The sequence below is a fragment of the Corvus cornix genome, chromosome 12 (assembly GCF_000738735.6).
Source record: "Corvus cornix cornix isolate S_Up_H32 chromosome 12, ASM73873v5, whole genome shotgun sequence".
NCBI lineage: Eukaryota > Metazoa > Chordata > Aves > Passeriformes > Corvidae > Corvus > Corvus cornix.
Genome location: NC_046342.1, coordinates 9,003,034 through 9,072,987, shown reverse-complemented (window position 1 = coordinate 9,072,987; position 69,954 = coordinate 9,003,034). Strand labels below are relative to the sequence as shown.

The window sequence follows — 69,954 nt, the reverse complement described above, 5'->3', positions numbered from 1 at the left end:
GGCCCCCATGAACCTCTGTCCAGCCCGTTATCTCCAGAAATAGTTAGTGGGAGGCAATGCCATTGCCGTGCTGGGTCAGACCACCCAGCCAGGACAGGCAGCTGTGGGGGCTGCTCAGAAATCAACTCGCAGCTTCACAGCTGCACCCCGTTTCCCATATGGGCTGAGCCCCAAACCTTAGTATTGAGTACCCACTGAACTTGGCTGAAAACATCACTTCTGAAAGCAAAAGCAATGCAGCAACAAGGCCTGCAGTTCCCCCTCTGCTTCTGCCTTCACTGACCATGAAACTTCAGCCCCTGCTCTTTTAATGTATTGTGGCTGAACTTGCTGCCAGCAGGTCAAAGGGAACATAATTTACTCAGGCTTTGATTCATTTGATACAGTTTGGGGTGAAAAGGGGGAGGGGGAGGATAGGAGACGAAGGGAATAAGTGGTGGCAGGGAAGGAAAGAGGTTGCCTGTTTGTGTGGGAACTGGATTAGTAAGAAAATGACAGAACCATTTTCTAGCCAAGAGGGATTTAGCAATATCAAGAGCGTTTTGACCAGAGCAGGGGCTCCCTGTGCTCAGATCGGCTATGGTGGGCAGGAGGCAGCCTGAGCATTTGTCTGCAGGGTCCTTTTTATCTCTTTCCCTGATTGGGAGATTGGCAAGGGGAGAGGGGTGTTTGTATTCTGTATTTCCTGGAGACTCCTTCTACTGCTCAGGCAGGACCGTGGGATGGTCAGAGTTCCCTTCCTGGCAGCTAGCTCTCATCATGTTTGCATGTCCTTAACACCCTCCTCATCTTAGACCCTTTACCAGCTCCATCATGAATTTCCCTGCCCATTTTCCTGCTGGAAGGAAGCTGCAAGGCTTGGAAGAGACAAATGAACCCACGTGGTGCCACAAGTGGCTTTTTTCTAGACACACATTAGAGGCAGTGATTGTCCTACCAATACTTGGAGCATGGGGAGTTTACAGGCACCGAGGATGGACTGAAATCAGGGGAGCACAGCCCTTCCCTCACATTGCTTCTGGCTGTACTTTTTCATGGCAGTCTGGTCCAGCTCAACTCACTAGCCTTGTCCCCACTGGTGCTGTGCAACCCCCAAAATATTGTAAAAACCCCCACTCTCTGCCCTGCTCACTCCTCTAGTCATCACCATCAGCCTTGCAGAAGTCAGGGGCTATCCTGTGCCTCTCGATGTAGGTTTTCCTTCAGGTGCTTAAGCTTTTTTTTTTATCTTGGCTATGGGCTTCAGGACAGGACTGAACTAAAAGCAGGAGCCAGCAGCTTTTGCAGAGAGTCTCTCCTGATGGCAATGCCTTTGGGTCACCTCACTGGGCTGTGTGCACTTGGACCACTCTGATGCTTTCAAACACAGATTGCTTCCCCTTTTTTTGTGGGGGAAAACAGAGGGAAAGGGCACCATTCCTTGTAAGAACCTAAATATTTTACTCTCCTGCTTTGTCCTGACTGACTGGTGTTTACACAGGGGTGAAGAGGCCAGGAGGAAGCAAAGCAATGTGGCTGCTGTGGTTTCAGTTCTCACTCCACCTTGCTACTGAGAAACTGGACCCGTGGTTTGGTTGGTGGCTGGGGGGGAAGAGGAATGGTCCTTGGATCTGATCCCTGTTGGGAAGGCTCTTTCAGTCCCACAGAGGCACCAGCAACACGGAGGGGGCGGGAGGAAGAGGAGAGAAAACCAGCCCCCCAACAAGCCCCAGTCCAGCAGCTCACAGTGCATTAATATTCACCGCAGAGCCAGGGGTGTAAATTCACCGCTATCTCCTCGGAGTTTGCCGTTTATGCCGTTCATTTCACATAGATGTCACTACTGCCTTATGAGCACTCCTCCGAGCCAGCCGCTTAAATGGATCCAGTGCATTATAGTAATGGAGTAACTGTATAAAAACAATGAAATCCAATCTCTTTAAACTGATTTGATGTCTGCCTGAACCACAACATTTCCTGCTAATGGCTTCCTTCATTTTGTAACCGTGATCTCCACCTGATCAGATTACAGCTGTTTTTAATTACAAAGCTAATAGAGTTTGTAGGCAGTGTCAGGCAGACAGCGCATGCCTGTGTTGGGCACAGGGTGGAGTGGAGCCGGCGGGGGCTCTGGGTGACTGTTAACACACTCAGCTCATCAAGATGACTGTCAAAACACTGGGAGCAGGGGGCAAGTAGGAGGGACAGTGGTATTTTTCAGCATGGAGCCAATATGCTGCTCTTCAGGTCAGTCTCTGTGACAGCAGACAGCCTTGGGTTGTGCTCCTGCTCCACGTTTTTGCCACCAGGCCGGGCAGCTGGTGATGCCCAGAAGATTCGTGACATATGTTGGTGCTCCTGCAAGGCAGGTGGCAGGGTCACAGGGAGGCATGAGAAGGGCAGAAAGAGCTTTTCTTGATGATGGAGAAAGAAAAGAGAAAAAAGAGAAAAGAAAAGGAAAAGGAAAGGAAAGAAAAGAGAAGAGAAGAAAAAGAAGAAAAAGAAGAAAAAGAAGAAAAAGAAAAGGAATACATGGTGCCATTTGACTTCTGCAACTGATGGGGCAGGAAAGAGCATCACAGATAACTGACAGTGGAAAAAGCCATCGAGATTGATGTCTTTCTTATGGGACAGTGCAGTCAGCTGCTGGGTCTGCATCCTTCTCCTCAGCCCAGGCAGAGGAACCCCAGGGATTGTGTCCACAGCACGGCCCTGTCCCCACTGGCCTTGTTTAGTCCAGCAGTTCATTTGTGTATTGATTACTCCATCTCTCTGGATTAGGGATGTGGATCAGCACAGCTGCAGGGAGAGGAGCAGTTTGAAAGAGCTGTTCCCAAGCAGTGCTGGGCAGGGATGTTTGTATCCAGCAGACCATGTGCACACACTGCAGGCAAGCTCCAGTTTGTCTCTCTAGTGGTGGGAAAAACCTCTGTGTGTGTTACAGTGGTGCTGGGTAGCTTGTGTTGATGTTCAAGATTCAGCTGAGGTTGTGCTCAGTTGAAGCTGGGTGAAAAGTCTTGGCAGAGAAACAGCAGCATCTTCCTCTCATACCTCCCTGTCCTGCCACATGAACCTCTTTCCCAGCGTGGGGGAGCTACTCCTGTCTACCAGAGCATAACGCCAGGCAAGTGGGACAGCTAGATGGTGAGGTACCTGCTCACAGAGCTGGAGAAGGGAGGAGCAGGCAGGTGCAGCACCCTGAGGCAGCCCAATCCCTGGGAGGGTGTTCCTGGGCAGTGTGACCCACACCAGAGTTGCCCTGCTCTGTTCACTCTGCTGCGGGAGCTGCTCATCCCTCGCTCTTGCCATACCAGAGCTGCACATGTCTGGTGATGCACCAGCCTTGTAAATGATTTAGGGTCCACATCAAGAGCCCATCAATTATGTACCCTGGGGCTTAATTATTTAGCTTGACAGGAGTCTCTCCCCTTAATTTCATTGTCTTCTCAGTCTCCTGTTTCACAACAGAGCTGTGGATGCTCTGCTGGGAAGGGTGCATTGTCACATGTTTCTGCTTCTCCTCTGTATTGCCCAAACTCATCTGTTTCCCCCTTCCCTCAGCAGATGAGGAAAACGAGACCCAGACATGATTCCAGGGCCAGGTGAGGGTCTGGGCCCTTTCACCATCACTGCTGTGCTCTGCCCTTGACTTGTGTCAGGGACTGGACTCTGACACTGGTCTAAATGAGCAAATTTAGGAGTTTTTGGGGATGCTATGGGTGAGATGGATGCTGGGATGAATTTTTGTGGTTTCTAAAGTCTTTTCTGCCAGCTGGTCACACACCAGCAGACAATGAAGAGAGTTCCAGCAGCCATTCCAGCAGCCCTTCCAGGTGCTCCCTGGCAGCACTGGGAATCCTGCCTGGGGTGGTGCCTGCCCATTACACCGAGAGCCACCAGCACATGCCATAATTCACTCCTCTCTTCCTCCTTGCTCTTTTCTTCCCTTCTATCTCTTTCTTTATCTGAACTTTTAAACTCCACGTCTGGTGCAGGTTTTTACAGTAACTCAAGCCTTTGAGAATTGTTAGTGCTGGGCTGTTTTCACAGTGACATTAATATGCACTGCAAAAATGCCGGGTATCAGAAGTCGGTCACTGCTGCTGGGTCGTGACAGCCACAGGAGAGCAGAGGTGAGGACATGACCATGCTGGAGGGGTGCAGCTCAGGCAGGCAAGGCCCTGGATTTGACAGGATTTTCTCTCCACGCCATCTCTTTACCACATCTTGGCATGTTTTTAAGTGTGTTTATTTTTCAACCCTCAAAAACTACCTTTTCCTAAAATAAATAAAACTAAGACCGGGAGTCTAGGATTTTAAAGCAACCCTACAATAACAAAGCAGTGTGTGCAGATCAGTTGTCACCAGCAACCCTACAAAAACAAAATAATACACGCAACCCTATACAGCACTGAAACAACTGCTGCGGGCATGTGAGGAAGGAAATATATTTTCCAGTATCAAGCTTAACAAGACTTTGTTCTGCAGTAAACTCAGGGGTCAGAAGGGGGATGTAAGGACCAAAACACCTTGAGTGGAGTAACTTTAATGTCACGCAGCAGGCAGGGTCGTGGGACACGCGGCAAACACCACTCTGTTAGCACGGGGTTTAATAGTCTGGAAAAGGAAAAGAAAGCGAGGGTTTGTGATGAAACAGGAAGTTCCCTTGAATCCTGGAGCCTTTGAAGAATTGTCAAAGGAATGAGAAGTCTGAATGTTTGAAAAGGCTCTGGACTGTGGAGCCAGAGGGGGCAGGGGGACACGGAGAGGGAGGCATCGAGCACAGACCTTCTCCAGACCCACACTCCGCTCTTTGTTCCTCTTTTCTTTTTTTCTTAAATTATTAGATTTTTCTTTTCATTGCTTTTTTTTCTCTCTCTCACACACACGCAGTTTCTGAGGCCAGCAAGAATTTTCTTACAGTTTGAGCCAAGCCCCAATCCTGCACCATGGCGTGGCATTGCCCACACCTTGCTGCGGAGCAGCACATGGAAGTAGCTCTGTGATCCAGGCTCTGCTCATGCATGACGCACAAACCATTTTTTTGAGGAAGTATTTAGGGAGTTTGAAAAGTTCTGGTTAGCTGCCTTTTTTATATTTTTTAATTAATTTTTTTCTGCCTTGTCTATTTTTTGGGTATGGCATTTCTGTGTGGCTGCAGGAGTACACAGGCAATGCCTCCACTTCTCCTAGTGCCTGGTCAGCCAAGAGTCACCAAAGAAAATTCCTGATTTCCAAGACATTTGCTCAGCATTTGAAATGCAAATATGCTGAAAAAGAGTAGTTCAGTGGCTTAGCTATTACTAGAGGGAATCTGGTTGCGCAAAACTGGTGATGATGGTGATAATAATGGTGATGATGAAAGACTGGTTCAGGGTTGAATTTAATGACCTGTGGTGTGCTAGTAAAGGGGACTAGACACCAGACCTGAGAGAGATTTTCAGCCAGTTGAAGGCATCAGGAAGATGCCCAGTGCTGGAGGGATGCCTGCAGGCACATCTCCACAGGGAATGGGTTTCACTTCCTTTCAAGCCCAAGGTGAGGAAGACCAGCGCTTTCTTCATATGTACTGAGGGAAACAGGATCTGCCCTCCCCAGGCAAAAACTGCTGGTGATGAGTTGCCTTTTCACCTTGCAGGGTGCCCTCCCCAGTGCCCAGAAATGCCAAGACACAAGCAGTGAGGTGGCCGAGAGGGAGCACCCAGCTGCTCTGAGGAGAGGGTGAGCCTGGTGAGGGGAGGCTGGAGGGAAAGCCAAGACACTGCCATGACACTGTGCTTTCCTCTGTGCTAATTGTACGCTTGGGACCAAATTTAGACTGGTGTAACTCTGCTGAAGTCACCAGGGATTAATTTGGCCTCTGGTGGCTCCATTGTTTCAGCTAAATGAGTCAGAAGAAGCAGCCTATTCTTATCTGCGCACAGTGGGGCAGTGGCAGTAATGGCTCAGCCAGGCAGACCCCAAAAGCAGCGTGACTGGGACCTGGGATCAGGGCTTCCATGAGACGAATGGGGCTGCAAGAGGAAATGTTTTGACATTTGGGTTATAGATGGAGGCAGGCTCAGCGTGGGTGCGAGTGGCGCTCACCGCTGCTGCAGGCGGAGGGGAAGGGGGCTGGCAGGTTCCCTGAATATTCGGCAGCGCCGTTTGGAGTTCCTCAATTCTTCGGCCACCGGAGAGGGAAGCTGTGGCTCTGGAAGGGGCACGTGGTGTCAGAGGGGACTTCACACCACTTCCCGGCCCGGTGAGAAAGGGAGCCCAGGCTGGAAACGTTCAGAAAGCACCGGCTGCATCCCTGACTGTTCATGGCTGGGTGTGGGGAAGGAGTGATGGGACTGAGCATGGGCTTGCACAGGGCTGGAGTAGATGTTTTGGGCAAAAGTTTTGACTGCTAGCCCAAGGCAGTGTGCTGGTTTAGCATGTTATGAATTCCCTCAAACTTCTGGGAAATTGAGGATGATTTGGAAAACCACAATTTTTCTAGCCCAGGTTCAGTACGAGCTGTTTCCAAGCAGAGAGATGTTGGCTGGATGGCCTGAGGGAACTGTGTCAGCCAGCATCCAGCCTTGTGGTGGGCAGTTTTGGAGGGGAAATGGAGCAGGCAATGGAGAGGAAAATGTTGTTCCCCTTCCCATGCCTGTTGCTGCCCCATCTCCCCTTTTCCTGCTGTACCCACTGGGCAGAGAAGCACAAGACTTCCGTCTCCAAGGCTGTCAACCTGGCACATTTCGCCATGGCCAAACACTCTTCAAAGCGAGTACAAAGGCACATCTTCTTCTGAGGATGGAGATAACAATAGGTAGGAAGGGCGGGGGAGAGCAGACCTGGAGCCTCGCTGCTCCCAGCGCTCCTGCACCTCCACAGCTTGAACGGGCGCATTCCCAGCGTCCGGGGCCGGATAATAAGCAGAGCCACAGCAGCTATTCAGGAGGCTCTGACCCTGGCTAGGTAACTACATAATGAGCCTGTTTGAATTGCTCCCGTCCCTGCCAAAGGGGTGGGATCGGGGGATGCTTTTGTTTGCAATAATGAACCTGTAATTATGCTACATTTCTTGGTTTTAGCCACATTTTTTGTGTGTGTGTTGTTCTCTTTGTATTGACAGATTTATGGCCAGGATACTCCACTGCACCAGCAGCCGTACGGCACCGTGTGGAGACTGTCTGACTGTCGGCTCGGAAAGGTGTGGGGAGAGGAGGAGGAGGAGGGGGGTCTTTGCACTACCTCAGTCCCCGAAGGGTTAAATAAATGTATTTAAATTAATACAGATGGCGCAGGTGCAGCCTTTCCAAAAGTCACAGGTTTCAGCAGGGCAGGAAAAAATAAAATCTTTTGGGCTCCAGGTGAATTAAAATTTGGAAAAAAAAAAAAGTAGGTAATGAAATAAATAAATAGCACATACCAGATTTCAGCTCCAAGGCGCTCAATAAAATTACACTTTGAAATGCAAGGATTAAGCAGAGTAGGTGACAAGGTAACTTTGTTAACAGGCTAATCTCTTGCCTTAACAGAGACAGGGGATTTACATGTGACTGCACAAAACTGCTTTATGGTCTTTTTTCCAGCTGGAGATGGTAGGAAGGGGGAAGGAGGAGATGGGACAGGGTTGGATGTTTTCGAGCCATTTGTAAAATGGGTTTAAACTATGTTTTTCTTATTGAGTTAGGTTTCTTTTGTGGGTTTTTAAAGTAAGTCTGCATGGAAATGTGTCACCAATAATCAGCTGTTTCCGAAAGGTCCAGGTAGGGGATGATGAAGATGTCACAGAATAATGAATAATTGGGTAAAACCATTTGTGGCACCATTTCTTCCTGAATGGTTCTATTTTCTTTCTTATAAAAAGCCAACAAGTATCATGGGCTATTCAAAATGACATATCAGGACATTTTGCCCTGAGTCTTTATCCAGATTTGAGCACTTCTTTACCAAGGAATGTGTGAATTCTAAATTCAGAGGACTTTTTTCAAACAGCTCCTCTGTTCTTGGGCAGGGAAGGGACAAGGGGATAAAGAAAATTAAAAATAATTAAAAAATTAGAAATTTAGGTCTTTACATTTCTGTCCATTACTAAGATGAGACACTGATGAGCAAATGAACATGAAATGAGATCTGGATCCCCTGGTGAGGGTTTGTACCCACTTCTCTGTGCCCAGGGTCCAGCCACCCCAGCCATCCCTCCCCCTGCAGCAGGCAGAGTGCCTCTGGCTTTTCCATTTACCTGCTTTGAGTGTCAGTGGGGACACTGGGGTGAACCAGGGGAAATGTGGGGAAGCAATCCATTCAAACCTTACCCAGGCTTCTTTGTTTCTGGATAAAAACGATAATGAGAAAAGCAACTCCTCCATAGGGTTCATCTGAAATTCAACAGAAAACAGGCTGAGCATGTTCTCTGGTTTTAAATAGATCTGGGGAAAGTATTTATCATGTTGTATTTGTTGCAGCATATCTGGGGTGTTTGTGGTGACTGCAGGCAGAGGGACAGATTCTGTATGGAAACTTGGTGTCAGATCCCCAGCCCATTTACAGATTCATGTGCTGGACCATTTCTGGATGAGATTTCAGCTTTTTCAAGTGGGTGAAGATGATCTCATCTATGAGGGCATGGAAACAGACATTCTAGTGAGGGAGGGGAAAGTTGCTTTTCCCTTTGCTTTGATGCCTGGGTAGCAGGAGGGAAGACAGTTTCATTCAGAAGGGTTGTGCACCTCAGCTGAGTATGACTGTTTAAACATTTCCAAGCAATCATCCCAAAGAGTCTTGTCTACTGATGCTGAAAAAAATTTTTTAAGTATGTAGTTGAGCATTACCCCTCAGGGTTACATCCAGTCCTGCATTTCAATCTACCTTTGCAGGAAGGCAAGTGTAAAGGCTCAGCAGTCCATCTGCCCCAATCAGCCATGGCCAGCTTGTCCATGGACATGCCAGGAGGTCATGGAGCCGACAGGAGTACAGGCAGAGGTCAGAACTGCACTGGTGTGGTGGGGCAGGAAGTGGAAGGATGGGACAGGGCTGTCACCCAGCATGGCGGTCACCATTTCCCTTGGGGAGCCATCCAACTCCCCCAAGAAAATATTCAGCTTTGTGTTGAATTCAACAAACTTGATGAAAGAGCTGGTCCAAGCCCCAGCAGTAACTTGGCCAGTGAGGACCTGCAGTATTGCACTGAGTCCCCTCTGCCCCTCTGGATATCGGGGATAGCCAGAGCACATCCTCCACACAGTTTTCAGGTGACAGTGGAACTCATCTGCTCACCGCTGCCCAAGGGTTTGGGATTGCACAGGGGCCATGCAGGCAGCCGTGTGCCAGGTCCTAGCAGGGCTCATCAGAGGTGGACTGCTGACTGTGACCACACCAAGCACTTTCTCGAGCACAGACAGAAGAGAAAGTAAAAATTACTCACTTTAAAAATCAGGCACAACCTCAACTCTGAAGTTTATCCACTGTTTGGGTGCTAAAACATATTCAAACCTAGCAGCAGACACTTACTCTGTGCAGGAATCTGACCAATTGTTTCCCTTCTCTCTCTTGTCCTTATACCTTAAATCATTTTGACCTTTAATTGGCCCTAATTTGCCCACAGACGGCCCTGGGACCCTTCAACACATTTGCTTGTAATTGGGTCTCTTTGTTATTTTTCCAGAGAGCCACTGCTAGTTGTTTCTTTTTGAAAACACTGTGCCGTATCATTGAGAGCAGAGCCGCTTTTAAATGAGCCCTGCTGGAGGCCAGGAGAGCCCTGTGAAAGCCCAGCAGAGAGAGACAGGGCTATCTAAACGCAATTATCATATCACTGTGAAAACGTGAAACCAGCCTGAGCTTAAGCAAACATCACCCGCCCCTGGCTGAGGGTGGTAAAAGCTTTGCTGGGAGGTGCGGGGTTGAACCCATGGGAGAGGTTATCCTGCCATCACACCTTTCGCCCGGCAAAGCAGGGAATGTCTCTCTGCCTGTTGCTTGCTGCGGCTGGGCGTGTAACTGGGCCATGTGTTTTCCTTGGTGGTTTTATTTAAATTCACCTTATTTCAGTGTGATGGTTTGCGAGGGATTGCTCTGGTACAGCCACGGGCCACTGCTCTGCAGAGCAGGAACGGGACAGCCCAGGAAAGGAGCAGCAACAGCAGCAGGCGACTGCGCCAGCAAGGCAGCACTGCCCCAGCCAGGCCCTGTGTGTGCCACTAATCTGGCTGTGGCCACAGTTTGCCCCTAGCCCTGCTCATAATGTCATCAAGATCTTAACTGTCCACAGCGAAGTTAGGACAGCGAGGGATAATACTGCAGCCAGATAACATCTGCGCTGCCTCCTGCACTAATGGACACTTGTTCTGTAACCAAGTCTCCGCTCAGTCAGCCCTGCAGCAGGAGACCTCTCGTTAATATTCGCTCCATGCAGACCTTACAATCAAGTTAAGCTACAGGGCTGTCGAGCCTCTGACCACAGGTTGTCGTGCCCATGGTCCTCTTGGAACTTGAAGCTGGTGCTCAAGAACATGGGAACTGCGGTGTGTCCCATAAAGCCATTTTAGTGCCAGATCCCAAACAAATTTACCTTCCATGGCTTACAGCATTCATGCAGGCAGCACCCACAGGCTCCACCGCCTGGGAATAGGTCAGCAAACTACATCTCACTTTGTACAGAAAGTCAGGTGAGCCAAGGCTGGAGCTAAGGCTGGATTTCTGCCCTGCAGAGGGGAGTTTTTTATCGAGTTGTCTGTTCATGTGTGGCTCCAGCAAGGAAAAGACACTGCTGTTTTCACCTGGCTGACACTTGTGAGGGTCAAATGCAACTGAGGAGGACGTGCTGCTCTGCAAAGGTAGCAGGTATGATGATGCCTCCTATCCCTCGAGGTCATGCACTGAGACAGGCATGGCAAGACGGTGTAAAATGTAAGAGGCACATGTTTGGAAGGAAAAGAGTGCTGCCCTACCAGCACAGCTGTTAAATGCAGCTGAAACCAGCAGAGATGGATCTTTAGAAGCAGGCAAACCTCCAAAGTCCTCCGTTGCCCCTGGATAATTCTTGATCTGTGGGGCTGGAAGCTGTAGTTTCTAATGATCAAGGCATCTAATTAGAGTTAGACATCTTATTACAGGGATGGAGTTATCTCAGTAAAGTGAGTCTTAACAGTTGGCAGCAAGACTCCTAGTTATTTAAAGTTCCTACCATAATTTGCCAACACATAACTGGCTTTCAGGTGCTGGGGGAAGAAGCCCATCAAATTGTCCCCTGTCCCTCCCAGGTCAGATCATGCTCAGCCAGAACCGCGTGAAAGGGACAGGACTCCTTTGCCCAAATCTCCACCAGCTGGGGCAGCTCACCCAAAATACCAGGCTCTGAATGCAGCTGGCACAGAGAGACTCCAGGTGTGACTGGAGTGCTGGTTTCAGCCCAGGGATCAACTGCAATCCTGCAGCTGCTGTCAATGAAGGCTCTTTAGACCTTTTCTAAAGGTAACATGGAGCCAGCAGGCCTCGGGGGGAGGTTTGGGATCCACACAATGCACCCAGGCATGGCTGGGTCCTTCCTTGGAGGACAGACTGGGCACAGAGAGCACAGCCTTGCCAAAGGGCTGGACACTCTTGAGTCTGCAACACTGAAGCTGGGAAGCATTTTGTAGTTGTCTTCAAAACCTGCATCTCTCCCTTGACTTTACTGTTATTTTTTTTCCTCTGTTCTGATGTTTCTGTCCAGGTTGCTTAAGATCCAAGACATTTTATTTCTGCTGATGAGGTTCTGGTCAGATGTTGGCTCTTGCTGGGGTTCAGCAGTGGATCCCTGTTGTAGCACCCCAAAGCCTTTACAGTGTCATGTTAGATGCCAGTCCTCACAAGTATATTTAGGTGTGGGATCCTTGCCCTTGACCTCCAAGTGCCCAGGGTTTTTGCATATGCAAGTATTTGCAAAGTCAGGGCTCTGTTTGTATTGCTTGTTTAATAATTTAAGTTTATATTTAAATTTCTGATGCTCTATTCATTTTTTTTAATCCAGCCATAATTTTAAGGAGAGGTTTCTTGCTTTGCTTTTTAAGCAGATGTCTGATGTGTCACTCATGAGTTCAGTGTGTTGCTGCAGTAGATACAGAGTCTGGGCCCAGTGGCTTGAGCTGGGGTGATGAAGTGATGCAGGAACAGGAGAACTGTACTGTACAAATTGTCCCATCACCATTCCTGATGCTCCTTTGTCCCAGTGGCTGCTAGGACATGCTTTCTGCTGTCAGACCACTATACAGGTCTGTGATTGGTGCTGAGTCAGAAACCTGGTCAGCTGTCCTGCCTCTGAGCAAGACAAACACACCAGGACATGCCTGCACATGCCAGCTCCTCTGACAAGCCAACATTTCTCAGGGGGCTTGGATGCAATCCCTGGCATAGGAAGGAGATGTCCATGTCACTGACACCCTTTGCAACGCCTTGGTCAGATCTGGAGGAAAAAAACACAGAAGGGACAGTGGCATGGGAGTTTGTTCCTGCTGTTCTCCGACAGCAGTGCATGGAGCAGCAGAGGGTACTGGTTTCAGGGCTGCAGTTCAGCACTAGAAAATTCCCCTATCAACAATTCTCTGTTTTATTAAAACAAAAAAGCTTGAATGCTCAGGCAGGAACAAGTCATTTTTCCAAAATAGACAGTGATGAATTTGGGAAAACTGGAGGGAGGCCAAGGAGTTACAGCAGACTGAAAGCTGGGTGACTTTCCTGGGAGTGACCAGGGAAGCTTTCAAAGCCACCAACCCCCCCTTCCCCACCACCACCACAGGAGAGCTGAAACCTTGGCGGGCAGAGGAGCCACTGCCACCACTGCTGCCTCCTTTTCTTGCTGCCAGATAAAGAGGACAGACTCTCCTTTTTCACCCTATTCTGCTCACACAATGGGAGAAAGGGATCAGCGCCAAAATTACAAGTGTGAGCCCTTAATGCATCAGGTTGAACAATGGGCTTTGGAGGCTCTGCCTTGTCACAAGAAGCAGTACAGCTAGTTCTGACTACCCAGTGCCATGGAAAAAAACTTCATTGTCCTGGCAAAATGTTCCCCAGAATGAAAACACCCTCCTCCTTCTTTCTTCAGCTTCCTAATGGGAAGCAAAATAACAAACCAGGCCCACAATTAAACAAACATGCCACTAACCGAGCCGAGCTCAAGTGTGACAGATGTTGTTGCAGTTGGACCAGGCTGGAGGCCGGGAGCAAGCCATGCTGGCTGGCTCCTGCTCCCAGGATGCTGTTGCTGAAAGGGTTTCTTTGCCACACCACAGTCTCCTTCCACCAATCTTTCTTCCTGTTTCTCTGGTATGCTTTTTTCCTTGCTCTCCTCCTTGTCCTGATGCATCCCCATCTGCTCTACTTCATCACGTCTCACTCATCACTTCATCAATTTCACTTTTTAGCACTCAAAACCACAGGTTTTATTTCAGAAAAGCTCAAGAGATGGGGAAAAGCCACATCAATTAACTTTTTAGGTCATGTTAGTATAGGAGAATAAAACAATTCTTTTTCTCCATTTCTTTTCTCTTGATCTGTCTCCTCACTGGCACCTGGGTTCTGCAAGGATGCTCAATGCCACCTCCCAGGTCCTGCAGTCCCCCCCAAGTTTGATGTCTGTGGTGCAGGTGACTGTGAGGCTCAGCACACCTGTAATTCCCACCCCAAAAGTGCTTCTCCTGCAAATACTACAGGCATCTCTGCAACACAAGAAATTTGGTGTTTGAGAGGTGACAGAGACGGCTAAAGAAGGGCAAACAAAAGGGAAATTGTGTCCTTTTCATATCTGGCTGAATCCATCTTCTCTGCGGCTTCACAACTCTGGTGCAGTCCATGATGGGACTGTCATCACCTCCAAGGCTTGAAGTCCTTGAATCCCCACCTGGCACCAGCTGACTGATGCCTCTGATGGCCCACGCACCCCCTCACTCACTTGGCTCCGTTCCTTCTGACTCTGCATCAAAGGGATCAAAATAATTTGGCACATGGCAGGGTCAGAGGCTGCTTGGCCTTGCTTGTTCCCCAGCAAAGCTGTGCCAGGGTTGTGTCACTGCTGGAGGAATGAGAGGGACTTGGGGCTGGGTGACAGCCCAGTGGCACTCCAGGGCTGGGGACAGGCTTCACAGGCCTTTGGGTCACTCCCTAGAGCAAAGCCTCCTCTCGTCGGGGAGCCATGGTCACCAACACCTTGCTGAGGTGTTTTGAAGAGGAATACAGGGCTGTACATTGGAGCATCTGTGCCCACACACATCTTTGGCTTGTCTTTTGTTCTACTTGCTCTTGCAATTACAAGGCCCTGTGCAGTGGGGTTTTGTTTTGCCCCAGGTTGCTGTAGCACTGCGACTTCTGTGACTATTAATAGGAGTATAAGGAAGTAAGAAAAGTTAACTTCTCTTTCTCCTTCAAGCAGGGAAGCTGGAAGATCCCTGAAATCTTTCCTGAGGTGTCTCAGAACAGGGACTGTGCCAGTACAGAGGCCCTCAGAGCCACATGTCACCAGCCCTGTTTGGAACTGGAGCATCCTCCACCTGCCACGCTCAGAAATTCTATACAGTGGAGCAGGTAAGGAACTCAGAGTGAAACCTTGCTTGTACCCTGTTTGTTAGGCAGGACAGGCTGCATACCCTGGGCACTGGCAATATTAAGCCACCACATCGCAATGCTCTGCTGTGGAACCAGCCAAATACACAACAGTTATGGACCAGGTCTGCCAGTTCAGCACTCTGATGGTCAGAGTGAGAGCAGCACAGACACGGAGAGCTCCAGCCAGAACAGGCTTTCACTGCTCCCAGTGCAGTGATGAGTGGTATTTCCACTCATATGATAAATTTATGAACAAGCAACAAGGAGCCTTTGGCAGAAACTATCCCTGTTGTCAAAACCCCCTTCCAGGTGAAAATGAAAAACAGTTCCAGGTGAACATCCAGGTTTTCCAGACCAGGGAGGTACTGGAAGTAAATCACAGCAAGCCAACCAACCACCTATCTGTTTACCTAAGATTTGGGACTTTACACTTTTCAGCCACTTACACTGAGATAAAGCACCTCAGATGGAAAATTTGATGGAGTTATTGGGTTTTACTTCCTTTTTCACAGTTGATAGACATGCATGCACATAATGTGACTGCACGTTTGATAAAAACAGCAGCAATTTGACAAGGTTGGCTTTTTAAAACAGTTAGATGACATGAGCTAAAATGACTAGGAATTACCATCCAGAAGTGGATGCAAAATTATCAGACTTCAAGTAACTCAGGAGTTATCCTTACAAAACAGTGGTGCTTTGTTCAAAAAATGCATCTTTCTTCTCACTGCCCTTTATTCTTCACCCCACCCCCTTTCTCTCATTTAAAACACAAATTTACCTCTGTTCAGTTCCTGCTCTGTTGCCCACAGCATCTTCTATTTCCACAGCAGCTTGGAAATGCAGATTTTGTGACTAAAACTTAGAGAGACACATCTTGTTACAGCAATGTATGGGCTGTGGCTGCACAGCAGCCTCCTTCCTCTCACTGGCTCTGGGACTCACTGGATACTGCTCTGAGCCTGTTCAGGATGCTGAGCAGCAGAATGAAAGCAATTCTTGGTTTTGTTAGGTTTTATGCCAGCTCAGTGTATTGAGGCAGTTTTTTACAGGGTCAAGTGAGAAGGAGGGGAAAAGAGGGAGACCAAGTAGGAGAGTGCGCTCAGCAGAGAGGTTGGCTGGGGATGCTGCAGAGCTGCTGCCTCCAGCCCTGTTTCTTTAATGCTGGTACCTTATATGTCTTGTATGGATGCTTGTTCTGGTTCTTGCTCAATGCATTGACCTGAACATGCTGTTTAACAGCAGTTCTTCCCTTAGTCCCATGCCAGTGAAGACCTCTGTGGTATCTGTATTTTAAAGCTGATTTAATTTCAGTCTGCTGTAAGCAGGACTATTTTGATAGAGCCGGGGAAGTGATGACACAAATAGTTGATAGCACAAATAGTTGTGCTGGCAGATCAGAAGAGGTGGCAGCCTGTGGATGAGAGCCATGAAAAGCAGCTGTGGACAGGCACCTCTGCATGGAGTTTGGCTGCAGCTGGAACAGGATGCACAGCCTAGAGCTCCAGTCACCATTCTATCAGGTCAAAGGAAGGGGAAGGGTGAATCAGTCCAGAACAAATGAAAACTATTCTGGATGCTGCCTCATAAAATGAAAGGGAACTTTTAAAAGCTCAGCAAAAAAAGATGTGGCTAATCTTCCACTATTCTGTTATTTTTGTTGTCAATCTAGCACCTGGTTTAATTCCCATCCCAGACAAAAGTAGAAATACCAGGATACCACCAAGTAGTTGTTGGTTCTGTAGCTCTTCAAGTCAGGAAGAAGCAGAAGTAGTGGGCATTTCTCATGAATTATTCTCCCAGTTTCTAAAAGTGCATCTGTGCAGTCTTGAGTGTGTCAGCCACTTCTAGAGCAGACACTGTAAGGCACCAGCAATAGCACCATTTCTGATTGTGACTCAGTCCAGTTTGGCTGCAACATCTCAGATGCCTCATCCCATGAGCTCTGGAGCTTTCTATGCATTGCTTCATTTCCAAATGAACATTTACTGGAAAGAGAAAGTAAACTGAAGGGGAAGCACCCCCTGTGACACAGAGAAAGAGATTAAGGCAGGACTGAATGAGATTAAAAATGCTGTGTGGTGGCAATTCTCAACCATCCTAACAGCCCTCAGGAGAGCTGCTACAAACCAGAATTGCTTGTAACAGCCCTGTGGGACCAGGGCCAGAGCAAGGAAGGTATCAGCCAGCTTTGTCCCCCTCACAGAAGTGAAGTTTAGCATGACCTGGAAAGCAAAAGATCTGTTTTCTCTCCTTGGAAATGGGGGTCTAAGGATGCCAGATGATTAGGGCTCTTTTAACAGGAAATGCAAAATAGGAGTATCTCCGAACCCTGCAACCTGCTCACCTTTCATCCAGTGATTACTTTCTCTTTTAGATCCTTCTTCTGTCCCTCCTGGATGGAGCCCTCACTTTTGCAGAGCACTGGCAATGTGATGCCATGCTCATGCGGGCCTGGAGGAGCCTTGCTTTTTCCAGTACCACCATCAGGATGAAAATGTGACCTTTTGCTGCAACCAGACCTGCCCTTAATCCTCAGGTCACTGGTGACAGCATGCCTGACATCCACGTATGCCTACAAACATTCCGGGAGATCTCTCTGATGCAAAGCCCCTTTGGCCATGTGCTGCTATGTGAGGCAGCCTCCGTCTCTTTGCATTTCAATCGAATCCATCTACAGCCAATCATCCGGGAATCTTGTCACTTGCATGAAGTCCCCTCTGCTCCATAATTACAAGGGCCACACTAAGGTCTTTAAATGGCTTGTGAGGTGATCCAGGTGATGAGGATGTGACCTAAGGTATCAAGACTTCCAGCAATAAAGGGGCATCATCGTTAGCTAACCCCCTTCAGGGGCTGGTATGTGGCAAGCACTGGAATGCACCACTTTTCTTCCTCCGGCTTGATATAATTACTTTCAGTGTTATTTAAAGCTCTGACTAATCACAGGCAATGGCCAGGTTTATAATGCAACAGTGTGTAGCCTGGAGCAAATTCTGACATAATTACACTGTATAAATTCCCCCATTAGAAATGACACTGCATTGGCATTGTGTACAAAGCAGCCATGGTCCAGTCAACTGGCTCTGTGAAAATCTGTCTGACAATTGTTTACCCTGTTGGTATCTTATTGACACTTCTTACAATGATGAGACTGTTACATGACAGCAAATGGAAGCCAAAGGCTGAAGAGTCTCTCCTTTCCTCTTGATGGCTTCAACTGTGGTCGTTTTCTTGCTTGGTTTTCTCTGGGTGAGGCCTTGCTCAGCTCTGATCGCTCTGAAGTAGAAAAAGAAGCATGTGGTTACAGTACAAATCACAAAAGCCCATAGAAATCCTGACTGGGGTTGCATCATCTCCTCCAAGGAGCAATTACTCCCCTAGGTCCTATCCCTTCACTGCAGTGGGATTATGGGCCATATTAGGATTTGTTCCGACCTGGCATTGCCTTGCTCCATGGCAGGGTAGCGAAAGCTAAGCTGCCCTCCTGCTGGTTTTAGCTCGTGCCAACAGAGCAGCAGGGTGTTGTGATGGGCTAATTTGTCAGATCCTGGTATGTTACTCTGCAAAATGATTGCATGATATATTTGTTTCCTGCTGCAGTGTCAGGGCTGTGGCACATTTGGACGGCCTGGAAAGAGGGAGACTGCGCCCTTGGTTGGGAGGAGGATGATAGAACTCTCAGGACTGTGGCCAGTGCCACGTGGGCGAAGAAAACCAAACACATTTCCAGTTTTGGAGCACTGATTCAATGTAGGTCAAGGAAGGATTTTGACCTTTTCGGCCATTATCTTACATAAGGATCAGAAAAGAAAAAATAATAACCCGAATAAATTCAATGAATATTGGTTATAAAAACAAAAGCTTGTAGAGAACTTCAAAGCAGTTTTATCACCTCACTGAGGAAGGTTCAGGAGGGACCCACTGAAAACATATCTTAAACAACAGACTTTCTAGCAGCAGAATAGCAACAAATGGTGATATGGTTCAGAGGTTGGGATAGGGCAGTATGATTCCAGCCTCACTCTAACCTGGGAGACCTGAGCTAATTTCAAGTATGGGGAATGGGATCTGGAGCCTTTTCAGATCTTCAGTTTCAAGCTGGCTCAGGAGAGCAGGAGGTCTCCAACACTGGCAAGATAAGAGATAAATGGAGGGAGTTTTTTAGTTATAGCTGAAAAAATATTCCTACCTGTAGAGGATTATCCCTTGCAGTATGTTGTCTATACCAGTTAATTTACAAAATCCCAAAGACTGAGTTTCTTTGTGAAAAAAGTGAAAAAGACTACTCTTTAATGGAGGTATTGATACAACTATTGGGAAATCTTTTGGGCTTCATGCAATACAAGTAATATCGGTGGCATTTGTCCATTTTCACCAGCTAAGAGATGAACTCATTAACACCCACCCTCACCCCAAAATTGGAGGCAATAATGCCTGTCTTTTGTTTGCTTGTTTTCAGCATCATCAGGAAAGCTGTGATCCAGATGCACCACACAGTCTCCCTCTTAAGCAGTAAGTAATGCTTCTATGAGATTCTTCCTAATGGTATTCAGAGGCTGGAGCAAAGTACTGAGATGCTGTTGCATATATGGAGACAGTGGGGTGGTCCCCTGCTTGTGTTTCCAAATCCCAGTGTACCCACACTGAGCTCCACACTGGGTCCCTACGGGAATTCAGTGTTTTCCCCAGTCCCCGCCTCTCTGGGGTGCATGCCCTTGCCTGGGCCAGCAGCAGCATGGAAGAAGTTAGCACTGCTGTTCCCTATGGCAAACCAAGCTGTGGCTAAAGGAGTATTTGGATACCCTGGGCTGCCAATTCAGAACTTTCCTAAAACCAGCAGTAAAATTTGCCTCAGATTCCTTTTTAGGAAAAGAAGGCTGTAGTATAAAGTCCCATTTTCTAGGCATTAAAAGTTTACAACCCACACCATTAAAAGCAACATTCTGTGTCTAACTTAATATTTGGTCTTCAGGAACAGCTAGGAGGAAAAGAGAAGGTTCTCTGTTTGTTCTACAAAACAGGAAAGTGGTTGCTTTCTATACTGTAAATATGCATTAGAAAGCTCTTATAGGCTCGTGCTGGGGATTTGATGTTTTTAACTGGCTACATTCCTTACATTTTTGTATAACTGCCAAGAAAGCTAAATAAAATGGCTTTTTTAGTGTTTTCTCTAAGAATAGCCCCGCTTCTTTGTAAATATAGCAAAGGAATTGTTGATAATAATTCTTTGGGAGAATAACTGGTGTTATTGATGTTAAAAGTAGAAAGATTGCTGTTTCTCTGTCTCAGAAACAGAGCTAGCCAAGTAGGCTGGGACTTCAGAAAGCCAGAGCATTCCTTGGCCAGTTACTGAAATTAGGCTGGTTTCATTCCTGTGCCAGAAGGTGTAGAATCAGAGAAGACCAGCACTGAAACTCAAGTAGAAACAAAAAACCCAAACCCTAAGATTTGCATTTTCTTTCAGGATGCAAAACTAAACTTTTTTTCCTCCTTGTTTGCATTTCTCCATCTGCAGATGGTTCTGCCTTCTGCCAACTTACCCTGAAAAACTGGGGTTAATTTACTCAGTCTGATTCAAATATGTACAATTAACACTTGGGCACCCTTAAACCTTTGCAGTGTTAGGTGAAGTCCCACCCTCCTGAGATACCAGCATGCAAAGACAGTCATTCTCAAGTTGAGCCAAAGTTTAGACTACAGGACCCTGGCTGTTGCTGGTTTGACACTCATCATACATATGCCAAGACCTTAGATGTGTTTTGTAATGCCATGCAATAAACTGGTGGTAAAACCAGGATAGCAGCGTGAGAATTTGAACCAGCCTGTGCAATGCTTTGACTGCTAAACATTCCTGCCATCCAGGATTATGAGAAGGTGGAAGGCTCTTAATCTACTTGTATGTCACTTCCAGGGGGAAACAAAAAAGCTACAATTATTTTTTTAGGGTTGACTGAAAGCATCTGTCTTCCCTGCAGTTGAGACAACCCCTCACAAAGGCTCCCTGTCATTAACCAGACCTGTCCTTCAGTTGAGCATGCAGAGATTTGGTGCTTGTTCAGCCGGGCTTCGTCAGGGCTGGTGGCCCTCGTCAGGATTATTTTTCAAAACAGAGACTTGGTGGGGCCAGGCTGTAGCATACACTGCCCAGACACTGCCTTCTGTTTGTTCTGAGTCTGCCTCCTCCCAGCTTCCCCAGTTGCTCCCTACTTTTGCCATAAAAGCTGCTCAACGGTTGTTCCTGGTTCACCTTTGCCAGTTCCACACAGCATTTTATAGCCCTCTACGATCATTTACTCTCTCATTTACTTCCCAGACTGAAATGCCCCAGTCTCTTTAGTTATTCCTCATAGAGGTACAGTAGGTTAAAATAGGGTAATTTTAGGAAAAGCAGTAAGCAGTCAGTGCTGTCATGGTTGGGGTTTTTTCCTCTACTGTCACTTTGGTTACTTGCTCTCTTTGTCAGTGAGATTTCCACTGTGCCAGATGGCATATGAGACCAAGCATCCTGGCATCTTTTGAGCCAGAGGAAGGGTTCTGTGTTTTACCTTCAAGCCTGTGCTTGTGCCACAGCTTTGATGATATCCAAAGCTACAATAGCACAAATGACAAAAAAAAAAATCATGCAATCTATAAGGGAAAGGCTTCTCATCATCTCTACAAGCGACTTGTGAATGTGAGGTGGTGAAGGATGGAAGGCATAGCTCCCACCCCATAAGGACTTTTAAGATTAAAAAATTAAAACAGCTCCTAGTGGTCCCTGTATTTACCAATTTAAGACAATAAAAACCCAACCAACCAAAAACCAACACCACCAAAACCCACTTTGTTTTTATCAAGATTGAGAGATGACACACAGGCTGACTACAGCATTAATGAGCTTGTCTGTGGTTTAGGAAATTCAGATTCAGATCCTTCTACTGTTGTTTCCAGTAGGCATCTGGGCTGGTGTCCGCTCTGCTTGTCTTCCTAGATTTCATGTTACCACTACTAGTTCCAAATTTGGGTGGATTTTAGCAGATGGGACTTTGTTTGGGTCTGAATAGCAGCTAATTTAACAGGCTCATAGAACTTCAATCCCGGATGAGGACAGAATTATGAAAATTGATTGTCCTATGAGATTTCTGCCATTCAAAGCCAAATTCACATGCTAAGTTTGATTTGTCTGTTCCTTTTATTACTCTTTGGAAAAGTCTGAGCACTGTGATAAGAACTGTGTGGAGTAGAATGAGAGCAGAATAGGTTTAATGTTGCAGATGTGCTCAAATTTGGGTTAAGGAGAGACCCCAACCTGGGATCCAAACCACTTTATGACTTCTGCATAACTGGATAATTGAGATGTAATGGGATGCAGAGTGGTTTCATGTTTGTCTGCCCATGAGAGGCACAGCTTCTTTTAAGTTGCCTGGACTAGAGGCCCAAAAAGATCTTGTACTAGCTATAGAATAAAATATCTGTTGCCTCCCTGAATCCCTCCATGCACCCGAGTAAGAGGGATGTGAGTGAGGGCTGAGTTCCCAGAGTGGGTGCAGGGAGCACAGTGTGAGAGCGTGCAGTGCTGTTCAGAAGCATGGCTTAAGGTCAGACTCCACTCTAAAGCTTCCCCAGAATCCCAAATCCTCTTTTTATATGAGTTTCACTCAAACACAAACAATTAAAGAATTTCATCTTCTCCTACTACGGTGGGAAAGCTTGGATGCTTCTCCGGTCTCCTAACTTTATTAAACAGCCCCAGAGTGTTCCCTAGATGAGGGTCCTGCTTGGCTTCAGACGACCCAAATCTTTGTGTTTGATGTGGGTAAGTTGGTCACTGATGCCAGCTGGCAGTAGGGAAGAGAAATAACACAGCTTGTTGCAAAGAAGAAAAAAATGAGGGGCAGCTACAAGCTTTGTGTCTGCTGATGTGATTGGAATGATGTGACAAGGACTCCCATCAACGGCAGCATTTCAGAGACCTCAGCACATCTCCACTATATGTGTCCTTTTATGTTTCCCCTCCTAAAGACAGCACCCATGCCAGCTTTGGAGCTTAAGCACCATATGTTCTGACCCCTGCCTGGAGCACGGGGAGGTGCTTTTTGTAGTTTTAATTTGGGAATTTGCCCCATTAATAGCCATGGTCTGGTGGAATGGAGAGAAACATTCCTCCTGGGCGGGATTGCTCTGGTCTCCAGCAGCTCTCTCATCACCAGGGGTTTGTCAGGGCGTGCAGTATGCTAACATCCTGCCAGCTCACCTTTCGCAGGCTGACTCAAAGGCATTAGTCCTACCAGTGCAAATAAGGTGTCTGCCACATGTCTGCTGGTTTCTCCCTGGTGCACTCAGGCAAAGCAGCCTTTCCTTGTCAGTCATTGACCAAAACTGTTGATTCTGGAACAACTGACTGTGCTGGTTGTAGAGGATCCAAAACCTCTTGAAAGCTGGGAGGCAAAGGTGTTTTCTTTTTAAATGAATTAAGCTGTAGAAGGAATTTTCCTGAGAGCTTATTTGATATCTGGAATAGAAATGGCTTTCCTTCTCCAACTCCACCTACTCAACACTCTGAGCCACATCCAGAGAGCCTTTAGACACATTTCTCCTCTTCCTTTCCAGACTACCAGCATTGGAGTTCCACAGCATTTATTTCTAGACAGCTGACAAATATTCCAGGTGAGTCCAACTTGAATTTGCTTGCTGAGTTAGTGTAATGGACTTAGTCCAGTCCAGGGCGAGTGTAGCAGTTGGAGGGCATTTTCTGGTCTATCAGACACTTCTATCAGGGCTGAGCTGGAGGAAGTTTGGTCCAGTTTGATTAAACTGTTAAAATTGCAGCCAGTTCCTGAATTGCTTGTTAAAACTCAGGTGTGGTACCTCCCACTTGATGTAGGTGTTTTCCAGGGACCCACCCCTGCTCTGTTTAGCAGACAGTTCCCCCCTTCCACTCCCCAAGGGCAGGCTGACAGGGATTTCTGGGTAGCTCCAGGCCCCTGGATCACCCAGACACCTCATGACCTCCCTGCCTCCCAAGAGAAACACAGCTGTACCAAAGGAAAGCACAGCCCAGCACCTGCATATGCCCAAAGCAGCACAGACCTGTCATTGCTAAACGCTGTCGCAGGTTCTGTGACTGAGGAAGGGCCTTGCATCGCAAAGGGTGCTTTGCAGACACATAGAGAGCAACCCCATGATAAGACAGGCTTTTAAAAAACAAATCTTATTCAGAGGAGTGGTAAGCCCAGCTCTATCTGTACCTAAAGACACAGATCCTAGTGGCACTGATAAACTGCTGGAGTGAGAGCCTAATGCCCCTTGGCTTCTGTAGGAAATAGGACCTCTGCTAGCATCTGTAAATAAATATCCCCCTGTGTCTTTATACACTTAAATACCTTTGCAAACCTGGCTCCTTGCCTGCTTCCCATACTTGGCTGCTGCTTCTTAATGTTTGCAGGGTAACAGGAGCAAGAGCTCAGCTGTAATTTGGGGTTGTATTGTGCAAATGCTGTACAGGCACAGAACAAAAGACCTCTGACCCTTCCCAGCATCCAGGTCTTGTTGTTTTAAAAACAACCTCCCCTGTTTTGCTTTGTTTGTTTTATCTTTTATTCATTGTTTTCTTGTTTCCTTTATATTCCTGATGCCTCCAAGCTAGAATACCTTTGCTGAGCTCCTGACTGAGCCAGGCCAAGCCTGCCACATGGAAAGGACTTTTTACCTGTGTCCTGCTTATCTGCAAGTGGTGAGCGTGGCTGGAATGAAGCTGCAAGGGTTGAAATGAAGGGTGTTAAGGGTAATACTGCACAACAAACTTTGTGCTTCGAGATTCCCACTGGGATTAGGGAACATGAGCACTGCTGGAATGAAAAGCAAAAGTTTAGACCACAGAGAACTGAGCAGATGTGAACATGTGACACAAAACTGAAAAACTGTGCTCCAAGAGAGGCAAATGCACTCCAGCTGTGCCCGGAGTGGGTGGGTCGTGCTTTTCCTGTGCCCAGGCTGTTTATTTGACAGCAACTACCAGGATGGGATTTCCTCCAGGTTTACGTCAAGGAGCTTCATGTTGTGTCTCTTGACCCTTAACTAGGTAAAAGTGACTGTATTAACAATCAACCAACCTTGGGTTCCAGACTGAGTGACAATTTCCATCCATCCCCAACTTACATAAACCTAAACTACCATACTTTAAAGAAAAACTTCTTGAGCTGGTGTTTCCTGTGAAATCTCAATAGGACAAGTGTGTCTTCTGGGTGCTTTGATGCATTTCAGGTTCGTTTTGGGGCTCTGTAATTCATGGCAGCTGGTTCTCTGATTATTTTATATTAAGGACCAACTTCCAGTAACATCAGTGGGAGCAGGATTTTAGCTCTAAAGCTATTATTAACTAATGCAGCACAACAATGCCTGGCTTTCGTTCTGTTTTGTTTTCTCCCAGGGTCGGAACGTGTGTGTATCCCATTAACTCTGTCCTCACTGCTCTCAAGATGTTCTGCACAAATGATTTTATTTTTTTTGTAAGAAAATATATTTTACTAGGCAGTTTTATGAGAGCTGACAAAATGCCTCGTAAATAACCCAGCAGGAAATATGGGGTAAATAAAATTTTTACAACTTTATCATAAACCTGAGAAGTCTTTGGTTCCTTTTCGAATGGAATGAGCAAGGTATTTCATTAAAGGAAAAGACATGCTCTCTAAAGCCCAACAATTATAGACACAATGCCTTTTTAACCTGCAATTCAGTCAAACAGGTTTGGTGGCAGTGGAAAATGTTAAAGGCCCTGTTTTGACACTTTGGGTCATGCTCCCCACAGATCAATTTGTGCTGCAGGTTCCCAACACAGCAGAGTTGGAGAACTGGTGTGTGCCTGACCTGTCCCCAAAGTATCCAGGACCTCTAAGGAAATACATATCTGGGAGAACCTGCCCAGGACAGGCTGAGGCTTTCTGCCGCCTTTGTACATCTCTGAGTATGGGGCTGTGCCTGGGCCCCTAAATGCAAAGGAAATGCAAACAAATATGGTCCTCAGGTCTTCAGCACAAGCCTGAAATGCAACGATTTGGTCAAAGACCAAGAGTCTGAAATAGAAATGCTTGGAACAAGCCTCAGTCCTTGAACTTTGCGTGAAGGGGGAATTCAGCTCTCAGCAGGAGGATCTTTGACGTGTGATATTTTGGTACTGTGGGAAGACAGGAGGGGGTGTCACTTTTAAGTTCTTTTCACTAGTAAAAACTCATATTGACATCCATGCCTATTTTCTACTTACAGTGAAACAGAAATTGGGCAAAATACAACCTGGTTTTGGGTGCATAAGAGGTAGGGAAACCACCTCCCAAAAGAAGTGATAAGGTGCCATTCTAGGCCTGCATGGTGTGATGAAATACCAGATGAGGTGATCTGTAGTGAAGGTCTTTGCCATTCCTCATGCCTCTAGTTCTCTGATCCCCACCCTATTTGTGCCTCCAGCCTGGCTAAAAACTTGAGAGAGAGCAATCCTGGAAAGGCTGGGTTTCACAGAAGCGTTGGAGATGTTCAGATACCCTTGTTATCTTCCCTGCACTGAGAGCAGACCAGAGTGGACACCACCACCCAGGCCTCACCTTGCTGGCACCACAGGTTGTACTGTGCACCCATGGCCCCCGCCTGTCCTCTGGGGCATTCTTGCATAAAGCCCACCACCCAAGGTGGTATGGGCCCCACCTTCCCTTGGAGGCACTGCTGCATTCCCTGCCTTCCCTCCCAGTCCCTCCCTGCTAGATAGACCTTCCCCACCTACCCACCGGATTGCCTGGGTCCTCAGGACATCAACAGCAACTTCCTGCAGGAATGTCATTTGAGGAAAGCATCTAAAGCTTTTGCAGCTGAAATGGCATGTAAACAAGGAGGTAAGTTCACACCACCCCACACTCAAAAGCTCTTGTGATGTTTATTTTTTTAATGGCCACCAGCCATCAAAAAAATTCCCAGCCACACTTTGGGAACAGGACACCTTCAGGAGAGCTGGTCCCTGCACCAACAGGTTTGCAGTCCTTCAGCCTGATCCTCCATAATGCTGAGTACTCAGAGCCCCAGCTGGCTTCCAGGCCAAGTCAGGGTGTCCCTGGGAGATTTGCCTGTATAAGGGCTCCAATGTCTGGCATGTTGTCTGGAAAGCACTGTGTAAAGAGAGACAATTACCACAGCCCTTTCCCGAAAGGAAATTCCATCTTGGCACTAAACAGCACGGTGGTATGGCAGAGCACAGCCCTGGCAGAGCTGGCCAGGCTGCGTGCAGGGCTCTGCCCTCCCCCAGCAGTGGCTGACAGCATGTCAAGGGAAATTGGCTTTTCGGTGGGACATACTGCTTTAGTGAGAGCCCATATGTTCCTGAGTTATCTGTTCTGAATCCCCCTTATTATCCCAATGCCTCTGTCACCACCCCCATGCCTCTACCCTCCCCTCAGGCCCCCACCGCGATGCAGAGGTTAAATAAAATATCATTTCCTTCTAATTTAGCCTTTGTCCTTGGCAATCAAAATGCCCTTCAGGCCCCTGTGGATTCAACCTTCCAGGTCAGGGTAGGACATGGGAAACCCCTTCCCAGGCATTTCACTGTAGATAATGTCGTGGCTGATTCATGAGATCATTCAAAGCGCTGCTTTCCGCTGTGGCTGCTGCTTTTGGTGCTTGGGCTCTACCTCCTTTTCCCTCCCCACAACACCACCTCTCCTGGCCAGATTTTGAAAACCATCTCCTGGGAAACTGGGAGCCACAGGAGGAGAAGAAAAATAAGAGCAGGTTATATCTACTGCAGCGAAGTCTCTGTGCACAGGAGAAAAAAAGCTGTGTGAGTCCAGAGAGCAAGAGAACTCTCCCTGCTCCAGGAGGGGCTGAGCCATGGAAGCAGCAATACTTGGCAATTCTGCCACTCCTGTTTGAGCCCTTGAGTGCCAGAGTGAGTGGACAGAAGAAGTGGGAGGACTCACATTGTGATACTGCTGGGCAAATATAGCAAGAGATGGGGGAACATACACAAGTCTGCCTCTAGAAGCATCACCTGTGTGTTATTCGTTAGGCTGAGGGTGCAATACAAAGCAGCGGCATATATTTTTATTTTTTTATAAAATCCAGTATCCTGTTCAGCATCTTCCTGGAGACTCCCTCTAACATAACACCCAACAGAGATAATGCTGGTAAAAGAACCAATGGTGTAAAAGGAGGACCTATAAAGGACAGTATATAATTTATAATGGAGTGTTGTTATTTTAACCTCTCCTTCCTTGTGCAGTTTTATGTATTTGAGTTGAAAGTGCAGAGGCACCAGGGAGATAGAGAGTGTTAGCTTCACCCTGTAACATGCAACATCAGTAAAAAGGGAGGGAGGCTGACTTGGTTCTGGCTGGGTTTGTCCATTTCTGACATGGCTGAGTGTGCAAATGTGTGGCTGGGGAACAGATATGACTGTCATGTGTCCTAGGACTTGGCCCCAAGTATCTCCTCACTGTCTGCTCTCGGCAGGAGACGCGGTAGGGATGCAGAAAAAGGCAAACAATGAGTAAAGGACAAGCTATGGGTTGTTTGTGTGCATCCATGGTTATCCATGGATTAAGAACCCTGTATCATTGGTGGATGGAGCTGTAGGGAATTAGATCTCACGATTCTTTCAGAAATAGAATCTATCTATCTATCTATCTATCTTAAAGCAGCAGCCTCCTAAATAACTATTTAAAGCATTTCAAAAAGCCAAACTGGCAAGACACGAAAATCAGAGGGAGACAGCAGGGTGGGGAAAGCGCCTGAGAGCCGGGAATAGAGGACAAATGGTCCCCACCCCTGCAATGGTCCCAGCCCCCATTCTCACCCTGCTAACATCCCTCCCTTTGGTAAACAGAGACAGGCAGGTTGGCACCTTGTCTCCTCAGACAAAGGAGCTGGCCCTTTGTTTCACTGTGTGACTCCCTGGCAGATGGGGGCTGGAGGGTGCCTGAGGGGTCTTGTTCAAGGAAAGGCTCCAGTATGCAAAACGCGCCCACAGGCAGACAGGAGAGGGGTGGGTTTCCTCCTGTGAAGGAGCTGGGTGAAACAGTTTTTGTCTCCTGATGGTTCTTTTTTGACTTTGAGAGGACATAAGTAGTCTGTAGTTTTACTAACTGAGCCTTTTGTTTTTAAAAAGGAACTGAGAGGGAAACCTGGCATCTGGAGCCAAACTTTAGCTCTGAAGAGGGAGAAAGCCAAAATCCTGACGTCAGAAATGTGCGCATATTTCAAATATTTAAAATTCTTGCGCAAAATTTCTTAGGAGGTGAGAATCTGACCCATAAATCAGTGAGATGCAAGCTTTGCAAAGTCCTAATATTTGCCAATCCTGGCTTCCAACCCCAGGGGATTTACTGGTTTCTATTCTTGTTGCTTTCAGTGGAGGTAAGAGAGGCAGACAGAGGAAATAGCCAAGCCAAGGTACAAGAGCTGATGAGAAGCCCATGGTTAGTTGGTCAGTTCCTCTATCACTCAATGCTGTGTTTTACCAGGTCTTCTTCCAAGGCCATTGCACCACATGTGTGGCCTAAACTGGCTGTATGTGCTGTCTCCAGCCTCCTACAAAACAAAAAGCCAGGCTGAGGCAATTACATCTCTGAAAACATATTGATTTCTTGTAGGAAGTGTTAGGCACTGCATGATTCATTTCCATACCCATCTCTACTGTGATGGCAGCTCAGATCTGCCCCTCTGGACGTGGAGTCTCTGGGTTGAAAACAGTCACCATCAATGGATCTGTCATGCTGGTTTGGAGGTCTCGGACTGGCTGGTAACAGGAAGATGCCCACACTGCTGTTGGCACGATTTGTCCCCTTGTTTCATTATTTTCCTTCCCTACTTTGACCTATTATTAACAGACCCACCTTCTACCTAGTGTTTCTGTTTCCCCTGATATATTTGTAAAAGGCCTCTTATTCTCCTTAATCCCTTTGGCTATAATTAACTCATTCTGCATTTTTGCTGCCCTTATCTTTTCCCTGCAAGCCTTAACTGACTGAATATTCGTTTGGTTGCCTCCCTGTTTTCCATTTCTACTAAAGGTTTTCTTTTTAATCCTTAGATCTCTGAGTAGGCTTATTTCTTGCATTTTTCTTATTTATTTACTCTTCTTTTCCTCTCCCACCTTGCTGTGTGTTTAAGGACCCCATCTGCCTTACACATATGTAGATCTCAGGACTGACTCACATGGCACATTACTCGCTCAATTTCTTAATTCCCTTCAACTCATTCACCTTCTTCCTTTGTCACTATGTAATTTTTTTTGCAATGCTGGATTTGCCCTTCCTTCTTGGGAGATTCTTACCTTCTCAGACAGTTCCTTTCTTTCACTCAATACCTTTTGTTCTACAGAAAACATGAAATAAAAATTATTTCTTTTTTAGAAAATTTTATTGATGCAGGGTTTATTTTTGACCCAGAAAACCAGAAGGGATGAGCGTGGACTCAAGAGCTCTCCAGCACTGTGTGGCTGTGGATTGGGGGGGTAAAAGCCCACAAGGAATGGTGCAGACCTGTTCACCATTGCTGTGCTTAGGTAGCCTGTCCTGCCTGATATTTTAGGGTGCAGAAGGAGGGGGCTTGGGTCACCCTCTCATTCCTCAGCCCACTGCTACCACCTGGCTCAGGAGCAAGCATGGGGAGAAGATGATTTTCCTGCTAACAAAGAGATGAGATATAAACAGAAGTGCAATCTCCAGCCATGCTTTTCCTCTCCCTCCCAAGGGCACCCGAAGGAGAGGCCACCAGGCCATGCAGGTACACCGTGTAATGCAGTGAGTGGGGATGGGGATGAACAGCCCATTCTTTTGTTCCTGTTATTGTGGAAACAGAGGCTAAAGCAGACGCCCTTGGTGGAGAGGGCCGGCTGCCCTCTCCACTCCATGCTCAGTCCTGGGTGAGGGCAGCAGCAGCTGCTCATGGCCATGCCCACAGCCAGTCTTGCTGGCCTTGGTCCCTGTCATCATTCTTTACAATGCCCATGGCCACTTTTTTGTCCTTTGCTTTTCTCCAGTTTCAGGCTCTGCTGCTCTAGCACTGCGGTTCAGCAGGGTAGAGTGGGGGAGGGAAGGAGGAAGAAGTTTGGGGGGGTTGCTTTACAGAAAAAAAGAAGAAAAAAAAGGTGAAAAGGCAGTTCTCCAGGGCCTGGGCATGTTGGTGGTTTTGCCACTTCCTTTGCCTGATCCATCTTTTCAGACACGCATGAGGAGACTTCTGAGAACAGCCCCGAGCCGGCCCCGAGAGCTCCGGCGTCTCGGTGCACGGGCCAGGGGACACGAGGTGCCCGGGAAGGGGAACAGCGAGGCCAGGCTGCTCCCAAACACACACTCACGCATGCACACCTACCAGCCTCCCTCCACAAAAGAGGGTTCTTTCATTTCCTGCGAGAGGAGGAGGTGGGAGAGAGGGAACTTGAAGGCTGCAAATTCCTCAGCCACATATCTTGCCTCCCTCTCCTTTCCTATGCTGCCTGCCAGCTCCACGTTCAGGAGCTGCGGCTCCTGCTTCCCATACAAATAGGCGAGGCTAAACAACTGTGCTTTTAAACCTTGAGAGACATTCTGTTGCTTTGGGGGTTGTTTTCTTATCACAGCATTTGTGTGCTTTGCCTGTCAGAGCCACCTCAAGGCTGCTCTAACTCCATAGGGCCAAGTTGCTGGGTAGCTGGTTTGGAGCACAGGCGTGCCTTGTGCTCTGGTTTAAGCGTTTTTTCCACCCAAGCTGCCCCCTTCTTGCCCCCAGCCAGCCCCAGGAAGCTTGTCATCATGCATATTGACAATTGCCCTGTGCTGGAGCAAGGCTTTTCCAAACCTTCAGCGCTATACCTGCCATTTCAAAGGGATATTGCTGTCAAGCACCCAGCTTGTCACAAAACTGTGAGCTGGAGACACTAAAGCAGCAGGTGGTACCCAGGTGTGTTAGGCTAATCCTCAGCTTTTCTAAGGCAGGGTTAGTTTCCCTCATGTGTAACTAGGACAAGCACAAGAGAGGCAGGCGTTGTTTCTGTTTCAGGCTTGCAGGCTTTCCCTTACTCTTTATGAGGTAGGCTGTATTGCTTCTCCTGTGTCAAGGACAGAGACATTAGGGGTAATGGGTGAGATCTTATTCTCTCCAGAGGTGTGGCAAAGCAGCTCTCACCAGCCACCCTAGGGCTGGCGTGGCTGTGAGGTGGTGGTGGCTCTTAGCCCGTTCAGAGCATCCTGATGCTGTGCTGTGGCTCAGTTAGAGCCACTGCTGGTGCAGGAGGGAGTCCAGCTGCCTCTTTTGTTTCTTTGCCTGACCCTGCAGGTATAAACAAGTGGTATCAATCAGAAACAATGCCTGAAAATCAAGTAGATTTGGCGTTCATCTAAATAGGGGAAATCCTGTGCACTGAGATTTCAGGACCTGGTGGCTGGAGTGCAAAATGCATGGAGAGAAAGTGCACTTCTGCAGAAAATTTCCCAAGGCATCCAAGGACTATCTGAAACCCACAAGCCTGCCCTAAAACCACAGCTGCAACAAAAGAGGAAGAGTCCACAGCAGAACTGGGAGCATATTAAACCTTGCAAAATCGGTCCCTTTCTGTGGTGGGGAGCATGTGTATAAATGCATATGTACATATACATGGAGAGAGAGCTGTGCTTGTTCAGCATCAGGGCTAAAAGTGATGGCAGAATGTAGGAATGCTGAGCAGGGGTGGTGATTTCAGGCAGGGCTGAATCAAGTGGAGTGGCCTGAACCAGTGGCTTCACAAGGAGAATGACCAGTCTTCCCAGGACCTAGAGGATTTAAAGGATTCTGGGTGGTTTGTGAGCCACAGAGGTAAATTCAGCGAATGTGTAAATGAGAGAGTGAACCATCAGAAAGAGAGCAGCAAGGAAGAGGGTGCAGATGAAAAGATGTCGAAAAGGTGCAGAGTACATAAGGCAAAAGGAGTGTAATTTCCAAGTGACACTAAGGAAGAACATAGGAAAAGAAAGTTAAAAGATTGTGTTAAAATATAGACAGCTGTCTAACATTCCAGTACCATCTCTGTTCTTATCAGTCCTGACAACACTGAGTGCAGCCACTGTTGAGTTCCGAGTTGTGCAGGGTCCCATGAAGGCAGTGTTCAAAACTTACCCCAGTGAGACTCTGCCCAAAGTGGCTGCTTTCCTGGGCATTGAGTCAGGAGCTCAGGGTTAGCTCTGTGGTGCAGGACCTTTGCTGGGCAGGTGTGTGTCCCTCCTGAACAGCTTTGCTGGAGCTGGAATGACTCTGGCCCCAGGGATCTTGACAAAGAAAGGAAATTCACAAGGCCTGTGCCTGGACACATTGTCTGTAAGAGCTGTGGCTTATATGGACAAGCCTCTGGGCCCATAGTGCTGGTGCATACTTCAGGAACGTGCCTATGGTATGGTTTGCAATCAGAGCTGCATATTTTGCCTGCTGCATGTATCCAGATGCAAGTTTCTGTTCTTCACATGTGACCATGTCCAAGGCGTGCACTAACACAGATTAATGGATTGCCACAACCCTACATGATGTAGAAAAATCCTTCCTTAACTGAGCAGGCACAGACAGTAGGGCTCTGAGTTAAGCAGGTATGGAGCCTGTTCTAAATCTCAGGAGTCTGAATGTCCTGGGCACAGCACACTCGCCTCCTGGAGGATTTTAGAAAGCACAGAAGAAGGAAATGCATGGGAGGTCCTTGCTGCTATCTCAGTTCTTCTGAGCACAAGTTCAGAAGAAAAACAGCTACTCCATGCTATGTCTGGACTGCAGGCAGACAGGCTCCACTGGGCAAGCCACAGCCCTGGTTCCCTGACCACCTCATTCAGGCCAGGGATGTGGTTTGGAGCTCCCTGACCTCCTTTAGTGCACACACCCAATCTTCCTTCCCAGGAAGTCAGATCAGAGCTGCTGTAACCCTCGAGATGGAAGGTCCAAGGAGGGGCTGAGATCAGGGGTTACAGCAGTCTTTCTGTCTCGGGGGTTATCCATGTCTTGCCTTCCACTGGAGCAAAATTCACTTTCATACCCCTCAAAGTCAGTTTGCTGTGGAATTGGTGGGGAAAGAGAGTAAAGCAAGAAGATAATGCAGTGGGGCAGCATTTCTTTGCATCTTTCCTGGGTAGAGGCATTGTCCCCGTTCCCATCACTTGCAGGACCAGCTGTGATTTCTGGCAATGCCAGACACAGCCATCACTCTCTGGGTTCCTTTCCCTTTCATTGTCCCTCTGGAGAACAGGACTCCTGTTAAAAACCCTGCAAGTATCATTGAGAGCCAGCTCTATTATTCACTAGCCAGTGAAGCAAGACAGGCATACTCTCCCACAACCTAGGGATGCCCCTCTGATCTATTACCAATGGGGCTATCTTTAATGGGATCAGAGCCTGCCCTTTTTCACATCCCACAGGGACAACACCTGCCCACCAGAGAACAAAGAAGAAACCTGTTGTGATGGGAAAAAAGACAGAGTTCTCTCCAGAGAGGCATCGAGGCTGTTTGATTAAGAGCATCTTTCTCCCAGCCAGCTGGTTTGCTAGCAAAACAACCAACTAGACTTCATCTTTATGCAAGAGAGAAAATCTCTGTGAAGCAAATGCGACGAGTCCCATTTTACATGCCTATATAAACCACAAGAAAGCTGGGGAAATCTTTACAGAAAAAGACTGTAGGAGTAAGAGGGAAAATATTTCTGCCTAAACCCAATATTTTAAAAATATTTTTAAGGGGTAATTTCAGCACAACATTTGAAATTCTGCAGCAAAGAGATCTATCTAGAAGCTTCATCTCTAGCTTGTCTTCCTCAAAAGACACAACAGTTACCATTGCTGTACGTTTGTCTGTAGCCCCAGTCTTTGCAGAGGTGCAGCATCCCAGTCAGGCAGGTCTGATTCCAGCTGTGTTTTCTGCATGAATGTCCTCTGGAGACTGTCCCATGTGTGCGTATCTGCCCAGGAGTGCCCTTCACCTGTAGTACTCCCAGTCCTGAGGCAAGAAACCAGGACAGGACCAAACAACCCCCATCTCCTTGACAATGGTGCCATACTCCATACCAAACCATGACTTTTTTTTGTCTGCCTGTTTCTCAAATTGGAGACCAGGCTTCATTGCTGGTGCTTATCCCATGAGCTGCCCCGAGCAAAACTGGCATATGAGCACAGGTGCAAGTTCCAAGGGGGTCAGAAGAAGGTTGCCTATGACCCAGGGGCCTTTGTGGTAGATGGTTCATTAGCCCTGTCCAGAGTTGGAGTGGAAGAACTCAGGCATGCATCCTAGTTTCTTTGGCAGTTTGGTGACTCTGGCAGAAGTGTAATTGTGAGCAAAGCTTTATTCCAGTGGATGCAGCACGTAGCAAGAAGTTCACCTTCAGTTAGAGAGGATCTTAATATGACCTTCTCTAAAAAAGGGGCATTGTTTTGAGTTGTTAAACAGCTGCTGTGTTCCACCCCACTAATGGTTGCAATTCAGGAGTGAATAATATAAGCCTTAGATAAACAGCTGGTAAAATAATTTGGGATCTTTCCTGGTGGGGGAAAGCAGGCACATTACTCAACAAAAAGAAATTATTATTCTCACTGCCTAGGAAATGAAGTGTTCTCCTTTCATCATCAAGTGGGCTGTCACACAAAATCTCTCCCCGCCCTTCTGGAAACAGCCCAAGCCATTTGCACTGCTCTCTTGCCATCTTCACTCTCATAGGAAGCAAGAGACAGTTTTAGTTTGGATTCACGCATCTTTTCTGTTTTTCCTTCCAACCTTTGTCTCCTTCTCCGTCCCATCCCCAGTCTTCTTAAAAATAACCCTCCCAACTGCCCTTCTTCTGTTCTGTACGGACACAAACACCATCTCCTTTCTTGAAGCAGCCAACATGACCGCAAGAGAAGCAAAAGTTCCCCCCAGCCGCTCCCTCCTGCCAAGCTCCCGGTGTCTGCTCGGTACACGCTGTGTCTGCTGGGCTGGGGCAGGACTGCAAAGCACCGGGCCTTGGGTCTTGGCCTCCATCGGATGAACAATTTCCCGTTGAAGGTTACTCACTTCCTGTTTTCCGTATTTAGACAATCTGGGCCTATTGGGAGCTTTGATTTGTTCTAAACTTCAGCTGTTTTAAACGTTAAGTCGCAGGAGACTGAGGTAAGGGGGAGGAGGGGGAAAGGCCTGGAGACAAATTAAGGCTATTTAATACCCGGACTGTGTTCTCTCCGCAGTGTTCCAGTGACCATTAGAGCATGTGAAAGGAAGGTCAGGGGCTGACAGCATGGGAGATGGCGAAAGGGCTGCTTCACAATGGGCCGGGGCTGGAGGCGCTGCGTGCGGCTCTGTGTGTGCGTGGGGCTCTCCGTGAGTGCGCGCGGTCAGCGCTTGGAATCAGCCGGGGGATGCACTCCAGTGACTAATGTCTCCAGTGTGTCATTTGTGCCACAAACAGCTCTATGGAGGTGGTAACAGCCATGCAGCAGCTCCACAGAAAAGGCAGGGAGGAGTCTCTAACCTAGAGAGTGTTGTGCCCTTTCCCTGTGCCTATCAGTGCACACCACATGCTGACATTTGTCAGAACTTGCCCTGAAGTTTGCTAGGCTGGAGCAAGTTGACACTTGTATATAGCTGATAGGGCAGGTTATGTCTTCTTCATGCCTGCTTTGCATGGGTAAACTGAGGCATGGAGCGCTGTAATTCTGCTTTTTATCAGAAAGTGAGTGTGTGAGGGAATGGGGTGAGTCCTGGCACCAGTCAGGCAGTGGTCTGCCTCCAGAGATGTGCTTTTTCATCGAGAACATCTTTCATGTGCCAGTGGGAGTAATGCTTGGAAAGAGAAAAATAGTGTGCAGTCCAGAGTGCCTGTGGGCTCAAAGGTTACGTGAAGGATTTTGGTCTGTTCCTTTTTGTTCATCTAGTTCTTTCTATAATTAACTCTCCAAATTGTGTGGTTTTACTTTCAAATTTTTCAAGGATCTACAAAAAAGAAAAGAATAAGAAAATAATGGATGGGCTGAATTAAAGCAGGAGATGGTAAATTGATCTGAATTTTACAGCAAAATCCAGTAGGGATTGCCTTGAAATCACCCTGGCAGGATAACCTGCCACCAGAATGCCAATGTGGGCAAGTGGGAGTGAATTAAAGAACCAGAGATAAAACATCACAACCAAAATAGACAATAAAATGTCCCAGGTAAAGAAATCTGCCATGTACTCTCTGCACGACAGAGAACAGGCAGGACCTGAATCAAGAGCCAAAGGAAAATAAAAGCACTGGGGAAGACTCTGGTGAAGCACTGAAGTGTTTAGAAGAAACAAGGGTCCATGTTCACACTCTGGCATTGATAGGCCCAACTCCAAATGATTTACACAGGCTCTTGACCCTCCTGAGCCAGAGTCAACTTTCCCCCAGATAACTCCCTGCAGCCCAGAGTGCAGAACCACAGAGAGAGGCGCGTGCAGGATACAGGCAGGTGGCTGGTTTCTGCCTGGCACTGCTGCACAGGCTAGGTTAACATTATACTTCCCTGATTCAGGTTTTTATAGACCAAACAGTAGCAGTTCCCTCCCTCTGTGGTATGTTGAAGCCTTTTTCTGAAGGAGGGATTAGTTCTCTATTGTCTTTCTGCCTGCTGGATGTTTTCTCTGCTGTTATCTCTCACCCTGCGACCGCATTTTGTTGAGATGCACTTTTGGTGCTCAGAAATGCAACTTAGTTCTTACTGCAAATGCAGGGCAGTTCTGCAGTGTCTCCCATAAGTTCCCTCTGATGGGGGTCCTCGACCTCCCAGCAGCACGTTGGTGCAATGTGAGCCCTGGATTTAGGACAGGCTCTGGATCTGACATAGACACATCAGACTGAACCACCAGGATTGACTGCAAAGCCGGCACCATGGAGAATTGCACCCAAAGCTGTTCCGGCAAATGGTGTCTCTGAATTGGCACCAGTCGGCTGCCCTGATGCTGAGGTTTGATCTGTTAGACCCAGAGCAGCCTGGTTTGCACTCATATCACCATGCTTAAAGAACAGTCACTTAATCTCACTTAGAAATGTTTACTTGCAAGGACCAGATGGCCCAGGGAGTTGGACTAAACAAAGCATTTTACTTCTAGGTCATGCATTCTAATCCAGTCCAGGTTGGTGATAAATGAACATACTCACCTGATAGCCACTCTTGGCTTCATTTTGGTTGTTTTTCAGGCTAATTTCCAAGGGGAGATGCCACTCCACAAAATCTCCCTCTCTGCCCTGCCACAGTTGGTACTGATTTGACTGTCTCTGCGGAGAAGCCAAGGATCAAATGCTCCATGGCGCCAGACTGTTTTCTTTTGCAGCCTGCAGGTAAGGGGAAGTTGTCCTGTGTCTGGATGTGTCACGCCTGCTCTGAGGATGGGCAGGAATTCAGTTTGTAAATCTGCCACTCCAACTCCCTCCACCAATGTGAAATTAATTTTTAAAAACCTGGGAAAATGCTTAATTGCAGTTGACATATAGGCACTCTCTGCTATGAACTTTACATGCAATCACAGATAACAGCATCAAAATTAATGCCTGCTTCCCACTTGTCCTGCTATAAGCAATAAACGTTTGGCAAGTCAGTAAATAACAAAATTCTCATGTGGCCATCTACAGGTCACCAGGATACTTAAGAAGTTTGCGTTAATTATACCATGTTTGCCATCAAAGAGGGGATATTAACCCTTTTGAGCTGTTGCAGGAAAGCACTGGAGTCATTTGAAAGTAAGTAAATGATGTCTTGTCACTAAAAGTGCAACATTTGCAAAATAATAATAATAAAAAGGGATGTTTGAAGCAAAAACCTCACTAAACATCATGGAAAATATAGTACCTTTTCAGCTTTCCTTTTATTTATTTTGTATTTTGACATCAAACACTCCCTGTAACCTAATCTTCTTGGCTTTTGATGTGGCCGTGGAGACATGACAATTAAGCACGGCTTAAAACAATAATCCCAACAACAGGAACCAAAGGCAAGTAATGTCAGGGTTCCCCCCTCACAAAAAGCCTGTCCCCCCGTGTTTGGTAGTAGTGAAAGGACTATAAATCCCAGTTTGTTGCCTCGATATCTGTTCTGTGCTTACACTTTACGTTGAACTTTACACACTTGCTCCATTTCCATTCCCTGCTGTTTGTTTTTCTTCTGCTATGCAAAATGTCTGGAGACAAACACGATACACACATTGCAGAGAGATGGTTTGATCTTTCTCAGATTAGTGCCACCTGACAAACACGGGATTATTTATTATCTGTGTTGCAGGAACTGCTGAAGCCCCCGCTCAGAGAGGCACGCTCCTCCAGGCGCAGGGGGATGCAGCACCCCTCCCGACAGCCTGATGGATCGTGGCCCCAGTTCTGTCAGCAGATCCCACCAAACCAGCAAAATACCGGCAGAGAGGCAGCCCCCAGGTAAGCCACCCTCACAACCTGAATGGGATGTGTGCTGTGCAACCAAAGCTAACAGCTTGATTATTCTATGTTTTAAAGAGATGTCGCTAGTTCTGCTTTCTCAGATATTCAAAGATGGAGGGAGAGAGCTGAGATTAGTTATAACCCTGTTTTAAACCTGTCTGAAAAAGAACATGTTTCTTTTTAAATGAAGCTTGCACGGTATGCTATAAACTGCCTCTTTTTTTTTTTTTTTAATGGGTGTTTGCACTAAGCCTTGCTGAACAAGTTGGAGAGATGATTAACTCGTCTGAAATGATGCGGGAAGGCCTCGTCCCAGTTGTGTGTTCTTCCTTCAGCACATCGAGAGCTGCTGCGACTCTGTGGTATTCACAAGCAGGGCTTGCAACCAGGGCTGGGCAGGAGGCTGCAGGGGGAAAGAGGCACTGCTAGAAAGGGCTGGAATTTACACACACACACACTGAAAAAGGAACTCAGGTTATTTTTTCCTTAATGAGTAAAGAGTTATCCCCAAGCTGGTTTCCACAGAAGTGAGACACATTTCCCAGAGGGTCAAAGGAGGAAACCCAAAGTTCATTAGCAATTTTCTTGAAAATATTGTTGCAGCAGCAGCAGTGCCCACCCCTGCGTGTGGCAGGGTGACTTTGCTTCACTTTGTAAGACCCCAAGGAGCTCCCTGTGTGGGTCAGACTCGACTGTGTGATGAAAGCAGCTGCAAAATTTTTGGTCATGGGAAGATCTGTTTGGTAAGAGCTTTTCTCCATCCTCACATGCCAGCCCATGTGCACACACCCTGCACCCACGGCTGCAGCCCTTGTTCCCAGGGCAGCACTGAGCAGCTCCAGGCTGGCCATCTCCCCTTGCTCCCTTCACGCCACTGATAATGACAAATGGCAAGAAACAGGTTTCCAGTTTGAGAGTGCTCCTTTGGAGAACTTTCTCTGGCCTAATACAGGTCCTGCCTTGAAACCCATTAAGCAGCTGGCCACTTTTCTGCGTTTACAGTGCTTTTAAAATGTGTTTTTAATGTAAAAGCGTTTCTCCAAACACTTTAAGAGAAACAGCACAAAAAAAACTCAAGAGAAACCACAGTTCATCATCTACAATGCGGCTGCTGCCTCAAATTTTAAACTAGCTTAGAAACTTTAGCGCACTTAACTGCATGACCTCGTCACCCCAAAACACTGGAGAATGAGCTTTTGTACCTGTGCTTCTAATACTAAATCATTCTTTAACTACCTTTTTTTGTCCTACCCTGTTAGGTTTTTGAAATATCAATAAGTGTTCTGCATAAAGTATTAGCTAATAATTCTACTGGCAACAATGACAATAATTTTTCCTCTCTCCCTACTAAAAGCAGCTTTTATGACATGAAGCAGAGCACAGGTAGTTTCACAAAAAAGGTATTTTATTATTCTTAGCAATATTCACCTTGAAGGAATATGAGGAAAGCATACACTTTTTACAGACAATATATAAACATGTTGTACATAATTAACAATAACTTAGTTCACTAATCCAAAAATAAGCAAAATAAAAATTAAAATAAAAACAGAAAATACTGAAGAATTTTATGCTGATACAAGTACAAAATAATTTAAATCTCAACTGCTGTTGTCTATGCTGCAGTGACTGACAATATATTGCACTTTGTCAACTGTATCAGTAATCCCTGTCTTTCACCCACATCCCTTCCCCTCTGCCCAAATCCTACAGAAATTTGAGTTGGGTACAAATAATGTACAACTGTACCATTGTAAAAGGTAAAAAGTAAAAAGGACCTAATTTTTTACCTCAGTAGATTAAAAATTCATATGATTTCTCCCAACCAATTTAGTTTCCCATATATTTCCACTTCTTTACAAAGTGCACCTATATGCCTACGCAGACCAAAAAAAAGGAGGAAAGCAGGATTTTCATGGCTGCTTGGTTCTTAATTATAAAATACTAGAATTACAGGTTTAAAAAAAATTTACATACATCCATTTTTTGTTTCATTCTGTTTTTTTCTTTAAAGCAGGACTTTTGCAGTAAAGATACAATTTGGCTTGATCCAAAAAAAAAAAAAAAAAAAAGAAAAACCCAACAACAAAATAGTTAAAATTTAGAAAAATAAAATAAAAAGCTTGTCACAGAGTTAAGCTTACGTGGTTTACATTATCAAACCCCTCTGTTCATTGGGGCATTTTCATCAGAAGTATAGCTAAATATGTACACTGTATGTTATACTGGAGCTTGTGTTCACGAGAGGCATCAGATCATAACAATCAATAGAATACACTTCACATTGGCAATAGCTTTGTTTTCGGTCATTTACGTACAATACGGTTTAATAACGGGAGATTTAAATTTATTTTTTTCTTCTTTTTTTTTTTCCATATAAAATCCGCTACGGAAAACAGACGTTCCCCTTAGAACGATGCTTTCCCCTCATCAGCTGTCGCTGTGTCTGGGATTTGACGGATGTGTGAAGCTCAAACTGATTGTCTCTCTTTTTCCCCTCTCCAGTGATCTCAACCTCATTTCTGCCCTTCCTCCCTGTGAAGTCCACCGGGGCCTGGATGCCTGAGACAGCACGCGCTGGCTGCGTGTGGACATGGTGGCCACACTGCCCAAAGTTTACCCAAGCAGCTAATCTGCATTTTTAAGCGACAGCTGCCAACACAACAGAACAAAATGCTTCAACCTCTGAAGTCTGGGAGCAGGATGGTTTTTGTGCCCCGTGATGGTTTTGGCTGTGCTAGAACTTAGCTGCGACACAGTTTTGGTAAATGCCTGTATCTCACCCCTTGCTAGTGCAGGATTGCCTTCCCCAAAGTTTTCCCCAACAGTTTGTCTGACCTAGGTTGTCTGGTTTGAGGAACAATAGGGTAGTTGGGAGAGGGGCTCTTTTTTAAAATAAATCTTTCATGTTAGGGAGAAGAATGAAGGAATTGTGTCAAAATAATCACCATCTTGGGCATATTAAAATCCCATATTACGGCTACATTTTTGCTTTGTTCCTCGCCCTCACAATCTTTTCCCCCTTGCTAGTAACTTTGGTATGGAAGATAGATGGAGCTAATCCAAGAGGGCTGTCGAGTACATTTCCCCTCTCCTCCTTTCCTCCTTGTTTTGAAGGCAGCTTTTCTTACAGGGTAGCCATTGCAAATGACAGCACAAAAACATGCAATCAGAGGGGCTGAGGCTTTTTGTGGAAAACAAAATAAATATGACTTTGTGTCTGATTTTAAAAATTACAGTTTAATAAAGAAGTCCTTTTCTTTCTTTTTTGTTTTCTTTTTTTTTTTTCTTTCTTTTTTTTTCGGGGGCTTTTTTTCTTCTTTTTTTTTTCCCATCCCAAACAAAGTCCGCAATAGAAATCCAGCATGTCTGGCTTCCAGTGAACCAATTCCATCCTGGGAGGCTGCTTATATCTCTTTACAATATTCACAGTAATAACAAAGAGAGAAAAGAAAGGAAAGCCAGTTCCGAGCCTTCTCCTTCAGCTTCTGCCATCTTTTGCTTCCTGCTGGACCATTAAGTATCAAACAGGTGAGTTCTTTTTCCTTATACCTGAGGGGGCAAAGTGCATTACAGGCACCACTACACATTTCTGCAGAAGACCCATCACTTGCAAAGTTTTAGTCCAGCATTAAGAGTTAAACCACATGGGAGCAAAGGTCTCCTTTTGCCATCCCTACATTCTCCTCTTGGCAGAACATTGTCTTACTTGGTGTCATCTTAGGCAAAGTCCAATGTTCTTAATATCTGGGTGGGTCTCTTGGTCATCAGGTTTTATCCCATGGCTGTAACCATGCTGGATGGGTGTGGGTGTCCAAATGAGATGCTGGAAGATGGGTGGATGGGGGTAGGTGTTGGTAGGATGTGTCCAGAGTGGCTGAAAGGGGGCAAATGCCCCATGGGTGCCATGTGACTGGCAAGGGCAGCAGCGCTGAAGGGAGACGACTTCTCCTGCATGCACTTGGACAGTTCCTCAAAACACTCAGAGCCTTTCTTGCTTTTCTTTGATTTGTTGGACATTTTCCTATTCCTGGTCTGAATTCCTTCCTTTTTCATGGTCAGAGGCCTGTTCACCTGCAAGAAATGAGAAAATCAGGCTCATGCAGACAAAATGACCTTATTGTGCAAAAATGAAAATATTTGGACAGCCCCCATGTGTTTTTCCTGGATGGAGACCTTTTTCTGGCCAAAAAAAATGGTGTTTCTCTGTGCAGAACTTGTTTATATTGATTTGTTTAATAAAACCACACACAAAAAAACCCCCTAGACATGAAAAACAAATTGAACTGAATTTGGCAGCTGATGACTCTCTTTCCCGTAGGCTTACCCTCAGTCCTCATTCATTTCCTAACAGAAGATCAAACTAGGAGGCACATGCTGACCCAAATTCAGTCCTAAGACATGAGCAATCGTATATCAGTAACCTCTGTTACTTACAGTGTAAATAACATTCCAACGTATCAAGTGTTCCTGCTTAGGATTAATTTCTTTAAAAAAAAGTAAAATAATACAACAAAGCCTTAGATATAATTACTTTTTTACAAGTCAAAATGAAGATAGCCCATCAGGATTAATTTTTGCACAGAGCCCATTCCGAATGGCCTCCGATTCTGGAGGGAAACGGCACACAAAACCCACTTAGTTAAAACCAAGTGTGGCAGCTCTATTTTGCCTGGTTTGCCCAAGCGTTAGAAGCCAAGCTAATACATTGTAATGTCACTGAACTTAGCATCACTATGCTGACAAAGAACGGCTGTCACTTCCCAGGGGAACCTTAGAGATGGGGGGTGGGGGGAAGGAATAAAACAACAACCAAACCCCTGAAACCAATAAAAGCCTAGTGTACACCATGCAGTTAAGACATCAATCCAGGCTAGGCAAGCAGCGACACATGAGATGAGTAAATACTCACATTGTGCAATTTATAGTAGAGTCCACAGGCATTACAAACTGGGTCCCCGTTTGCATTACGTCGCCATAAGGTCGTGGTGGTTGTCTGACAGTTGGCACAACAAGTCCCTGCTCTCCTGGCCGCTGACTAACCAAAAGAAAAAGAAAATTAAAATGTATCACCAGGCGGAGGGAGAGCACGAGAAAGGTCAAATTGGACTCAATATCTAGTTTGGGGAGAACTAGTTACTAAGATTTTACAGAGCATCAGGGCTGGAGGAAAGCTGCTGTCAGTTTTACGTCTTATGGCCATTACATTTTTGTTTAAATTTAAATATTCTCCTATGCAAACTGCAGTTTCAAGCCCCTTGGCACTCTGTCTGCAAGGGAAGTAAGGAGAGAAACAATGAATCTCCGATTCCACAAACAAAAATTTTAGAGGGCGGAAAAATATTCTTGACTTTTTCAAATTTTCCCTTTGCAGGATTCTAGAATGCATCATGAAAAAGCATTTGCCTTTTTTCTTTTTCCGATTTAGTCTGTGCCAATGTTGGGACTGTGCTTGAAAACAGGCAATCATTAAGAATGTGATTTTTACCCCTACTCTGGCCCTTGAAAGGTGGACACAAAAGAAAATTAACCACATTACTTAGCTGGGTGCAGTATTTATCAGAGCCATCACTGAAAATTCAGTTTGCATTTACAAGTGAAAGGGAGAAAACAAAACTGGCTCCAACTTTCTTTAAATATTTAGCAAACCAAATTTCATGCCTTGCAGCAATGATTCCGCTGACGCTGACCCGTCTGCCGCCTCTGTCCCTACTTAGTTCCTTAGCTGACAAGCCCTCAAACAACTGTCTTAAAATTAAACAAAACCACCAAAAATCCACCACCCTTTCCTAAAACTATTGTTCTGCTGAAACCAAGGTGAGGGGAAAGAAAAAATGCCCAAACATTCACCCACGTCCCAAAACAAGAACAGGAAAAGTAGAACAGCAGGCGGCTGTGATTCCTGGATGGGCCCTTGTCTAGCAGACCCCACAATAAAGCGTCCTTTGTGCATGGACAGTGACGTATAAAGTGTTATGGACAGCCTAACTGCACCCCGTATTTTGGGAAATTATTTTGTATTAGAAACCTTCAGCCCTGCCTCTAGAAGTGGTCAAAATACCAAGTCCATTTTGTACTACTGAATTAATGCTGAGGAACTCAGTATTTTCTTAAATTGGAGTTTACTTCCTAGAGCGTATCAATCGTGGTTGTTCCCCAGGGGCCTTGATCCCTGGATATTTCTGCAATTAGCCATGAAGAGCCGTGGGGTGAAGCAGCAGCAAAGCTCACAGCAAATCTCCGTGAGCACAGAGCCAGTCCCGGGGCAGCGGGATTCCCAGAGAACTCCGTGCGCTCCCTGCTCGCCGGCCCCGGTGGGGAGCTGGCGCCGCTGGACACAGCCCGGCCCGCTCACCAAAAAGGAGCACAGGGTTCTGTTCTCACTTGCTCCTGATTTACACCATGGCCCTCTGTAACTTTCCCAAAGCTGATGGACGGCTCAGCAGCTTTAGGCAAGAATCAGGCCCTCAGAGACTCATATATTTCAGTGCCTTACACGCCTGTGAGAACAGGCCAAAGGCAGAAAGAGGGGGTACCCCCTACTGCAAATGCACTCATGCAACCCAAACACAATTAATGCCAGACGTCCAAACACTGACATTATTAATACGATTACTTTGCTGTTGCATGGCAGATGAACAAATTCCCAAAGATGGCCATCTCCTCTCCCCCGCAAACAAGCAAACTACAGTGGAAAAAGGGGCAATAAACAAAGCTGTAAATCAATTAAAACAAAACAAAACATTTAAACAACTACACTAAAAGAAAACCTCTCCAGTGCCCCCCAAACTTTGCACAGTGAGCTAAGTATAACAGTCTCCCAACACACTGGAAGGTGGAGACCTATGTTTGCATATTTGAGATGGCTTACTGATACTAAACTATGCTGCTTAACTCTATGGCCTGTCCCATTCAGTCTGGAAAGCACTTGAGCCTGAGAGACGATAATGTTACACTGTTGTCTTAACATTTTTCTATATGTCAGTCACTTTAGAAGGCAAGTCATTAAGAAGCTTGCATAGCTGAAATTCTGACTCACGACAGAAATCTTCTGTATCCCAACCCAGTGTTAGAACAGTAATGCCAATTTTCTGCTCTCTAAACCTCATTGAAACTTGCCCACGAATAGCTAGGAGACTTAGGCACCATAAATCACAAAGCTCCAAAAAATATATTTATTATTCTTAGCATTTTACGCATTATTTGTGGAGTAGAGTGTATTAGAAATTTCAAAACAGCAAGCATGACTGGCAAGGCTTGCCTATAGAAACTCTCTAAAGCTTTTAGAGTCAGGAAACAGATACACAAAGTTTCCTTATCTTTAACGTACAGATATCCGGATAGGAAACTACTACCAGGAGCTTAGAAAGGACTTTTTTTTTAAAATCAGTCAAATGAAAATACAAAGTATAGGTGACTCCATGGAAAAATAATAGGATTTTTTTTTAACAGTAGGGGATTGTCTGGGGAGGGAACCAATATTAATATTGCCAGAGAATATAAGAGTGAAAATTACTTCATGGCTTTTATACAAATAATTTTTAAGTAGGGAGCAGTAGCTTTGACTCATCTGATTTGTTTTGCTTTTCTGGAGCTGGAACTTTTTTTTAGTACACGGTGGAGGACATTCATGCTCATAACCCTTTCGCTCCCAGTGTGTGCCCAAACCGTCCCAAGAGGCCAAATAAATGAGGAATTAAATTAAAAGCTGTCATCTGAGGATAAACGGGGAGACAGACACACGATATCCCGCATGCACTGTGAGCGGCAGGGAGGCTGGGGACGGAGGCAGGCTCGGTGGTCTGAGCCGGGATGGGGCGGAGGGGTGGAGGGGGAGATGTGCCCCGAGGCACGGCAGTGACCTCGCCGTGACTGACCCCCGTGTACAGTACAGCTCGGCTCCACGCAGGGGCTGAGCAGAGATGAGGCACGATTGACTTGTGCCTGTGTGTGGTCCTTTTGCCTTATTTATCCCCAAACCCAGGAGAAATAGAGACACCTACCAGCCTTCGCTTGGGTTTAATGAGAGGTCGGTTTTGACCGTTCATTTTGTGGTAGAGCCCGCAGGCGTTACACAGGTAATGCCCGGTGCCGTCTCTTCTCCAGAGAGGGGTAGCAGTGGCTCCGCAGTTCACACACTCTCTGCCTTCTAAATGGAAACACGAAGAAACCGGATTTCTTTCTTTAAAAACAAATTCACAAAGTCTTTTTGCATTATCCTTTAGGCATTTTTCAGGAGTCAAAACAGTGTGTTAATTCTGTTAATTAAGCACAATCAGACAGCAGTGACATCTACAGCACATGCAGCAAGGAGCTCAGTGTTTCGAGAACTCCCAGGCTCCAGTGAGTATTTTATGGCATGATCAGGAACAGGCAGTGCTCTCTGCAAGGTGAGAAAGAGTGACACTCGTACTGTGTCAGATGGAAGTTATGGTTTCAGCAAGGAGAACTCCCTCAGTCTGCCCTGGGCACCACTCCCCTCCTGTATCTATTGCACTCCGGTGGTGAAATCCTGTGTTCCCCTGCCACAAAAACACCCGTGCACGTGCACACAAGCACACACACCTGCAAAAACACAACACGTTGAAAGAGCGAGTCAGAGGTTTTCTAGAATTAAATCTAAGCAAAAAGACCTCCAATTTTGCACTTTCCTTTTTGTTGCAAATGCTACAGGATGAGAAAGCAGAGCCAAGCAGACTGGGAATGGATACAGAATACCAGAGACTCGGTTATGATTTTTGTTCTAAAGGCAGAAAAACGCTGTTAATGCTGTTCATTGAGAAAGTTCAGTTTCACTGGGTATTACTGTAAAAAACAGGCTTATGAGTGCTTTTCTGTTTCTGTGATTTTTCAACCATCCAGTTTGGATTTGGTAGAGAGCAGTTTACCTTCATTATTAGTGTTAGTAGTACAATGTGATAAACATGGCATTGTAGAATGGCTGTATTAAATAAAACACAACATGTAACTCCTAGATAACTGTTTCTCCATCAGAAAGCTTCCTGCTAAAAGTTCATTTGCCTTGGATGGTTTGAGGGCAGGTCTGCTTAATATAGAAATCTCTCTTAATACAGTTTATGCAAATCCTACAGTATTTAACTGGAAAGGAAATTCTTTTTGCTAATAACTGAAGCAGGCCATGTTGAGTTCAGTGGGGCTTGTGTCTGCTTTAATCTAGGGAATGGGTAGCTTTTAAACAACACAGTCTAGAGTGAAAAATGAGGGGAGCTCTGCAGCGCTGCATTTGTAGCTTTTGTCCCTCCTAGGGCAGGAAGCTGCAGGAGTCGTCCTGTCGTGAGTCTTAGTTTTCCTACAAAAACACTCAGTGGTCACGAACTTTCCCCAGTTCCTTGCATTGGGAGCTCCCTTACAGAGGGGGAAAAAAAAGAAGCAACTGTAAAACAAAACAAAAAAGGTCCTTGCTTCCCCCTTCTAAAAATCATCAGCAGCTACAGGATAAAAATTTTTTAAAAAGCTACTCAGGATGCCTCTATCTTTAGAGACCTGGATCTTGAATCAGTTTCCAAACTCAGGAGGTTTGGGCTACCAATTGCCTGTAGTTTCTCTTCCATGCACTACCAAAAACTACATACGTGTACATACATGCAACTGCCTGGAAATAATGGCAGAGAAAGAGTGTATTTTTTCCCCTCCGAGGAATCATTTGAAACAGTACTGATGAGCTTGTAAAATAACTGGTATTTTTGTTGCAAAACTCATAAGAGATCACATTTCTAAATTATTGTCTACTTAAATAAAAACATGTAGTGTATTCATAAGCAAATATGTTCAATAGAATACATATGCAAATGCCTATAGAGCCATTTGTTTTTAAAGAGCTGTCTAAATTCAGCCCCAATATATTGCAGTTCATTTCCTTCCACCGGTGAGAATGTTAAACCAAGAAGGTCAGTAGAATTATAGAAATTGTCATAATTTGTGTCTAGCTGTATAACTACTGCGATTTCAAAGTGGGGTCAAAACTTGGTTCATCGCCTAATTTGCGGATTTAGGACTGCACTTTTAGAAGAAATGCAAGAAAGGGTTGTGAACACGGAAAGGTCTGCAGACAATCGTTTGGAAGCAGAGATATGTCTGATTCAGGGTAAAAAAAAGCGGGGGGGAGGGGGGAGGAAGTATCTTCTGGTTAAAGTTAGGCCGCAGTAAGTTAGCAATGACTGGACACCTTAGTCTTTTGCACTGGTATGTAAACTATATTTGAACTTTTGCTCTTGTAAAATGCGAAGGGAAGAAGGCCCTCTGCGATCTGAAGGGGACCGACCAGGGAAGTTTCGCTTTCATCTTGCACTACGGCCTTGGGTGTTGTTAATGGAGAGACGTGGAAATTATGGAGGGAGAAATACCTATCGCTGGGAAGTCCCCACGTGTCATCCATGGGGGTTTGCCTGACTTGAGGGAGCAGGGTCGAGCCTGAGCCCCTCGGGAGGCCGAGGCCTCCTTTTCTCCGAGGAAAAGGGTTTGGGTTTCTTTCTCCATAGAAATCCCTCTTTGTACAACGTGGTCTGCTGGCTCAGACTGCCCTGGTCCCGCGCCCCGCGGCCCTTTCAGCGCCCCGGGGCCAGTGCCTGGGTGCATTGGCACCCACAGGAGCCTGGTCCGAGCTCCATCTCCTAGTTTTAAAAACCCAGAAAAGCAGAACCAAGCAGTCACCTGTCCTTCTGTCCCGAAGAGGGCCAACACAAGCACGCAACCTCGCAGCAGCCCACACCCTCACCCCAACAGCCGGCGCAGCCACCCGCACGCAGCCCCGGGAGCGCGGCCCTTCCAGCCGGGACACGCTGGGGAAGCCACGGGGTGCGACACTTACCCGAACAGGACCTGGCCTTGCTCCGCGGCTTGGGGGTGAAGCTGGACGCGGGGCCCCCCAGAAAGCTGCCCGGGTGGAAGAGGCTGCTGCTGTAGTCGTGGGCTGCTGGCACGTAGGAGGGGTAGGTGGGGATGGGGTGGTGGGTGGAGGGCTGGGCCCCCATGCTGGTGAGGCTGCTTCTGAGCGGGCTGGCGCTCTCCATCTTCATCCCTCCGACAGCGACACTTGGTACTTGATGCTGTCTTTGTCCTCCTGCCGAGCCCCGGCAGAGGAAGAAGGGGAGGCGGCGCTGGTGGAGTTGGGGTCTGGGGACACTTCCTTGGGAGGGGTCGGGGGAACCCGAAGAGGTGGGAGCCGGAGTGCGAGGCCGGGGTGAGCGAAGACACGGAGGCGGTGCTGGAGGTGCTACTGCCCGGGTACACCGAGATGGCTCCAGGCGCTCCGGCCGCCGAGGGGTGCAGGGGTGTCTTGGTGAAGGGGCTGACGGTCCAGGGGTTGTGGTGATGGGCAGACAGTGCCGCCTTGCTGCTGTCCAGCCAAGGGATCCCGGGGCTGTGGATAAGATGAGGCCGGCACATTTGACTCCCGGTCAGGCGGGCTGTAGAAACACAAGAGCGTTTGGGATCAGCGTGGGGCGGCTCAGCCCGGAGCGCCTCGGGGAAGACCCCAGCTCCCCGTGGCTGGGGCAGCTCCTCGGTCTGCGGGCGGCCGGAGGGCAGGCGGCCGCGGGAGAGACTTCACAACCCGGGGAGGAGCAGCCAGGCTGGTGCAGCAGCCCCTTCGCCCTGTCCCATCCGAGGGAGATACCAGCCAGCCCGGCAAGAAGGAGCAAGGGGAGCAGGAGGGGGACTCAGGCACCCCCTTTCCTCCCACCCCATTCCTGGGAATAAGCAGCAAACCCCTTTTTGCTCTATCTTTCTGAGCTACCGTAACGCTCTCTCTTCGGCTGCTAAAAACATCCCCAAATAAAATCCATCGCCGGTTTGAATCGGTTTGTATCGGTTTGTATTTTGCATCCGGGAAGTAGCCGTGTCTGAGAAGTTTTAGCCTGTGCGCACACTATTTCCCCTTCCTCTCTCACCTCCCCCCTTTCTTTCCCTCCCCTCCGCTATCCCTAAGATATCCCTAGGGTTAAAATTCACCCGTGCCTGCCTTTCTATCCTGTTTTCGATCTCCTTTTCCCCGGCTCCGACACACCGAAGCGGCCCCGAGTGAAACTTCTCACCCCCGCGCAGGACACCCGCGGCCCGTACGGCGGGGCCCGGAGCGCTGCCGAGACGGCGGAGAAGGGGCCGGGGTGCTGATTTACCGTGTGCCTGGCTGTAGGAGACCCTGGCCCGGGCGTGGGCGGAATTGGCGTAGTAAGGGTTGCCCTGGGAGTCCAGGTGGTTGAAGAAGACGTCGACTTCATCCGGAGGTAGGAGCTGCGCTGGTTCCATGTAGTTGTGAGCTAGCCCGGGGTGGTGGCTCTCGGGGTGCTGCCCGTTGAGCACGGCGTGGTGGGCCATCCAGCGAGGCTGATCCGTGGCCACCTCCATGGCCTTGGGCCTCCCGTCCCACCCACCCCCAGGCCAGGAGCGAGCTACGCTCGGTGGGGGCGGGGGGTGCTGCTCGGAGGGTCGCTTTTGGCGCTGCCTGGTGGGTTTTAAGAGATTAGGGTGGCTTTTCTTAGAAAGAACACCGCCGGGTGACTGGAGCGCGCCCTCTGAGGCGCGGGGGAGGACCCCCGAAGTCAGCGTGTCCCTCTGTCAACAGGCGGGTAGCGTAGGCAGGTCCGAGGAAGCGCCAGGGCAGCACCTGTAGGGAGAGACGGGAGGGTTTAGCAGCTCGGCAGCCCTGGGTGCGCTGCTCGCCGGGCCGGCTCCCGGCCGGCTTCTTTTCCCAGAGGTACATGGATGGGGAGGGGGAAGCAGAGCCCCTCCTCCCTTCCAAAAATATCCTCTCCCCAAAAGTCCTTGTCTTGCTCCCTCCCTGCTCATTGCCCCACAAAATAAACAGAGATCCCATTTCAAACTCTTAACCAAAAACAAAAAGGAAAAAAGGAGAAAAAAAAAAGAAAAAGGAAAAAAAGGGAAAAGCTTCCTTTCCCCCCCCCTCCCTCGCTAGAAACGTCAATAGGAGTTTTTCCAGCTGGCTTCAAAAGCGGGGTGAAAAAGGAAGAACGGCAGAACTAATATAGCGTAGTTCTAGCAAGAACTCCAACTGACACAAAAGGAAAAGGAGGGGGAGAAATAGGGAGGGGGGAGAGAAGGAGAAGAGCGGAGAAAAGGGTGTTTAGAGAAAGCAGCGAGTGCGCCCTGGCAGTGGCGCGGCGACCCCCCCCCCCGCGCCCCACACTTACCCGGCGCGGGAGGCTGGGTGGCGATGGATGCCGGCGTGGAGGATTCGAGTGCCGCAAAGAGGGGGAGAACGGAGGGGGAATTTAAAAAGCGAAGAGGGAGAGGAGGGGGGAAAGGCAGAGCGAGCGCCGGAGGAGCAGAGGAGGTTGGCTGGAGGGTGTTACTCAGATGGCAAAGCCGCTGCTCTGGCCGGCTCGGTCCCATCCCCGCGCATCCTATATGAGCGCTGGCGCCAGCTGGCCGCGGCGCCGCAGACGGGCCGGGGCGCGCAGGGCCGGCGGCCGGGCCAGCCAATCCCGCCGCCCCACACCGCCCCCAACCGCACCCCCGCCCCAAACGGAGCCGGCCCGGGGGGGGAGCGCGGCAGACCCCCTCCTCCGCCCCCCTTCCCCCGCTCGCAGCATCCTCGCCCTGCAGCGCCGTGGGGGCTTTCCCCGCCCGGGCGCTGCACGCCCCTGCGGGGCGGGGACGGCAAAATAGAGGGGGTCCCGCCGGGGAGTGCGGGGATGCGGAGTGGGGAGAGGGGGGGCCGGGGGGGTCGAGCGAAGATGGAGTGCGGGAAGGGCTCGGCGATGGGGCCGACTCCGCCGGGTGCTGCCCCGCCGCCGGGCCGCGACTTCCAGCGCCGCCGCCGGGATGCCCGGGGCTGGAAATCGGCACCGGGGAGATAAATATGCTAAAATCCCTTAAATCAGGCACAGCAGAGCGCAGCCGGGATCGGGACAAACCTCAGCGTGGTCACGTTAGTTTGAAATAACCGTCTGAATCAGGAAAAAATAATTAAAAACAAATAATTGCGAGGCTCTGCGCCGACCCCGGAGACCGACGGGACGAGCAGGGCCCGGGCAGCGGGGCCGCGCCGGGCCGGCTGCGGGGCAGGGATGGACCCTGCCTGCTCCCCGGCCCTCAGGGTTTGGGTCGGACCCGGGCTGAGCTTGGCTGGCAACCGTGGGCCCGGATAGCCAAGCCGAGCCGAGCCGGGCCGGGCTGGGGCACAAGGACGCTGGGAGGGGATACAGCCTTCGCGGTGGGTCTGCCACATCTCTAACACGGTTTTTTTTCCATTCTCACACTTTTTTCTTAAAATAATTAATAACGAAAACCAAACATCACTGTTTTAATATTTGCAATTACTCATGTGCTTTGGGGCGGGGAGCAGAGGTGCATCCCGAATCAACAGGCGTTTTCGGCGGAGTTTGTGGTGAAGTTCAGCGGCAGCAGCCGGGGCGCGGGTCTGGCTCCGCCACCCCCGAAGGTGCGGACAACCCGGTCCGCTTTGGGGGCGGAAAATAATAATAATGAGAAAGGCACGACTCCCCAGAACGCCGCCGGGCTCTGCTGCAGGTCCCGTTTCCCAGGCGCTCCTCTCCCGTTCCTCAGCCGCTGCTTTCGGGGGAAAAGGGAAGCGCTGATCGCAATCCTTCAACCCTCCTAGCTGGGCGCGGGGCGAGGACGCTGTCCCTGCCCGGGGATCGCGGCGGAGAGCAGCCCTCCGCTCGCCGGACAGCGGCCGCGGCTCCAGCCCGACGGCGCGGCCGGGGCAGGGGGAACGGGAGCGGTCGGGGCCGTGCGGGCTGCGCCGGGCCCCACCGGGGGGCTGCGGGCGGGGGAGCGGGGCGGCCCCGAGGATGCTGCTGCTGCTGCTGCTGCTGCTGCTGCTGCCCCCGGAGCCGCCCCCGCGGCGGGCAGCGCTGGGGGTTGGGAGCCGGAGCCGGCCTCCCCCGGCCCGACCGCCCCAGTCACTACGACGCCGGGACTCTGACGTCACCCGACACTGCCAAATTCGCCAGGAAATGAACTTTTCTTTTTTTTTAATAATAACAATAATAATAATAATAATGACGGTAATAATAATAAAACTCCCTTTCCTCGCTGCGGAGCACGTCTGGCCGGAGCGACCTCTCTTACTATTCCCCCACCACCACTCGTCCCCCTATAACCTTCCCCCAGAGGACCCTCAGCGCAGCACCCCGGGGGACCCACAGCGCAGCCCGGCGGGGCGGTGGAGCGGGGGCTGTACTGGGGCGGCTAAAGGTTGGGACAGGGGGAGGCGATTATGCTCCCCCCGTCCGCATCCTCTCCTCTGACGCCGCCTGCACCCAAAGCCCGGGCGTCCCGCTCCTCCCGGCCCCCTGACCTCGGGGCTGCGCGGTGGCGCCGGGACCGCGGCGCCCCTCGCCCCCTCCTGCCGCTGCGGGGGGGTCGCAAGCGGTGGGGCCGGGCAGCAGCTCCTCCGGTGGCTGCCGGGCGCGGAAGGGGCGGTGGAGCCGGCTTCTCCCGGGACGGGCTGGTTGGCCCGGGCAGGCCGGGGACAGGCGCTGGGCCGGGCTTGGTGGGAGAGGGGCCGGGGTTCGGGAGGGCAAATGCCCCCCGCGCTGCGGAGCGTGCCCGGGAGCTTTAGTCCGGCGGTGCCCGGGAGGAAAGGGAAACAAAGCAAAAAAAATTTTAAAATTATTTTTAAAAGGGAAAGTTAAAAGGCAGAGAGGAAACCAAGCGAGCTTTCCAAAAATCCGGCTTTTCCTTCCGAAGCGATTTTCTTTCTACATGCACCAAAATCACCCAAGTATCACCCGAAAATGGATTTTTTGATGTTTTTAAAGAAAGGTGAGTATAAAATAAACTCGAGCCGTTGCAGATAGATCCCCTCGGCGCCTCGTTCTACCCACCGCCGGAGGCTGCCGGGGCTGGGGTGCGCTGTGCCCGGGGAGTCCCGGCCGCTGGAAAAGGGCGGCGGTCAGCCGGGATCACCCGGGCCTCGCCGGCTCCCGTTCCCGACCGCCAGCGAAATCCAGCTCCTCGCTACACGCTTATTAATTAATATGGATGTTTTAATTACTGCCCTCCTGCCATCAGCACGGGGACGCGATTTTTGGGTATTTTTGGGGGGGGAAGCGGAGTGGGCTGTTTGTTTTAGGCAGGTGATAAAATCGCAGTTAACGAGCTGATAATTCGTTCGTGTTTGTTTTAAAAGACAAATTGTAAAGATTAATCAGGCGGCTTGATTTATGGCGAGGCAGACCCCGGCGCTGCCCGGCCAGGGCTCCCTGAAGCCCCCGTCTCGGGTTACCCGAGGCCCGGCAGGCGAAGCAAAACAAAAGGGGCGAGCGGGCGGCGGCGGTGGCTCCGGCCGTGCCGCCTCGGGACCGGCCCCCCGGCGCCCGCCCCACCTCCGGGCCGGGGGTCCGGCTGCCAACTCCCCGCCGCCGGGTGCCGGCTGCGGCCGGCGCCTCTCCTCGCACCCACCTCTCGCCTTCTGCAACCCCTCCCATTAAAACCCTTTGTAAAATAAATGACCCCTCCAGCAGGGATGAAGGATTTTTGCTGAGAGACCGGCTGAGCTGGGAGATTTCCTAGCCGGCCGGCTCGCAGTATGTTGGTTTATTTTGTTCTATTTTATAATTGTATTTAATTTAATTTTTTTAAAATTCCCGACGTGTCCCGTCCCCGCTGCCTGATTCTGGCGCACCGGCTGCCGGCTCCGGTCTCGGCCGCTGAACGCCCCGGCGGCACGGCTGAGGTTTTTAATTGAATTAATTCACCCACCGGGAGCAGCAGCGAACCGCGCTGGCTGCTGGAGGTGAGCGGCTTAGCTCCGCTCCGCAGCCCGCCGCTCACACGGCTGGTTAAGCAGCTCTTCCCTCAATTTTCTGCCAAGCCTCCCGGGAGAGGGTCCGCCGGGCCCCACTGCTTCACCCCGCGGCTGCCAACCCCCATTTACCTTCTTTCCCCGGGCACTAAGGGCTCCGTTTTATTAACTTTATTTTGTTATTGCTGTCGGAATTTATTTTTCTCTTTTAATAAGGGAGCCTCCCCAGATCTGGAAGCACAACTGGTTATTTTGATTTGATTGACAAGTGATGTCATATCGTTAAGGGAGGGGGGAGACGACAACATGTTTTAGCAACAGTTAGTAGTGCCATGTGATGGAGTTGACACCTATTCTTGGGCAGAGGCGAAGGCAGAAAACAAATAAGCCGGCGCCGCACACGGAGCATTTATTTACATGTCCGGAGAGGGGATTCTTCCTCTTTTTCTCCCCCTTCATTCTGAGTGTTTGGATCGGGGAAAAATTGTACCTGAGGAGAACGGGGGTGGGACCCGCAGACCCCAGGGCACGTTCCTCCAGACACCCCTTCCCGGGGTTCCCCCGGCGGCCCCCTGAGGGCCACTTTCTCCCGGTGAACGGAGACCTGGGGGTCGAGACCTCCCGTGCGGCATTGCCCCGCTGCCTCCCCGAGGTGCAACCCACAGCCGCACGCAGGGAGGGCAGGAAAACTCCGTGAAAAGGGAAGAAGAGGGAGAGAAGTGCTCGGTGCTCAGCCCCGCACGGGGCCGCGGCGCTCCCGGTGCCGGCGGGCGATGTGCGAGCCCCGGGGCGGGCCGGGGAAGGAGGCTGCTCGCCGGCGGGGAGGGGGCTGGGAGGGCCTGCTGTGGGCGTCCCGCCCCGGCCCCCCGCCCCGCCGCAGGCTGGGGAGCGGCCGGCTCTGCCAGCGGCTCCCGCCCGCCCGCAGGTAGGAGCCCCGGACAGCCGGTCCCGCGAGCAGCCCCCCCGCCCGCCTCGGGTATATTTCGGGATTTTTTAGGAAGGGAAAGCTCTTGCTTTCTGCCTTTTAAAATTTTTTTTTCCCGATGTTTTTGTCCCTCTGGTCTTGTCTCCGTTTTGCTTTTCTTCTCCCCCGGCCCCCCCGTCCTGCGTTACTAGGACGTATTAATGGCTCCTGATAGGGTTATAAAGTGACACAGTTACTTCGTAACCACAAGACCTTTACTTAAACTGCATTAAGGAAAAACAAAATGAAGAGAAAAAAAAAAAAAAGCTCGACAGATACGACTAGGGGAATAAATCACGGAGATTTTAATTATTTTGCTTGTTTTTGTAAATACGCTATCCCTCATCCCGCAGAGGATTTCTGTGGGGTATGTCCCCCACCGTGGGAACCCTCGGTCCCAGTCTCGCTCCCGACACGCTCCCGCACATGCCTTCACCTGCGCTTTGTCCGCAATTTGCCTGGTGCCCACCGCCCCCGCAGCCCCCCGGCTCGCTCGGCTGCAAAATAAAGGGGAGGAAAAGCCTCAAGCAGACCCCAGCCTGCCCACAAAACCGCCTTTTGTGCAAGTTCCCGAAGAGAAATGCGTGCGTGGGGAAGGGGGGGGTTGCACACGCACAGCTTTGTCCAGAAAAAGGTATAATTCTCTTTTTCAGGCGCTGCCAGGAAATATTTCGTTTGCAGGATCTCTCTTTAATTTTACGTACATATAGACTTTTTCTTTCTTTCTTTCTTTCAAGGTTATTTCGGGAGCTGCGTTGCAAGAGGGAGGAACGAGGCCGATCCCTCAGGTTTGATTTGTTTCTCCTCAGGCAAAACTTTGCTGGGGAGGGACCGACCCGGCACGGTGAACGGGACTCGACTCACGCCCGGCAACGGCAGTGCCCACGGCCGCCTGCCCCTGCGAGCCACGGGGCTGGCTGAGCCAGGCCGGAGCTTAGACTTCCGAGGAAAAAATAATTGCGTTTAATAAAGATGCTCCATGCTCCGGGGATGAACAATTCCAGCGACCGAAACTCGCACCCTCTTAGTGAAATCGCTTTTCTTATTGAAATCGCATCAATCCAGGCAGGCTTCGCTCCTGGACGCTTCTCCTTTCTGTTTTTTTTTTTTTTTTTTTTCCCTCGTCTTCCAGCCTGAGCACCCCAAAGCAAAAGGAGGATAAAGAGGGGAACTTTACACATACAAAAACAGAAAAAAAAAAAAAAAAAAGGCGAGGGGGTGAAAGAGCCGGCGGAGAGGAGCGGCCGTGTCCCCGATGTGCCTGGGTAATTTTAAATCATGCAAAGCCCCGTAAAGCTGCCGCACGGGACTGGGACGGGAGGACTCCCCGGCAGGCAGGTGCAGAGAGAGCGGGGCCGGGCCCTGCCGGCTTTCGGGGCAGAACAAACCCTCGCATCTTTTTTTTTTTTTTTTTTTTTTTTTTTTCTTTTTTCTTTTTTTTTTTTTTAATGCCCAAATCTGCCAACAAAGGGAGAGAGGAGATAGGATGTAGCTGCGGGGAGGGGACACAGGGCTCTCTGCACACCCTGTCTCCGGGAAATCTCTGCCTGGCCGCCCTGGGTGAAATGCAACTTTCCAAAATGGAGATTTAAATAATCACCCCGGTGACAATGGGAAAGAAAAAAAAAAAAGTCAAAACAACCAATCTCAGATCCAGCCACGGCCCGGCGGCCCCGCTCCCCGCGGGGTGCGGTCCGGGGAGAGCCCCGCCGCCGGGCAGAGCCGGGGGAGCCCCGCGGTGCCCCCGGGCCGGTGAGCGCTGCACCGGGCTCAGCCCGGCCGGCTGGGAGGAGGCAGCCCGGGGGGTCCGGCCCTACCGGGGACATTTTTTCGTTCTTTACAACCCTGCCAGATTTGTCCCTGGGGAAAACTGCCCCGAGCGAAGCGCTCCCTCAGCGGGATCCGCACCTCGGTGCCGGCAGGGCCGCCCCCGGGCCGCGCAGAGCCGCGCTGCCGCGGCCCCTTACCTTGCCTCTCGCCTGTCCTCGTTTTCCTTTCAGTTCTCCGCACGGTGCATGGGAAGCGTCAGTTCTGCTCCTCGCGGGGCCGCTCCGCGGGGTGGGGAGGGGTCCGGCCGCCGGAGCCTCCCCTCCTGCCCGCGCCGGGAGCGGCGGCTCTGCCGCGGGCGGAGGGTGCGCGCAGTCCGGCGGAGGGGCTGCCGCCGTGCGCGCTGCTGAAAACTGGCAGCAGTTTCGAGCTGAGCCCTTTTTTTTTCCTCCCTTCCCTCCTTCCCCCCTTCCCTTCCTCCCTCCTCCCTCCCTCTCCTTTCCTCTCTCCCTTCTTTCCCTCCCCTTCTCTCTCTCACTCTCCTGCATTCACGGATGGCACAGCGAGCCACTGTGTATTTATGTACATAATAAGGCAGCTCGTCCCCTCCACTTCATTTGCATCATTACAATATCTGTACAAGCACATCACATTGTCTGTTGCTTGCACCTTTTGTTACGGTTGCTGTCACAGTCTACGCGACTTGACTTTCATATTTTAAATGAATTGATATTATACCAACAACACGCACTCACATCCCAGGCGCTGGGAAACCGGGCTCCGGCGCGGCGGGCGCCGCAGCCTCAGCCTCTCCCGAGCCGCTCGCTTCTTCCTCGGATCCCAAGGAAGGTGGGCTGGGGGGAGCCGCTTCGTAGGACCAATTATTCCTATAAATTACTCCTATTCGTATTAATTTTGTTTCCACTCTCTAGTGAAGGGAATGCTTTGGGGGTCTTGGATTTTTTTTTTCCATTGACCAGCCTGGCTTTTGTATAACCTCGTGTTTTTTCTCACACCTCTCCCTTCCAAATTGAGCCTTTCGGGCAATGCACCTGCACGTCAGTGAGGCAGCGGAGAAGCTGGAAGAGGCACAAGCAGATTATTACGCGGCGAGTCGTTGTTATAGCTAGGAAAGAGACGGTAAAATACGAATTTCGTAGAGCACTAAGAAATCCAGTCAGAACGAATGTTTTCGGAAATGTTTGCGCGCCCCAGCCCTGGCTTGGCAGTCCTCACCTGCTGGGTATTTTCCTGCCGGTGCGTGTGTGTGCGGGGCCGGGGGCTTCCCTCGCCGAGCGCCCACTGCCTGCATGGGGTGACGGGCGCCGGGGCCGCGGGGGCCGCGTCCAGGCGGCTCGGGGAGCGCGGCGTGATTCTCCAGAGGGGGGGACAGGCGGGACCCCCGCCCGAGGCTGCAGGAAAACCATATTAATGCAGAGACAAAGGCCGGACCGTCCAGCGGGGGCCCTGCGGGAGGTGGGGGAACGAAATACGGTTCGGGAGGGGAAGGAAAAAAGTTTCGCGAGAGAGGAATTATCATCATAATGGAGGTAAAAATGTGAGCAGGGAAAAGAGGGGGGGGATCCTATTCTGCTGGCATTTTCTGTCTGTCTTTGTGATATGGTTCGGGGGAAAAAGGGTCCTTGATATGCGGCAGATAATTCTTATCAGCCCCACGCAGCCCATTTCCAAAGTAAGTGTTTTAATTACTCCTCCTGTATTACCCTTCATCCTCTGAGAGAAGATACATCACCAGATTTATGCAGGGGAAAAATACAAAAGAATGTGGTATTAAAATATATACATGTATATATCCCCTCTTTTTTCCCTTGTGCCCGGGAAGAGGGAGAGGCTGTCGGCAGCCGCGTCCTGGGATCGCCCTGCACGGAACGACTCCAAAACGAGGAACTGTCGCTCAGGCGGAAAAACTACGGGAAAAGTGGGGTTTGAATGCTACAGATTTTTCCCCAAGCGGGGACAGAGGGGGGTGTGCGAGCCGGGGGCTCAGGCGGCCGAGACCGGAGCGCTGCCCACCCGAGGCTCACTGCGCTGTGCCTCCTCTCGAGCCGCGCTGTCCCGGGACAGCGGGGTCACCCCTCCACGTGCCACCAGAGACATTGGGGGTCGGAGGGGCAGGGAGCTGGGATTTTCCCCTCATGCCCGCTGGAAGAGAAGGATGTTTTTCTTTCCTGTTAAGCTTTCGTACTAAAGATGTCATCTGAAAGTCTGGGAGGAAGGGGGAACCGTGCTCTGCTCTCTTCCACGGTAACAACCATATTCTGCATATTGAAAAATATGATAGACAGTGGGGAAAGCTTTCCTCCCTCACAAAAAAAAAACCCAAAAAAACCAAAAAAAACCAACCTTTTCAATATTGATTCAACAAAAAAAGAGGGAGAAAATTTAAAAAGAGAAGAAGCAGCACCAGCAGCAAGGAGAATATAGGCTCAGCAGCTCTCCAGGTTCGCTTCCTTATTATTACTATCCAGGGGTAATTTTTCATCTCTGCTAGCTAATCTTTGTTCCTTGTGAAGATAATGAATAGCCCAATCCTTATCTCCTGGGCTCCTGGAGGCTGCTGGAGAATGGGGTTGAACAGGGTTGAAAATTGGTTCCAAAGTGCTGCTGAATAAATGGTGTTCCTTATCTCTCGCTTCCAGATTATCGGAACCCTTTCAAAACTCACACAACAAATACAGCCACCGCATCTAATGCATCATTTACCAGAGCAGATCTCCGCGTTTGATCGGCAGATAGGCAAAATCTATGTATTCCTTGCTTTACTTAGTATGCATGGATGCGGGGCTGCTGTGCACGAGGGGTGCCCCCGGCCGCGCCTGGGACACCCCCGAGGCTCTTCGCACACGCGGGTCTTTGCTGTGGATTCCGTGGAGTGACAAGAGGGTCCCCTGCCCATCCCCGATCCAGGGGAACAGGGTGGGACAACAGCTCACCGTGCAGGGTGCTGCCACACAGCATGCTTGGAAATTTGGGGTTGCTCTGCTGAGGTACTGGTGGATGTGCAGGGAAGGGAGAAGAGTTGTGAACATCATCCCAGGCACTCAGGCACCTGCTCACTCACACTCACACTCACTCCTGCACCCTCAGCCACCTTCACCCGCATCCATGGGCAGTCACTGCTTCAGGAGTGATGAGCCCCGTGTACGTGGCAGCACCTCTGTCCCCATCCAGACAGCCTCCAGGCTCAGCTGTGTCCCACTCCTGCCCCAGCCCTCAGCAGTCTCAGGGTCCAGCTGGGTCAGTCTAATAAAAATTCCCAGTGCTCCCCCCAGCTTGTTCCCCCCAAACCCTGGCCATGGAGTCCTGCCAGTCCCTTGGGTCCCCCATGGGCTGGGCTGGCTTTCAGCCCTCACTGTCGGGTCTGGGTGATTCCTCCACACCCCAGCCACAGGCAGAACAGGGCACCTGGGGCAGCCCAAATTTGGGAAGCAATTGGTGATCCTGGGGGACAAAAACAAGCCTTACAGAAAGGAAGTTCTTTGCTCCTTGAGTTAGTGTGAAGTCTGTCCCTTCCAGCTCAGGGCAGTATCAGGTTTTCCTTCCTTTCTTTCTCTCCTCTCTTTCTCTACTTCTCTCTTTATTTCTTGTTTCTTATTCTCTCGCTCTTGTTTTTTTTTTCCCCTTTCTTTTCCCTCCCAAAACCTATCTATATAACAGTAAATGCCTCCTGGTCTGGCTGTGCAGCCTCCAGCTCCAGAACAGGAGATCCCCCAACCCAGAGCAAGGGACAGATGTACCTTCGTCTCTCACCCAACCCTTTTTCTCTGGCAGCACCTGAGCCTGTGCCCAGGTACCAGACAACAAAACATTTTATTCTGCACCACTGCAGCACATCACATATCACTAGCACTGCCCTGGACCCCCAGTCCCCAGGGCGACAGCAAGGGTCTGGGTTGGGGACAGGACACCCACAGTCTCCTGGTCCCCTCTGCCTGTCCAGCAAAGCTCATCTCATCCCTGCCTGGAAAGAGAGAGAAACTTTCATGGGAAGTAGCAGACAAGCAGCAGCCCCTGCCCACACTTGGGAGTTTTGCAAATGTTCAACTTGTACTAATTTTTTTATGGCTGTATTCACAGTCGTTCTCTGTAAAAAATGGACCTGTGTTAGTTTATTAATAACCTAAACATTACGTATTAAAGACCTATGAGTGACACAAGATGACAAAAAGCTGTATTTTTCCAATATACACAAGCACACATTTAATAACCTTCTATTGCATCTCAGCTAGGCCTTTTCTCTGATGGTTCCCATGGCAACTGAGATAAAAAAGCAGCCATTTTCCATATCTCTATGAAAGTCTATTATATTGCAGGATTAGTTCATCTTCTGCTAAGGTCAAACACAAAGTCATACAACCTGAAATATTTAGAATCCATGTACATTCATTTTTTTATATGCCCTTTCATTTTCCACAAAAGACTGGGCTCCTCTAAGGTTTTATTCCCCAGAAAATGCTAAGCAAAGCAATAAAAAAAATCATGATTAGCAGCTGATGAAAAGTTCAATTGTTTTTTTTTTCCCCTCCTTTTTTTTTTTTTTTTCCCTTTAAAAAAAACCCACTATTGTTGGGCAGATAGTGCCTTCCCCATTTATCTCTATCAGCAGCCGTGATTGCAGCCGATACCGGCCGCCTAATTGGGCTGGGAGCGATTCGCAGGCGGACGGCGGCACCTTCTGGCAGCGGCGGGTGCGACGCGGCCGAGCCGGGGGTGCCGGGGGTGCCGGGGCCGCCCCCGCTCAGCATCCCCCGGCCGCGGACCGCCGGGGATCGAGGCAGGAGCCCGGCTCGCCCGGGGGTCCGGGCGGTCGCCACGGGGGTACCCCGGGGTCGCGCCCCGGGACGGCACCGCTCGACTCTGCGCCGAATCGCAACAATTAATATAAAACCCCGCTGCGGGCTCGCACGCACGAGAGTCTGCCTCTGCTTTTTTCGGCGGTGATTAAACATTTTTGTTTAGTAGCGCAGGTTCCCAAAGCGTTTCACTGCAAGTTTTAGCTGTTGCACGCTTGCAGGAACAAAAAAGGCGTTGTACACATCGGAGTGGCTCCCGCGAGCCCTGATCTCCGCGTGGTGCGGGAAAGCAAAGTCACTTTTTTTATGAAGGAGTTGGCAACGTAATTCAACCCGGTCTTGGTGACACCTCGAAATGCAATAAACTAAAACCTGGGCAGCCTTCAGACAGTCTGAATGGTGACAAACATGTTATCACCCATGCCATGAAGAACTACGGCTCACTCTTCCTCCAAGGTCACTCCTGAAAACCTGGGAAATCAGGGGAGAGAACGTGTGCACGTGGCCATTCACACTTGTGGCTTTGTTCACAGATATATGCTGCAACGTGACATTTATTCCAGCCCCTTTTAATGTGGAAAAACAGACACTCTGGAAATACGTGGAAATGGGGAGAAGCTCGAGAGTGGCAAAAGGATGGAATAATATTTTTTTCCTTCTTTTCCCCATCCCTCCATCCTCAGGAGGCCCCACAGGGATGTCCCAGTGGCCCCAGCCATGCTGTTGGAGCAGCTCAGGGGGGCCAGGTGGAGGGGGTTAGCAGGGATGGTGTATCCCAGTGTATCCCTGGAGATGATCTGCACCTGCTGCAGAGAGGTGGAATGGGTCTGGGAGATAGGAGCCAGTGTGGGCAAAGCCAAACCCCAGCCTGACCCTCCATTCCCCCACTGCCTCAGCTTCCCCCAGCCTGGGTGAGGGCACAGAGGTGTTGCCAGAGGTTGGCACGTGCCCAAGGGTGTTTTCAATAAGCTGCTTGCAGGTAGAGGTTGTGCAGCAGCGGCCAGAGCTGTGCTCACCTCCAGAAAACAGGGAGCAGCCCTGCTCCCAGCAGCACACCTGGGAGGGGGATGCCAGAGTGGCTTCCCCAGCTGGGCACCCACTAGCCTGAGGCACCTGTGCGCCCATAAAAACCCACACCCACACCTTGCCTTCCCCTTCCTTTGCTCTCTGCTTCCTTCTGCTCCTTTGTGGAGAGGGCAGATGGCCGCATTTTTAGGGCTAATACAGATATATGTATTTTTAAACTTTGGATCCTGGGATTTGGATGTTTGGTGGTTTGTTTTTTTTGGTTTGGTTTTTTTTCTTTTTTTTTTTAAGGTGGCTGTATTTTTAGGCTCGAGGTTTGGACTAAGGAGAAGAAGGCTGAAAGAGTGGCCTGAGCTGAATATTTGAAGGAGGTGTTTAGAGCATCACCAAACACAGGTGGGTTTCTTTTTTAAGTTTTGTGGTTTCTTTTCTTCCCTTCTTCATCCTTGCCATCCTAGTCAGCAGCTGTTCATGGTGGTTGCACACCTGAGGTCTGCAGTCCTGAGAAAGCCTTTAGAAATCTGGGAGTAATTGTGTCCTGCAGCTAAAAGAAGGTGTTGCTTTGCCTAGGGTGTTAGCACCCTCTCCTCGGGGTAGTGGTGTTGATCTTTTCTCACAGCTCTGGCTCTCTTGTGATATCAGGTAGGGGCTGAGCTGCCCCAGTGCTAGCAGTGTGGGTGTTATGGAGGGGCTGTGGCAGAGTTCACTGTGAGCATTCCTGTCCTCCAGCAAGTGGGGATGTTTGTGTGCTGGTGGCCACTGGGGCTGTTGGGAACTGGAACTGTGCTGGGTACCATGCCGAGTGCTGTTCAAACCCAGCAAAAATGGGAAAAACAAACAAGTCTCCTTTGGGCTGCAAATATTTAGATTATTTCCAGTGGCCAGTTAGTGCTGGGGGGAGCCTGGAGGATGTGGGTCTGCTGCCTTTTTCCAGGAGCAGGGTGGCTGTTCATGCTGGGAGAAAGGGGCTCCTTCCAGCCCCAGGGGCCTGGGGGGCTGGCAGTGCCCCCAAGGGGGTGCTCTCTTCTCCCCTCCCCAGTGAGCCAAATGCCATGTGGTTCATTCAGGGCCATGGTGAAATGCCCCAGTTTGGCCCCTGGTTGTTTTTCTGCCTCTCAGTGACATCTGGTGCATTGCTGTGAGTTCCCAGAAAGAGGCCCTGATGGAGGATGTCAGGGTAGGAAGAAAGGAGCTGACCTTGCTATTAAAAGGCAACAGAAATGGAAATGTTTCAGGCTGTTTCTAGCAGACATGTCTGAGAAGAAAATCTCCTTGCTCTATTCCATCAGGCCCTCGTGGGCAGCTTTTCTCTGCTAATTGTTCACTTGATGCTACACTGGAGATGCATAATTTATCCTTGTCCCCATTGCTGTGCCTGAAAAGATCTTGTGGAGTTTGAGAGGGATTTAAGTTCTACTGATCCCTCACGACTTTGTACGTTTCTGGTCTTACAGTGACACCAACAGCCCTGATGCTGTTGGATCAAAGATGCTGGTCTCGAATGAGAAGAGTTCGGGCCCCGATCCTGCTTTGAGTCCTAAGAAATCCTGTTGAATCCAGCTCAGCAACCCCAGCAACATTTCTTTAAAGAGGGAATTTCTCGCAAATCTCTGATCCCTGCTCTGAGCAGGGCCCTATGGAGGAAGGAAACCTTGCCATTGTACGGCTGCTCTCGTGATGTGGGAGGAATTGAGTAATTATTGAGATTAGCAAGAATAAGCTTTGCTTACCACTTGAGATGAATGAATGTTTTAAACCCTCTTGGCTTTTTTGGCTGAAATCAAATGTGGCATCAGTGTAACATCTGTATCCACGATCTGGGGAGTGGAAGACTAACCTTTCTTGATGCAAGGCATGAACTTGATTTAAAAGGGCTTTCCCTCAATTTTGTTCCCCAGTGCTGAGCGATCCTGTGGGGAGCAGGGACTGCTCTGCCTGCCTGGAATGGACAGGGAGGAGGGAGGACAGCGTGATAGGCTGTGCTGGATATTTGGAGAACGATGAAAGCAGCGCCTGTGAAATGTGACTGGGGGTCAGCCTGTGTGCTAGAGGACAGTGTGGGTATGGTGACAGCACAGTGACAAAAGGCAGCCATTGGGAGGGAGATGTACAGATAGTCCCTGCTGGCCACAGAGCCATTGTCTCCCTGCTTCAGTCTCCTCTGAGCTCTTGTCCGCTAAGCTGTGGCTGACAGCCTATCTCAAAAAACCCGAACAGTACATCAGCAGCAAAGGCATAAATCATCCCAGGTGCCACCTACCTGTGCCCCTGTGTGTGGTGCACGACAGGGAGCTCGGGCTTTGCCCTGGGAAGCGCAGGGCCCGGAGTGAGTTGACAGCCAGCACTGGCCGAAGTGTGGGTGGTGCAGGGGGCTTGGTAGCAGTCACCAGAGCCAAGGATTTAAGTGAGTAAGGCCAAGAGCACAGGCAGCTGCTCTTGACTTCAGCCACAGTGCTTCTATTGTTCAGACCAACGTTTTCCAGCCACTGCCTGTGGACATGCCAGTGGTGCTGCCAACAGCTGTCTCACCAGGACCAGAGCAGTGGGAAGCATCAATGAAGCAGCTTCCAGAAGCCGTGGGCACAGAGCAAGGACAGCCAAAGGCTTTCTGACCTCTGCCTTCAAATGCTTTTTGATGATGAAAGTGGCTCTTGTGAGATACCACGATCTCTGTGGTGCTGAGAATGGGTGGGCACTGCTTGGGCTAGTGGCCTGTGCTGCTGTGGCAGTGGCCAAGGTTGGGCAGGGAGGTCAGTGTGCCCCAAATGGAGAAGACTGATGTGCCCAGTGCAGGAGCTCAGGGGTGAGCTCTCCTGTGGGGTTTCTTCATCCTCACTGCATTTAATCTGTACTGGGGTGAAAGCATCAGCTTCACCATTGTTTTCACTTGGCATGTTGGTCTTGGTCTGTTCTTACTTAACAGTGACAAATCTCTGAGCAGAAGAGCACCTAATGACTTTGTATTCTATTCCACAGAGAGGGGAGATGGCATTTAAGAGAGCCCAGGAGCCTTTCACCACTTCAGGGGCCTGGCCTAGGGCTTGTTGGAATAAATCAGCCTGGCATGCCTCTGCCTGTCCCTGCAGAGTGAACCCCATGTGTGTTGGAAGGAGGCTTTTTTTGCTGTGCCAGAAAAAGTGCAACACAACCCGAGAGCAGGGTAGGAGCCCAGCTCACCTGCCACACTCAGGCAAGTGGCACATGAAGGGGCAGAGCTGCATCCCTCAAAGCCCCTGCACATCTGAGCCACTCGAAGGCTTGTTGCTCCAGCCCCACACAGGCGCCACTCAGGTCAGTGGGTGGACGCAATGTCCATAACTAGGGAGTCTCCAGGAAGGTCCTCTCCCCTTCAGGGACTAAGAGAGCTGATGCTGGGAGGCAGAGCACATTGCCTTTGACTACTGTAGGCTCTTAAGACCTGCTGGAGCATCTGGTTGAGCCACTGTTGGGGGCAGGATATGGCAGCAGGGGATGTTGGAGCTGCTCCACCAGCCAGTTCCTGTGCTGTGTGGATGTGTAATGCACACCAGCACAGTACACACTGTGCAGAGTGTGTGACTGGGGATGCTGTATTTATTTAGGTGGTGAAGGTGAAATGAATCTCTGCCATTTCCCTCTGGGCTGAATCTTTACCTGCTCTCCCAGCTGAAAGCAAACACTGCTTCTCTGCACCACGGGAACCTCCTCCCAGCTCAGTGGGATGTTTCCTGGATTTGGGGAGTAAAGCCCTTTTCCCCTCCACACCCCCTAATGCCAACACTCACTCCCCCTTCTCCCCCTTGCCCTTCTTCTCACTCACTTTTGCTTTCATTTCCACAGGTCTGTGGGGCTGCCACTGCTCTGCCTCTTTCCCTTGTTTTTCCCAACTGTTTTGAAGCCCAGTAGGTGGCTTGGGACAGAAACCTGCCCAGCTCATGAAAGCCATAGAAACACTTCCTATAGGGCTGATAAAAGCAGGGTGGTGTTTTTCCTTTTTTTTTTTTTTTTTTTTTAACCAGAGCCCAAAATAGCCCTTTCCACTGCAACAGGCTCATCACCACCGAGTCACCTTGGTGCAGTAACTGCAGATCCTTCTGAATGATGATGCTTGATGCTCTGGAGGAGGCAGCCAGGCTGCTGTTCTTCCCTGGCATGCACAGAGAGCAATGGCACTGGGATGGGTGGAGTCACTGGGAGCATCCTTCAAAGCAGTGCTTTCCTCAACCTGTTGATCTCAACCCTTGCCTGCTGGGCTGTTCTCAAGGCTCCTAAACAAAGCCCATCCTTCATTAGGTGATGTGGCTACATTTTCTTCAGAATTGGGGGCTTTCTTCATAAATCACTTTTTTTTTTTTTGCCAAACTAAGAGGGGAAGAGAAGGGGAGGAAGGGAAACCCCACAGCTCTTGTCTTGGTGGCTTGTCATGCCTGCCTTTAATTGACAGACCTTGTTATTAATGTTTTCCAGCCGCCTCTCATCCAGGGCTCAAACCTCCCTTTTAAAGCCCTGTCATGTTAAAAATTGACATGTGTTGACTTTGGCCTGGGAGAAGCCAGGCCCTGGCTGTAGGTAGGAACTGCATGTGTTTAGTCTGGCTTACATTTTATTTTCCCCTTTCATCAAATTAGTTCAGCTGTATTTTTTTTTTCTGAAGGAAAGAAAAGAAAAGAAAAACTGTTTGACAATCCGAGGCTGTGGGTTAGAATTGCAGCATTGCGTTAAAACAACAAAAAATAGCTTACAAATGTGGGCTGCATCAGGTCGGGTGGAGATGGGGCCACTGGAGCAGGGATGGGAAAAGCTGCTGCAAGTAAACACTATCTCTGAGGAAGCACAGAGGTTCCTCCTGCAACCCCTCAGCCCAGGCTGCTTGTCTGATTTATTCCAGTTGAGCTTGTTGCATTAGCCTTTCTAAAATTAGTGCTATCCTAACTGCACCAGGTTTATTCTCCCCTTCTCCTCGCTCAGCCCAGTTAGCAGTCCTGCTGTGGGTACCCCAGTTCTCCACCCTAAAGCTCGGCCAGGGATGTGCTGCAAGCCCATAGAGAGACCACTGGGCTGGCCTGGGGCTGGAAAGCCAAGGAAATCCTGCTTCCTGCCCACTAAATATCTGGGATTAGGGGCTATGTGGCACATATCATTGGGATAGCAGTTGAGATGCAGACTGCATCCATCAGGGATGCTCCTGTCTCTGAATGTGGAGTGGAGGGGTTCCCAGACACTGAGGAGGGCATGTCCTGCCCCTGCTATCCCAGGTTTTTACCTAAACCTTAGTGCCTTGCTGTGGGAGGTTCTCTCTTCCTGTATTTCCCCGGTGCTTCAGAGTTAAATGCACCTTGAAAGGTCCGTGGGGTTCATTTAACACCTAGGACATCTCCCCAACCCCAAGTCACCGAGGAGCAGGGAAGCACCAGGTCCTGTTTTGGTGCTAAATGGAAAGAAATAGCTGAAGCTTCAGGGAGTTATTAATGTGCTCATGTCACTGTCCTGCCCACACTGAATCCAACCCTGCTCTGCCTGGGGCAGATGAGATGCCAGCCTGGGGCTGGGAACAGTGAGGGGGGAACCTCAGGAGGGGCTGCCAAGAGGTTCCATGGGGGTAAGGGAGAACACCACTCCCACCCCTACAGTGGCGTGTTCCCATGCCCACATCAGGGCTCCTTCTGTGGAGCCTGTGGCGTTCAGCACCTCCTGTTTGGTTGATGCCACGTCCATGCAGAGCTGGTGTTGCTTCTGCAAGGAATGACTGTC

The 69,954-nt window shown here is 49.2% G+C and overlaps 1 protein-coding gene and 1 long non-coding RNA gene across 2 annotated transcripts; one reads left to right on the top strand and one right to left on the bottom strand.

Annotated features, from left to right (window-relative positions):
* Positions 1–35,484: 35,484 nt before the first annotated feature.
* On the top strand, positions 35,485–40,983 carry LOC109143366. Its single transcript, XR_002043489.2, has 4 exons — positions 35,485–35,626; positions 37,671–37,811; positions 38,749–38,897; positions 39,152–40,983. It is a non-coding gene; the product is annotated as an uncharacterized LOC109143366 (long non-coding RNA).
* Positions 40,984–42,168: 1,185 nt separating this feature from the next.
* On the bottom strand, positions 42,169–52,331 carry GATA2 (GATA binding protein 2). The gene is given in 8 exon segments (XM_039559173.1): positions 42,169–42,974; positions 43,813–43,938; positions 46,904–47,049; positions 49,729–49,938; positions 49,941–50,066; positions 50,069–50,326; positions 51,038–51,525; positions 52,070–52,331. Coding segments are annotated over 7 exon segments (1,395 nt in total). The 5' UTR covers positions 51,267–51,525; positions 52,070–52,331; the 3' UTR covers positions 42,169–42,674.
* Between the last annotated feature and the right edge of the window lie 17,623 nt (positions 52,332–69,954).